Source organism: Anas platyrhynchos, chromosome 2 (genome assembly GCF_047663525.1).
Source record: "Anas platyrhynchos isolate ZD024472 breed Pekin duck chromosome 2, IASCAAS_PekinDuck_T2T, whole genome shotgun sequence".
Taxonomy (NCBI): Eukaryota; Metazoa; Chordata; class Aves; order Anseriformes; family Anatidae; genus Anas; species Anas platyrhynchos.
Genome location: NC_092588.1, coordinates 146,713,923 through 146,786,011, shown reverse-complemented (window position 1 = coordinate 146,786,011; position 72,089 = coordinate 146,713,923). Strand labels below are relative to the sequence as shown.

General features: G+C 37.1%; 2 long non-coding RNA genes across 3 annotated transcripts; one reads left to right on the top strand and one right to left on the bottom strand.

The window, feature by feature from the left end:
* Positions 1 to 32,507: 32,507 nt before the first annotated feature.
* Positions 32,508 to 48,754, bottom strand: LOC101789576 (uncharacterized). 2 transcript variants are annotated; one of them, XR_005263613.2, is made up of 4 exons: positions 48,569 to 48,754; positions 47,284 to 47,348; positions 37,361 to 37,477; positions 32,508 to 33,610 (listed from the first exon to the last, which is right to left on the bottom strand). It is a non-coding gene; the product is annotated as an uncharacterized lncRNA (long non-coding RNA). The 2 variants fall into 2 exon arrangements; XR_002398493.4 differs by lacking the exon at positions 47,284 to 47,348.
* A 12,176-nt stretch (positions 48,755 to 60,930) lies between these two features.
* On the top strand, positions 60,931 to 67,436 carry LOC140001629 (uncharacterized). The gene is made up of 3 exons (XR_011807098.1): positions 60,931 to 64,076; positions 65,856 to 65,936; positions 66,661 to 67,436. It is a non-coding gene; the product is annotated as an uncharacterized lncRNA (long non-coding RNA).
* The last annotated feature ends 4,653 nt before the right edge of the window (positions 67,437 to 72,089 follow it).

Below are 72,089 nucleotides of genomic sequence, written 5' to 3'. Positions count from 1 at the left end.
CTTCTGTTCCCTGTTTCAATCACTTCTGATTTATGAAAAGTAAACACTGGATCCAAACCCATCTTAGCTGTCAGTGGTCCTTGTGAGGCAGTAAATATCATGATTTTCAGACTGTTTAAATTTTTTTTTAAAACTGCTCAGCATGCAACTGCTTTTATAGTTACATGAGCCTTTAAAATGCACATTTCCTGAAAGGCAAGCAAGCGGGAATAATTACTATTCATTTTTTCCCCTCAGTGTAGAGAGTTAAATTGTACTCAACAGTTATTTCTCCCTAGTGCATGATACAGCAGAAATCCTTCCAGAGCAAATGTACTGCAATCACAGAGTTGGCTTCAACTGCAGAAACACTAAAAGAAGTAATGCAGATTAATGAATGGATGGTATAGATACACTTTGTCAGCATTGTTTGCTGCAAGGATCTCCTTTAGGTCTGGAAATGAAAACTTCCCCTGGAAGGTTTGTTTGCTCAGCCTGTGGTAGGTACTGAGGATCCATCCTTTTAAGTACTCTTTTTTTTTCCTTTAAGGATTCTTTTTTTTTTTTTTTTTCTTTTTTTTTTCTTCTCCCCACTCCATGGATTTCACAAAGATTGTGCTTTCTTTTTTGACATTAAAGGGATGGATTTTACAAATAGCAAAACACAAGTGCCAAAAGACTTCATCACTGTCAGCAAGAAGACTATAATGTTTTCTCAAGGATCAACCCACACATTCATCTGTCTTTAATAAAAGCAGATATGCCTAGCCATATCAGCTGACTTGCTGTGCTTGCCTTGGAGTAAGTATCACTTTTTTTTTTTTTTTTTTTTTTTTTTTTTTTTTTTTTTTTTCCCAGTGGGAGGGATTTCAAGATTTATGGGTGTGCTGAGAAAACATGGGAGGAATCTGGTCTGCCTGGAGGGCTGATGGGTCTCCGTGGAGTGAGAAATGTACTCAATGAAGTGCATTTATACATACTGTCCTTGGCTTGCTGTGTTGCTTTCCAAGTGTAAGCCTCACCCAGCCTCTTGAGAAACAATTAGTAGTTTTCTTCTCCATGTGATTTGTTATGGGAACAGAAATGTTGAGGCTTGTTGCAGACACATAAGTCATTCTATTTATGAAAGTTGCTCTGAAAAAAAGGATTGTGGGAAATTAGAGATCTTAAAGCCGTGAAACACATATATCACAGAATCACAGAATCACAGAATTGTAGGGGTTGGAATGCACCTCAAGAGATCATCGAGTCCAACCCCCCTGCCAAAGCAGGTTTCTTAGAGGAGGAATTTCATATTCATATAGTGTGAAATTGAGGTAGAGCATTAAAGAAAAGTTCTACATCATTTTATAGAAAATTATTGAGAAATATAAAAAGAAAAGGGCACCTTGCAATAGCCTAGACTGAGTAGGCACAAAAATAAATAAATAAAGTTCAAAAGTTGTTACCAATAGTGTGATACAATCAAAAAAAGAAAAACACTTCACTGCATGACAAATAAATAGTTCTGTATAATATACACAATTAAACTGGTAACTACAATCACTATATACTAGGCTAACCTCATTCCTGGAATGGAACTATGAAGTGATTGTAGGTTCTAGGGTAGAGATTGTAATGACATTTTTGGTCCCACCATACATTCATCTTGCCCTGTGTTCTCAGTAATCTGGTAATTAGTACATTTATTTAAGACATATATGACATATATTCAAATGTATTCTATTCATATATATGAATATATATATATATATATTATGATATATATGATCATATATATATATTGATTTATATAATTTATTCTATTCATATATTCATATTCTATTCTATTTATATTTATTTAATCCTTGAGACCCCAACCTTCTGCACTAGCTTAGAACGTAGCCTAACTTCAGTTTCTCATCTAAACTATCCTATGTTTACATAAAATATCAAGGAAGAAAGCCTTGTGGCTAACATCACAACCATGATTACAGATCCTATATTTTTCCCATTTAAAGATTTTTCACCTGACTTCCTCTGCTTAAGTGCTCCAGTCTTTATAGGTGTATACGTAAAAAGAAGATATTTTCACATATTTTGCACGTTTGATGAAAACACCTGCCTTGGAGATTTTGGAGAGGCTGAAGGTCAGATAAGAACAGCTAAAATCAGTTGTGGGTATAAAGCAACTCACTGCTATTAATAGCTTGTTAGGTAGGTTTAGGTTTATTAAGGCTGAACCATCAGCTTCTAGTGAAATTTATTAAGGATTAGATAGGAAACTGGGAATTCTGATGTTTACAGAATTGAAGATCACAGATGACACCTCTATGACTAATAGCAGAAGTGGCAGGTAGGGGATTAGGAAATTTGGGTTTCTGGAAACATAACTAGGAGATTTGGGATCAAACAATCCCAATGAACTGGGATCAGGCCTAGGCACACAGCTGAAACAGTTTAGTCTAGTATTGGCTATACTGCAATAGCATTTAAAATGCTTGATAGCACATAACACAGGTTTTGTGAACACAGAACACATGCTAATGGGCATATTTAATTCTATATGTGTTAGCATAGAAAACAAATTGGATTACAACATTAATTACAACTCCTCTCCCACCTAAATTAGTCTTCTTTAATCTGCATTTCTTCTGTTGTTCTTTCCTTTCTAAATGTGTTGCTGGATGCCTACCTGCAATTGCCCTCCTACCTAATCTCCAGCTGTAAAGTTCATGTTTAACACTTCATTTTGTAGCTTTAATTTATTGTCTTGCTGGGAGTACTGTAATTAAACAGCACATAGGATAAACTCATAAGCTATTATCTTCCTCAGTATGTTTTTATATAGTCCAGACTTTAAATTGTATTAGTTTCTGGCCAAAATGAATTAAGCACCATTTCCACTAAGGCTACTACTAAATAAAGAAGTTGAGGGGAAAAAAATAAAAATGTATATATATATACATATATATAAAATATAAAACTTTATGGAAAATGAGTTTAGCTAACTCTTTGTTATCAAAAACTGATATTCAGTGTTGGTGCAAAGGAAAGTAAATTTTTTAATCTAAGCATTGTATATGATATTCCCAGAAGTCAGTGACACAGTGGCCAACCAATGTGAGGTTCATAAAAGATCAGGGAGTCTCTTTACAAGTTGGGTAAACTGCACAGGTTGCAACCTAAAGTCTGCTTACACCAGCTGCATTAGTGAACTCAAATTTTAATCCAAATAACTAAGTTAATTTGCGTATATTACTGTGGAACAATACTTTGCATTTGGATCAGTGACAGTGCACTGAGAAAGCACTGCTCAGATCTGTCTGAGAAATGAACGTAGCCAAACCTGTATGAGAGCCAACAACAGCTGTAGGTCCTTCGTGCTTGTATAAAATGTAGTAACATATATAAAATGTCTATACCTATACATCCAGCAGAAGTTGATTTAAGAATCCCTTGATAAAGCTACAGGACAGGTTCTTGTACACATCTCCAGACTGGATTGGCATCTGTCAGGGAAAATACTGACCTTCAAGAAACATCCCACAGGAGTGGGATAAGCAAGGAAAGAGCTGGATGTTTCATGCAGAAGAATTTGAGGATTGCTTGTTCATAAGTACTTGTAGTACTCAGTTTTCTAATCAATTATATTGTAGCATTCTTTTATTTTTGTTATTCTTGGCCAGACAATATTTGCATAATTTTGAAGGGTGTACTGACACTGGTCTTCAACTGCCTATGAGTGGTAACAAAAGGTCTGCTGGTCATGGTAGCATGTTTCTGATTTGGATTACACCAGTGACAGCTGAGAACTCCAGCGTGCTTTGCCATATATACAAAAGCAAATAGGTTGTCGAGTTTCAATTCCTTCCATATAAAAAGGGCCAGCAATTTACTGACAAGCTAAGGGAGGTGACTCAAACAAAACATAGATGCCAGATGCACAGTCACAGACCAGGGCTCTGACCACCACTCAGGGAAAAGCAGAGACTAGAAGCCTTCAGTACTTCAGCAGCCAAGAGTACTTCCTCAGCTGGTTTAGAAATATAATTTTTTTCAAGCCCATGATAATAACATATGATGTCAACCCATATATGATGTCATCCATGCCTTGATAGTTTATTCTAGACAGTAGGAAAATGGTCAGAGATGGTCAGAGACGGTCACATAGGTACAGAAAATAGTGAATGGAAAAAAAAAAAACCTGCCAACTACTATCTATCAGCTCTCAGGTTCAACAGGAGGAAGCACTATTTGCCAGGTTTACCCAAATTAATCATCATCTAGTGTTATGCTTTCAAATAGTGCCTTGTTGCACATTCTGATTATTTTACTCTTCTCTTTTTGAGGAACAAAACAAAACAAAACAAAAACATAACAAAAACAAAACAAACAAAAAACATTAAATCTAGTCCCTACAGAAGTGTAATTTCCTTGGACACCTGACACAAAGCAATATTAGTCCCAAGATTTGTCAGACTAAAAAGTCACAAAATATTCCAATGATTCTTTTAGTCGTCTCCATTATAACCCTGTTGCTCCTAATAAAGTATTTCATTCCATAAAGGATTGTGAAGATGTGTACAAAGAGATCTATCTTTGCCAAAGATCTCAGCTTAAATAGACAAGGAAGGAGAAGGCAGAAATGCTCTTCCAACAGATTTGAACATTTTAGGTCATCTGGTTTGAACTCTTCTATGATTCCGGGCAAGGAAACTTCCCCACGCCTCATGGTGGAATGAAAATGTTGAGGTCCTGACTAAAACACACTGCATGGGAAGGCATCCAGTCTGTATATGAAGCAATCGAGTTCCATTACTTATTTACATTCACTTTTGCTCTCCTACAAAGGAGAGTCCATCCTACAAAGAAGGAGTGAAGGAGTTCATTTAAGAACTTAAAAAAAAAAAAAGTGAAGGGGAGGAGGAAGAGGGAATGCATACAGACATGACTAAATCTGTTGAGATTTAAAAAATGGTTAATTCCTTGGGGTGAATGGACATTAATTTCTCTCCCTGCAAAGGTCAGTATAGAGACCAATTCAAATTTTGCAAATCCTTTTATGAATAAATCTCCAAAACACAAGAAGTCTGATCAACTGTTATACAAAGCAAGACACAACACCTTGTCACAGACAGGAAAATTCAAAGATCATCCTAGATAAAAGGAAGATGCTTGCTGATTTTCATGGGCTTTGGATCAGTTGCTGGATTTTGAATTGGCTACTGAGCATTCAAGCATGAAGGAGGCAGCAGATTTTTCAGAGGCACACAGAGAACGGAAGGGCTGAGATCAATCTTTTCATGCCCACATCTCTCAAAAACCCTTGTAATTGAGTATGCCAGTGCAAGCACTGTAAAAACAAGTCCATTAGCAGACTATTATCCATCCACATGTAGTAGATAATGTATACATCAAATCCTCTTTATTTTGCAATCTCAGGAGGTAGAGAAAGAAATAAATTACTTTGGATTTTTTTTTTCTCTGAAAGGAAATCTCCTTACAGAACATTTCACATTTCAAATTTACATGATTTCTTTTCCCTCTTCCCCCCTCCTTTTTTTTTTTTTTTTTTTAATCGAACATATTCATCTTGTTGGTGAGTGTTTAGAGAACAAGTAAGATCCAACTAGTCTGACATTTAAAACCAAATGTCTCAAGGTAGGCATAAGAACAGCTGTCAGTAAGAATTAGCAGGAGCCAGAACTTGAGACAAGATTGGTATTTGACAGTCTTCATGAATACTACATTTCACACTGAAGATGTTACCTTTCAAACTTCAGGTTTCCTTTTTCTTTTTAAGCAATGTCTGGCCTCATTCACCCTTTTAATGTTATGAAATGGTACAATATTTTATACATGACAAGCACAAGGGAAGAACCCTATTATCATTCTCCTGTGTATGTGGTGTAACATGAATTAATGTAAGGAGGGAAATATTCATCCATTTCATGAAGACAGCTGAAACATTTGCTGCCAAAATTCCTTGCCTGTCATTTATTACTGACATTGAGAGTATTTTTTACATACTTGTGAAGGAGCTTTCCAAAAACCATTGAAGTTTATGAATTGCTTACAAAATTGCAGCTGATAAAGTTGAATGTTCTATACGTTGCAGGGCTAATGTTGTGCTGTGTTTTTGGAAGTACACTTCTGTACATTTAAATTGCCTTATGTGGCAATTTAGATCTGTCCATAATGTTTTACATGTTCGATGACATTTTACGGGTTCTATTATTGCATTGAGCAATTTGGTTAGTACATGTTTATGTCACCTGCAGAGCAATTCAGCTCAGAAGGGGGAAAATCGTTGATATTAATCAAGCTTTCCAAAGTTCTTTTGTAAGAAGCGTAAATATTCTGCAGATAGATAATACAACCTACTGTTAAAGTATAGGAGAAAACTTCTCAGTATGCCTTATAATTAGCATATTCATGGTGATATTTAATTCTGCAGTGCACTAAACTATTTAAACAAATTTTCTGTAAAAAAAAAATAAATAGGGAAACTGAGGGTCTTCTTAGTTTCCCTATGGTTCTTTGGTAGTCTGTAGAATTAAGGTTATTCCAAAGAAGTTGCTGAAATAAACCTAAAATAGTGAGAACACTGACTCTATAGCGTGTTCAGTGTCTCATTAATTTATTTTGAATTTCTGTTAAGTGACTAAATATTTTAGAAAACCTAAAATGAAAACCACAGTTAAATTAAATCTTTTTATCTGCAGATGTTGATTTAGACTGTGATAATTGTGCAATTTGACAATTTGACTCGTATCTGAGTGCTTTTTAGGTTCAAGGCAGTGATTCTTGCAGTCAACGCCAGAGTGAGAGAGACATGCTGTGTACTAATGAAAGTAGGACCTTTCCCTAATCCTGAAGGACAAGTGCATGGCTTATTTCCATCTAGTGAAACTCTCTTCCCTGAAAATAGCTGTCTCCACCTCTGCTGGACACTGAACTGTTCCTGGGCACTGTTTGAAAGAGTGACAATTATCATAAACTAGACCTATGTGGTGAGTGTGCTGTTAATTGAACACTAAAGGTGATTATGGTTCTTCTAAAGTTATTGGATTAAAAGAGGTTATCCACATTCATAATATTTTCTATATTTTGATCATAAACACATTCTAAATATTTTTTCATGAGTGTGTGCCTGGCTGTAAAAATGCAGTCTGTAGATGTTATGCATGTGAATGAAAATAAAAATAAAATGCAAAACTATAAACCTCTAACTCTTTATTTCATTTTTTTCCTCCATTTCTTTTTTCCTGTTTCCTAAACACTACACAGGCCTACAGCTTTAATGAGTTTTCAGTGGGTAAGAGCTAGACAATCACAGTAAAGCCAGAGAACTACATGGATTTTTTTGGATGTGATGTAGTAGATTTCTTACTCTTTTTCCAAAGTATCTCAGAGCATGTAGTGCTACACCATCTGTGACTTCTACACACAGACCACAAGGGAGCACAGACACAGAAAGCTATGTATGCACATCCCCAAATACTTCCAAATATATCCATCTTTGTTAGCAGATTGATCTTTACACCTGTTTTCTCCTTCACTTTTTTATTCTGGCCCAATTTCTACCAGATGAAAAAGACTATTGAGATTGGCTCTTTCTCATTTCTATAATTTTTCACTTTTTTTTTTTTTTTTTTTTTTTTAATGCTCATTGACAGCAATGTGCTGTCATGATTTTTTTTTTTATTTTTTATTTTTTTGTATGTGCTCATATGATTTATTTTTATTTTTTTTCAAATTCCATTGAGGGAGGATGGGAAAGTTGGGTTTCAGTGAGTGCAAGGAGTGCTACTGTAGTGATAATACCATAGTGAAGAGGCCACATAGGTATTTTTTAAAATAAATTTTAATTTTCCTATGTCATTGTTGTGGTTTAACCCAGCAGGTAGCTAAGCACCACACAGTCATTTGCTCACACACCCTTTCCCTGGAGGGATGGGGGACAGAATCAGAAATAAAAAAAAAAAAAAAAAAGGTAAAATCTAATGGGTTAAGATAAAGAATGTTTAATAGGATAGAAAAGGAAGGGATAAGAGTACTAGTAAAAATAATAATAATAAACTCTTGCACAGTGTAATTGCTTACCACCCACTGTCCAGTGCCCATCGTACTGCTGCCCCTGCTGCCCCCACCCTGGCCAACCACCACAGTTTTATTGTTCAGCCTGACATCCCATAGCATGGGACATCCCTGTGTCCAGTTGGGGTCAGCTGTCCTGGCTGTATTCCCACCCAGTTCCTGATGCACCCCCAGCCTCCTTGCTGGCAGGGCAATGTGGGAAGCTGAAAAGTCCTTGGCTCTGTGTGAGCACTGCTCTGCAACATCAGTATGTTATCAGCATTATGCTCATCCTAAATCCAAAACACAGCACCATACCAGCTGCAAGGAAGAAAATTAACTCTATCCCAGCTGAAACTAGGGCAGTCATTTAACAGAAACTCATATCTAATGCAGCAGTGGTAAAGCATGAGTCTGTCTTAGTGAAACCTAATATCTACCAATTGACACAGTTCAGCTCAGCCATTGAATGTGTCACCTGTCTGAAGCATGACTAATGCACAGCCTCAAAGTTCAGTAAAGGCTGAAATGTGTAGCTAAAACGAGATCTGGATTATTTTGCTGAATAAGCCTGTTATGACAGGTCAGTCAACAGAAAATCTGTTTTACACATTTTTTATTTTTTATTTTTAAAAAAGCTTTAAAACAAAACAAAACAAATTCATTCAATATTTGTAACAGATTTATTGGGGTGCCATGCTTAGCTGTGAAATAATAAAAAGGATAAACTATAACCTCTAAAAGATAAAAATGATAAACTATAACCTCTTTGTACCTTAAAATACCTTCTGGAATTATAGCATAAATATCAAACTTCACATTTCCAAAGATACTGTTTTCTAGTTTTTGTGGCAGTAATATCATAATATTAAAAGTTAAGATGTTCTTACTTCCTTTTTCAAGCCAGCTCTAGAGAGTAATTTCTGCTTCCACCTAACATTTATCTTCCTCTTAAGCTGTACCATGACAAAAGTTTTGGTAGAGTTTTGGAAGACGTTTTATCTAGGATCGCTAAAACCTCAGAGTTAAACTTCCAGGAAAAATAGGAGGAGAAGTTGAGGACTGTATTAAGTTGGCTTTGCACACTAGCTGCTCTCTCTTGAAAGTATACATTTGGCCGAATAAATAAGGTAAGTACATGTTACACAGATAATGCTTTAAGGCTGATTAAGGAGAACTAGTACTTTTAAGAACATTTAAGGCATTAAAGTAGCCACATGTTCTTAATATCAAAGTCTGTGTAAATGGGGGAAGGGACAGAATTTCTGAGAATCAAAAGAAATAAAAGATTTATAGAAAAAGATTTATAGAAACACTGCTTCCCATTCTTTTTTTTGGCAGTTTGGCTTTTTTTTTTTTGGGTCATATGCTTCCATAAAGTTGAAAGATGTACAGAAATATTCTCACATACAAAAATCTAAATAAACTATGTTATTTTCCCAACTGTGAGTGTTTTTCAAGGTGAAATTGATATGCTTATACATTTTCAATATGAAAATGAAATGAACTGTAAACATATGCTTTACTGAGTGCAGCATAAGCATAATTTCTACAGTAATTTCTGATAAGAATATACATCAGTGCATATTTAAGATCACTGTGGATTCAAATATTTAAGTAACCCTCTGGGAAAGGTCATGGATTTCCAAAATAAAAATCCAATCCAGACCTCCCTGTCATGCTCACAGCAACAACAAATGCCTCTCAATAGCAGGTTTGGTTCTCCCCTGCCCCCCTCTCCCTCCCTCCTCCCAGTCGGTTTAGTGATTTACTAGAAACTAAATAACATCATGGTTATTATGTAAGGACTTTTGTTCTTCTACCCTTCCACAGTCAAATGGCTGGGAGTGAGGAGGCCTGGTTTTATCACTTTGTATCCAGCTTTCTGAGCACTGATGACTCCTGCAGCACTTTGGCCTCATCCTGAGCACTGCTGGTTGCTATGGAAGCAGCAGAGTGCAGCACTGTGAAGGACTGGGAGATGCTGGGGAGATTGTTCATCACTTGGTACAGACATAACAGTGCTGTCACGTAAAGCTATACCATGTAAAATTTTATTTGTGCTGAATATACATGTATATCCTTTGATCTCTAGAAGCTGCAACCTTTTTCTTCCTGTGAAGGTGTGCAGGAAGAATAGATTTCGTACATCTGGATCCATTTCCCTACGAGCTTCATTGTTCCATACACTTGTTTTATTTTGTACATAGTAGGACATTACTTCTCTATATGCTTTGCTATGTTTGCCAGTGGGAGGTAAGAGAAAGGAAAAGGTGTGTGAGGCAGATACCCACCTGCTGTACCCAGTTCAGTGGGAGGGCAACCCAAGAGAGAGACTTGCCAACATCCTGCCCTGGGAGGCTGCTTCAGCTCAGATGCTGCAGTGTTTCAGAGCAGGAGAGACCAAGACAACACTAATGCTTTATCATGGTGACAAGGCGCTTTGCAAAGGTCAGATCTTGAAGGAAACCAAATTTGCTGCAGCCTAGTCCTCTAGCAAATATCCTAAACTCATTTCTCCAAAAGAATCACACAGAATCACAGAATTTCTAGGTTGGAAGAGACCTCAAGATCATCGAGTCCAACCTCTGACCTAACACTAACAGTCCCCACTAAACCATATCCCTAAGCTCTACATCTAAACGTCTTTTAAAGACTTCCAGGGATGGTGACTCCACCGCTTCCCCAGACAGCCCGTTCCAATGTCTAACAACCCTTTCAGTAAAGAAGTTCTTCCTAACATCTAACCTAAAACTCCCCTGGCGCAACTTAAGTCCATTGCCCCTCGTCCTGTCACCAGGCACGTGGGAGAACAGGCCAACCCCCACCTCACTACAGCCTCCTTTAAGAAGATCAGCAATAGTTTGAATCTGTTAAAGAATATCTCCTAATAACCTGCACATATTAAAAGATAAATTATTTTCTTAACATCACAGGTATGATTCAGTTCACAGAACAAAATGATCAGATAGAAGTGTCTATATGTAAGGTAGGTATCAAAGCTATATTAACTGAAGATCTCACGTATATTCTCTTTCCAAATAAAAACAAAAATAATCTAAAATATAAAGCAGTATTCTGCTATTGATTCTTGTATATAGAGTTTCAATAGAAATTTTGATAAGTATTTAGGTTATGACTGTTTCTGGAGAAGCTGGAAAAAGCACCTTCTCAACTGGAACCAGAATATCACATTTCTCGAGTGTGATCCCACTTTACTCAGATGTCTTTTAGGGATGGGATAGCTACTCCCTGAAGGACCCTGTCTCACATCCGTGATTACATACATACATGTATGAATCATGAAGGCTGGTGTCAACAGGAGACTTATTTTTATTGTAAATTAACTTGAGTGCAAGCTTTGTAGTACTTTGTAGTATCAAGACAGAAAACATTATATTATCAACTTTGCCAGTCTTAGGTGTGAAAAGCTGTTTTGTTTAAGTTCTTATGCAGAGTTTACTAGCTTATACCATGGGAGGAAACGCAACAATGAGTTCATTATGGCTAAGAAATAACATTATGCCATAGTTGTACATCTATATAATAGTAGTCAGAAAGACTGGAAAATAAGCGACATTTTGGTTTGCAGGTGAGTAAAATCATTTGCATGGAATCAATAATTCATTTCTACCCGTTCTCCTTTTGCCTACTTAATTCCCCATCATTTGTGTCAAAATAGTTACTTCTGTGGAATGGGGGTGATTTACAGCTGACAAATTCCTCTTAGAGCACCCACTACATAACAAGATTTCACAGGGAGTCATTCACATAATAACCTGGCATAAAGCCAGAACAGTTGGAATCTCTGGTTCTTGTTGAAAATTGGATTGGATTACTTCATAGTTTTTCTTTCTAGCTTTCTGAATGGACTTCCAGCAGAAAGGAAATCTGGAATTGCTTCAGCTTTCAATATCTAAATGCTTCCCAAAATAAAAAGGACATCTGTTTGTGGCATATCCTCTTACAGTATTTTATTTTATTTAATTTTTATTTTATTTTATTTTATTTTATTTTATTTTATTTTATTTTATTGCAACACTTGCATGTAGAAGAGCTCTCTGTTACTCATACATTTAATCTATTTTTTTGGAGTTGTGACACAGCATGTGATTAGGAAAAAAAAAATATATATATATATATATATATATTGCTTGGATGGAAAATGTGAAAGTTTGGCAAAGTATATTTTCTGTACTTTCTCTTTTAGAAGATTACGATTTCATGTAATCTCACACCCTTGGGCAGATGTTATCTGTTTTCCTGTCCAGAACTTCAGGCTATAACCAACAGGAGACAAAAAAAGGAGGCAGAGGAAACTTTGAGACCACAATGCTTTCTTAATGCACTTTAAAAAAGAATGCAGCAGAAGGGCCATTTATGCACTAGTTAAAATACTGGAAAAAATGATTATGAAAATGTATATTTGATTTTTTTTAAGAAAATTGATGAAAAATATCCACATACATTAAAAGACTGTAACATTTAATTTTTGCCTTCTCTATTGAATTATTATTGAGACATATATATTTATAAAATATACACAAATTGATTGTATTAAGTGAATAAGTGAATCTATTTTCCTGTGTGTATGCTTGCCTTTAACATACATCCTTAATATATATGGAAAAAAAAATAATTTTTTATGCTTTCTCATATACCTCCTTCTATATGTAGTGAGTTAAGGATGAATTTTTGTCAAGACTTTTTTAGAAGATCAAATCTGTAAGTAGAGAAAAGAAAAAAAAAATCTTCTTAAACACCAGTTGAATCATTACCTTTCAAAGGATATGAAGAAAGGCACAATAAATAAATGAATAAAAGTTGATTTGGAGAAATATTAACAAAGGAAGACAGCAATTTTATGAAAGAGCCTACTAGGTAAGGAACTTGCTAAGGGGAAGTTTAATAATCAGTTCTTCCTCCTGAAAGAGGCATACATGTATACAACCATAAAAATATCCTATATATATATATAAAGGCCCAAATTATTAAGAGAGGGACCACATAAATTATTAAGGACCACATACAATATTTATCTGAGTATTTCTATTTGATGTTGTTCATCTTGTGTGAACAATTAAGCCTTTTACATAACCCAACATAAACCTTTTACATAACCCAATACACAATTAACACCCCATTTTCTCAAGAAAGCTCCAACAGAAGGAAGAGGAGGCCTAAAATAAATAAATAAATAAATAAATAAATAAAAATAATTCCAAATTTACTGATTGCATCAGTAAAGTGACACTTAAAGGCACATTTCCTTCTCCAAAAGTTTATAATGAGTTATTTACTCTCTCATTTAATTAAAATTTAAATATTTTGTACAGCATGGAACAGCTCCCATTGGAAGGACAAGGAAGAGTTTTCCTGTTATGGTGAAGGAGACATGAATCTATATTATTTTAGTCAGAGTGAATGAATCTGAGTCTTCCAGTGCCAGAATGATTGCCCACTTGTATTGAACAGTATGATGAACATCTGTCTGGATTTTTTCTTTACTGCTGATTCTAACTTATTTAGCAGTGAATTAAATCGGCATTTAAAAATACACCGAGAGCAAATATATTATTTTCCATTAAATATACTTTTATTGCAACTTTTCACACATTTTACCAAAAAGTGAATTAATTAAACAATTTCAAATTACTGTACGAGTGGTTATCATCAGCACTATTCTTTATGACTTCAGTTGATTCTTGAAGGAGAAATGGGAGAAATGTCACCTTACCTACATGTATTAACATCATGATTATGATCCACTGAAACGTGGCCTGTGGTATGCAATTTATAAAAAAAAAATAAAAAAAAAATACACAAACAAAAAAACTAATCCTAAAACCCTTACTGTTACTTTCCACAATGATTTAAATATTTTTCTTTTGACACCACCATTTAAAACTAAAGTTTGTGTTTTTTTTTTTTTTCTAGAGTTCGTCTGTCTCTGTTCGTCTGTCTCAATTATGAAACATACGTAGCTGAAAGAAGTCTTCTGATCTTAACAAATACAGTGAAACACTTTATCTATAAATCAAAAGATATGTTCCTTCCATTCAGAAATAACCCGTGTTTAAGCAGTCTGTTAGTTCATTCAGCATTAGCTTATTGCTTACAATCTGATACCAGACCATACAGCAAAAATGAATATGTGCATTCATCAGTCTTGTCTCTTTTTTTCATTTAGATAGTTGAAAAAATATTTTTATTTTATTTTATTTTATTTTATTTTATTTTATTTTATTTTATTTTATTTTATTTTATTTTATTTTATTTTATTTTATTTTATTTTATTTTATTTTCCAGTGATATTAATATGTCATGACTCTTAAGGACTATTGATTTTAAATACATGTATGGCCTTTTTAAGAGTCCAAAGATAACAGAAAAGAAAAATGAAAAAGCATGGCAGTTTTCAATGGCAGTTTTCATCATGTGAATCAGTAGACTTTAGCTGAAACACTATTTTATCCTGAATATTTTACTTAGATTGAAAGTTGATGAAAGTTGTTGTTGTTGTTGTTTCACTTAAAAAGGAATTACAGTGAGGTGTAAAGAGGAATTACAGTGAGGAGCATTGTTTAGATGCATAGAGATGTTTTTGAAAAAATATTGTTTCATTATTCTGTGATTCAAAACCTACCTGTAAAAGTCCAGTTAAATCTTTATTAAAATTTTAATTTACTCTGTTTTCAAAAGCATGTATAACTTCTGTAATATGAACAATCTAAAATAAACTATAGTTTGTTCTGGCTCCATTAAGTTCTGTTTTTATTTTCTACTTTAATTTCATGAACACACAGTCAATATGCTTTATTCAAAGATTTAATATTTGTCCTTATTTTTGATGAACAAACTGTTTTATGAGCTACTACATAAACATAAATTGATACATCCTAAATTTCAGAAATCAAAGCAAGCTACGGAAATGTTCATTTCAATACCAAGAACTACCAAGCATTCTTTGGAACTGCAAAACCTCCTTTGAGGCCCAAGGGGTCACTTTCATGGTGAAGTCAGTTGATATTTTGTTCTGGATTTCAGCTGATGTATGAGTACGCTGTAAAAAAGCTTATAGTGAAATAAGTTTCACACTCATTCCCTTTTCAATGCAGTGAACAATGAGTATGTGAGTTTAGGTGAAGAGGTGTCTTTAGTTTTTCTATCAAACATATTTGTAAACCTGTATGTATTACTACATAAGATTTATTCCAGCCATAGCTTAACTATTAAGACTACATGTACATGTGCTTCAAGCCTGTGTGAAAGCCAGTATCATTTGCTTTTTTTTTTTTTTTCTTAAAAAGAATGTTTATTATTCTTTCTAATCTTTAATAACTATTATAAGAATAAGATGAAATGAATAAAGGCATCCATGAACAGTCAAAGCATCACTGAAATTAAGAAATCCTAATAAGAACACTCAATAAAATAATCATATGTTTATTGATCACAGTAGCAATAGTAATAATAATGAAATATGATCCAATAATAAAGTACACCAAAAGAAAATGTAGCCCTTAAAATGAAAAAAAAATAAAAATAAAAAATAATAATCTCTCTCTTTTCTTTCACTTTCATATCTCAAATATTCCATTTAAACAATATAACAGCAAGATAAATTGTGTAGTTTGGATGATATTGTAAGAATTTAGCTATAAGCATGAGATGATAAACAATGTAGTAATTGCATTTTCACATGGGAAAATTGTAATACATATTATTAGATTTATTATGCAATACAGTGATGAAATTCTTGCCTCATTAAAATAAGTAGACTATTTGCCAGTGACTTCAGGAGAGCCACAGTTTCAGCCCACATCCTCCGCTCATAATTCAGCATGTCTCCACTGAGTTCATTGATTCCAAGCCAAATCTCACACGCTAAAATTCCCAGGCACTATTTTCTTACATAACTTCCAAATGCAAGGGAAAATAGCCTCAAACTATCACATAGCAGGTTAGTTCCTCATATATTTAACAGGAGGGGGATGTGACTCTTTAAGGCATGCATCATCCACACAGACACATACTGAGGATGTCCTTAATTACTCCTTGGTAAATTAACTACCTTACACTTTATTTCATGAATTCTAATGATTTAAGAAAGGTTGGACTTGAACAATTCTTTGAATTCCATCCAGGAAAACACAGGGTATACAGAAAATAATGTTTACACCAGTTTAGGGGCCCTTGTCCCTGCCAGCCTGAAGTGAATTAGTGGTCCCTTTCTCAGATGTGAGGGTACACTTTATTGTAGAAGTTGTCCTCCACATGAAAATTAACACTACAACCCTGAGTACAATATTACATGAGTTTATTACAGAGGTGGAGGGATATAATTCTAGCTGGTTTGGCTGAATTCCAGCGTGAATAACTTCATTCTGCCTACATAAGAGATTCTCCAATAATTTCATGACTAATGTCTTGTTTCCTGCATCTGAAATTTTCTGGGTAATGGCTATTCTTCAATGTATTGTTGTATGAAGTATTTGGATCTCATTGCTGACAGAAGATACTGCAGGAATGTACATACTGAAGTTCAGATATGAAGCTATCAAGTTCTGACTTTTTTTTTTCCTTTGTTTTTGTTTAAGTTTGTTCTTACCTCTCCCAGTTTTTAACTTCTTGATAAACTCTTGCTGGCAGCTATTTCATTTTACTTCCATCTGGCAGATCAAACAAACACCTTCTTTGAGAGGTGATGCTAATGTGTAAGCAGACCAGAAGGTGTGTTATGTAGCAACCCAGCCAGCTTCTCTCTGCATTTCTCTCTGCTCTCCCAGATGCTTATTAAAATTGCATTCCTAAGAATGGTTGGACAGGTAATCCAACCTTCAACCTCTCACATTACAACAATTTATAATGTTTTGTGCAAAATAATCTGTCGTTCTCAGATGTAGTTTGTATGTAGTAGATGAATAATGTAGTTTCCCAGAATGTTGATCTATCTCATCCTGAAAATAGGAAACACTGGTTTTGTTCTTCTTTTCTCTAGCCTAGTGGACGGAAATTTATTTTCAAAAAAAAAATTGTTTTCTACATAGAAAAAGTTGATCAGTAGTTATACTAATCAAAATTCATAATTAGCTCAACCAGCCTGCTCAAAAGAAAGTTCTGCCATCTAAATAATGTGTGCTTTCTGTTAGGGTCTGCATGGCAAGAGTGAGCTAACTTCCTTTTGACACCAGCAGAATAAGTCTCTGGTCTTTATGTGGAACAGAGACCATTATTTTTGCTGTTTTTCAGGGATGTTAGGTAGGAAAGGTTATACTCAAGATCAGGCCATTTGATGGTTACTGTTCTTGTAAGAAATGTGCTTCATCTAATGTCATTGTAGATTTTGTTTTAACAGGACCTATGCTTCATTCAGGAGACAGGACAAGCATGCACAGGACAAAATTAAAGTTGCCTGTGCGGGACTTAACATAGCATATCTAGAGTTTAAAGTAAGTTATCTGTGCACCAAGTGAGCTGAATCTTGTTGAAATGCAATCATGTCATCTAAGTAATATTATTTTAATGTAGATGTAGCTTTTTTTTTTTTTTTTAAGCCTATTAGCTATACATCCTACTGAATTATATGAATGTGTGCTCAAGGACAATAAATTACAGAGCCCATCCAATCATAATATCCATCTAGTAAAGCACACTTTTTAATGTACATTTAACAAAATAATGATTTGAACAGCTGACTATTTCATTTTCACCAGACAGACTGATATGTCCATATTTCTTATAAATAAGAAAAGGCTCTAGCTGCAGGAGGTAAATGTACATCTCTTCAAGAGGAGTGATTTGTTCTGAATGCAATTCTTCTCTGGGATGCTCAGAGACTGGCAGTTTGACCTACTGTACATTGTTTCCTCTGCAGCATTTTGCTAGCTTCATATGTTTTAATTTCAGGGCTAAAGTCTTTCAATGTTCTTTTTATTGGAAGTAGTGGAGCACTAATGAACCAGTGTTCAAGCCAAGAGACAATGAGACACAGTTATACTTTATCTTTGCAAAGATATTGCTACAGGCCAAACAAGTGATTTACTAATACCTTGACATTTCCTGTTAATTGTCTGTTTTAAAAGGTGTTTTATAGATACCGTTTAGAAGAAAAACAGTTCTTTTTCTTTCTAAATGAAGCCATTGGCTCCAGTGTTATATCACTCACTAGTTATGAATGCACAGCAACTGTGATACATAGCCTAGTCAGAGTTGTTATTTGACCACTACTAACAGGACAGGTGTGCCCTTGGCCCTTCTGTTTTATTATGAGCTTGTTTCATTCTCTTTCTCTCTCTTCCCTCTTGCCCTCCTCCCCCAAGTGTCTGTTACTCACCAGGTGCCCATTAATCATGTCTCCTGTCCTGCAAAGATACAGATAGGAGCGCAGAGCCAGGCAGCTGTTGCAAAATAAATACTCTGTGAGTGGACATGAACCCAGCAGACTGCAAGGGTCAAACATCCTAACTTAGAATGGCCCACAGAGCCCAGCAACTACATTGGAAAATAATAAATAAATAAATAAATAAATAATAATAAAAAAGTGGAGGAACAATGAAGACAGGAGTACTGCATATGAGGACTGAGATGAACAGCCACTTCTCTAATAAGTGTCTATTACTCTGCAACTTATTTGAAATGGATGAATGAAGGTTATATCATCACAACACAGTTTAATGCTTGCAAAAATTCTCCACAACTCTGGAAATTTTATTACAGTGTCATTCTCTCATAAGAATGAGTCTAATGAGCCCAGGAAGAATACTGCGCTAATGCAGATATTGATACTTTTATTTCAGGTATTCACACTAGTGTGGAGTGGTATCACCTCCTGCTGGCATACCTATCTTTGTCTTGACATACCAATAAGAGCCTCCTCAGAAGAGGAAAAGTCTCAATGCTAAGAATCAATACAGTATATCGATCAAAAATAAAATGACAAAGCACAGAAATATGGAACAAATATCGAAAATCAGGGTGCTGCAGGAGCACCCTGCAAGTAGTGGAACTAGTTTTCCACCCAACTCAGACCTGTGAGCATGTTCAAAAGTTCTGTAACAGAAGAAACTGTAAAAAAAAATAAAGTGAAAACATGGACTGGCAGGAGGAGACGAACCATTAATATATTTTAGCAAAAGATGCTGGGAGAGAGGATATACTTTCTCTGTGAAGATTTGGAGTGCTGCGAGATAGAAGAATAACAATTGGATGGCTGTTTGTGAGTACAGGAATTGCTGTTTTGTTCTGTATTTCTTCATTTCAACAGGGAAAATAGCCAGCCAACAAAGCTCAGTAATGTAAGGTTATGTAAAAAAATAAAAATAAAATAACAATAATAACCTCCCATGTAGTAGGAACGGAAAAGGAGAAAATGACAGTGAGGTGACTTCCAGTGTAGGAGTATGAAACACAAAAGCAATATCAAGATATGTTACTAAGTCCTGATTGAAGTTTCATGTTATATTTCCATGATGGGTATGGTATATGGTATAAGTGTGGAAGTGACAGAACAGTCACATCCCTTCACTCTATATTATCTATCAGATTAAACAGTGAAATGCTAGCTTAATGGAGATCTTTTTTTTTTTTTTTTTTTTTGGGGGGGGGGGCGGGCCGCTATTAGGGGTACACTTTATTTTCTGGTGTATTAGATCTTGAAGCTCCAGACACCTTTAATGGGACAAACCTAAGAACTGAATGATTTTCCTTGGAATATTCTGTATTACCTTCATAAGAGAATGCAAAAGAATATTGCATGATCTCTCCTTGCAAAGCAAACATCTAGTGCATTTGCAAATAAATGGATCCGTTCCAAAACACTGTAGGCTTCATTCTGTATTTCTCCAGGTGACCTTCCATCTTCCTCTCATCTACTCATACTAACCAGCTTATATAAACTAATCTTTTTTTCTTTTTAATGTCCATTTATTTGGTAATAGTTTTGTTTTGTTTTGTTTTCCAAATCCTTTGAAATCATGCTACCAGCGAGTATCTTAGTTAGTCTATCCTGACAACTCTCTTCAATAACAATAGATGAGATTTCTCAATACCAGCTAGTTGACCCAGAAAAGAAAGTACAAAAGATTGCCTATTTTCTTGACTAGAGTGGGAGATATCTTTGTGTTTGTGCTTCGTTGCATTCCCCTTATAGTAAAACAGTGCTTCTTTGCACTCCTTATCTATAGTAAAATACTAATTGAGTTGCACAACACAAAATTCATTGTTACTTGCTGATCATCCTGCTTCTGACCCTGGAAGTCAGTGAGAATTTTGTGATTGCCCTTCTTTTGCCAACACATTGCATATCAGGCAAAGCTGAAGAGTGAAAGCTAGGATAAGCCAAATGTAAATCTCAGAAGATACTACCAGGAGTATTTTAGGCGAACCATTTTTACTTGAAAAAAAAATACATTAAATTTAACCTCCAACATCCCCCTCCCCAAGGAACGTATTAGGCTCAGGTTCTGTTGGTTTATTTCAAAACTTTTTAGATCTTGAAAGCAATTACGAAACAAGCTGAAAAAGCTGAAATTACCTGATGGTCAAATTACCTGATGATCTCCTAGAAAAACTGGAGCTAGATCTGTCCTTCCCTATATTTTAAGAAAATTCCTGCTTAACACACTGTTAGTTATTTCAGTGTGGGCTACTTGCTACTTGAATATTCCAGTCTCATGGTGATGTAAAATATTTTCATTGAAAATTGAAATAAAACAAAAAGTTCATTGGATCTAAAAGCTTCTCTTTTTGGCTTTTGTGCTCATATAATTTTTCTGATCTGAATAAGTATATTTATTAATTAAATGTCTTAAGAGATTCCAAACCTTACAATAAATAAATAAATAAATAAAATTAAAAACATCATGCAGGCATCAGGTGATATAATACGAAGGTCTCTCCCACCTTTCAAAATGCATTCCTCATCCTCTCATCCTTTTTTTTTTCTTTCTTTTTTTTTTTTTTCTCCCCTCAATGGATAACAGACTGCCGGTGAAATGAAGGAAAAAAAAAAAAAAGTTTCTAAAATGTATTCATTTTTTAAAAACTGATGTTTTTTAAAGCATTTAAAAAAATAAACTGTAATTATATTGACAAATCTTGAAGTCTCATCAGTCCCAACTCTATTTTTAATCTTACAACACATCAATATAAAAGAGTGGTTGATGTTAATAACAAACTAATGAGTGGCTTATGCCACGTGAATTTTTGGTTGGAGCAGATAGAGTTAAGTATCTTTTATCAACCATATACTTGCTTTTGAGAAATTCTGAGAGCACATGAAAGACAGTAAGGACTTAGAAGAGAAAATAGACGGATGAAATCCTACCTTACAACTGCCTTTGTATATGAGAGAGATTAAATTTTATCCAAATCAAGCATCCAGGGAAGGAAGATGAGAAATTAGGAAGCATGTAAAATACAGCAGAAAATGGTTGTTAAAAGGTTATAATCTTTTAAAATTGACAAGCCTTCTTGGCCAGATTACACATACCCAGGAGTGCTGGAGGAAGTGGGGGATGAAATTGGCAAAGCATTAGCAACATTTTCACAAGTTCACTCAATTTTTATTCATTTCAAGAGACAAAGACAGATCTGAAGATAGGGAAAATGGGTCACACTGGTTCTTTACTTCAAAAAGATGAAGAAGAGGAAGGGATACAGACATGACAAAGTTGGTTCAGTCTTTTTGATAGTGTTGTAGGAACAGGGAACAGAGTGAAAAATGCTATGAAGGCTTGGGAAAAAAAAAAAAAAAAAAAAAAAAAAGACTTAAAGCATAGCAAAGGGTAAAATGTCACTCTGTTTGTTCAGCACTATTCAATTAAGGCCATCTCACATCTCTCCAGAAGAAAGCATTTATCTGTGCTTAAGTGTATTCATATTCTTTGGGATGATAAAATTGTGGTAGATAGGGAACCTCAAAGAAGAAGAATCAGTATACACCCTGCTAATTTTTCCACATCAAAATTATATATATCTTAGAAGCACCTTTGAGAGCATTCCACCTCAGAGTCCTGGAGAGAGACACACAAAACATGAGGTACATTTCTATAGTTCCAATTTCTTCATCAAATTAAAAATGACTAAACCATTAAAAACTGCAGAAAAATGAAAGGACAAAAATAACTATTCTAATATGCTATATTAGTATGTGATCACATTTTTTTTTTTCCACATACAGTACATTGTAGACAGCAAAATTTACCTGCAGTAATGAGAAGCTGTTTTAGATATTCTGCATACAAATTCAACAATTCTTGTTGTGGTTGTTGATAGTGGGTATTCTACCCACTTTAAATGAAAACCACGATTCCCAGAAGAACTGAGATTTGATTTACCTTAATCTTGACTAGCTGACAGTTTTGTTGATCTTTCCAGATGACTTAAATTCTGACCTGTGAAACTGATTATTTTGAAAGTAAAGAGTAATGTGTGAGCATAAAGGCAGTGATACTGGTCAATACATAAAACAGATACCATTACATGAAATCTGTAAATGCTATTAGCTAAACTCATATACCTCCTACATTTTTCTTTAAATAGATGCTGCATAAATACTGCCTTCCTTTTATGCATGGACATTATGGTTCAGTCCCACTGTGTTTGTTTGATCTGATGTTGTTGATGAGAGCTACCTTCTGCCATTGGAAACTGGGGCAGGTGTGACTTCATGTTGCTTGATGGCCACACGGCAAAGCCCAAAAGTGTGTGATGGAGCAATGTTAATAAGCCCTGTACTTTTGAAATGGTACTTAATATCAGAAAAGCTCAGCAATAAGAGTTCTACAGAACCACTGTCCCTTAAACTGCAGATATGCATGTATCTGTTTTAAGCCCATATTTATCTGTTCTCAAAATACAAACACAGAGAACAGTAAACAAAAGATTAGATGAATGGAGGTGGCATTGGCAAGGTAGAATCCAATTAACTGATGTTTTGAATAGCATTTTTTTTTCTTGTTCCTCTCTGAATATGATTATATATATATATATATTGTGGCAGTGTCAGAGCTTTCTGATGCAGTGACAAACTGCTGCAGTAGTGTAACTAGGGAGGCTGTTTGGAATCTGGTCAATAAGATTAAAGTGTAGATACACCAAGCAATGGTGTGGGGAAGAGTGGCTGGAAAGCTGTGCAGAGGAAAAGGATCTGGGGGTGTTGGTCAATGTACTCACCTGAACATGATCTGGCAGTGTGCCCAGGTGGTCAAGAAGACCACAAACATCCTGGCTTGTATCAGGAATAGTGTAGCCAGCAGGACCAAGGTGGGGTGAGGCTGCACCTTGTGTACTGTGTTGACTTTTAGGCCCCACACTACAAGAAGGACATCGAGGTCCTGGAATAGAGACAGGCTACAAAGCTGGTGAAGGGTTTGGAACACAAGTCCTGTGAGGAGCGGCTGCGGGAACTGGGGTGGTTTAGTCTGGAGAAGAGGAGGCTCAGGGGAGACCTTATTGCTCTCTGCAACTACCTGAAAAGAAGTTGTGGGAGCTGGGAGCCAGCATCTTCTCGCAGATAACTGGTGATGGGACTAGGGGGAATGGCCTCAAGTTGCACCAGAGGAGGTTTAGGTTGGAAATGAGGAAACATTTCTTCTCAGAAAGAGCAGTCAGGAATTGCGACGGGTTGCCCAGGGAGGTGGTGGAGTCACCGTCCCTGGGGCTATTTGAGGAAAGACTGGATGTGATAATTAGGGACATGGTTTAATAGGTAATATTGATGGTAGGAGATGGTTGGATCAGATGACCCTGGAGGCCATCCAACCTTAATGATTCTATGAAAGTAACTAAAAATGGAAGCGCTCTTTCCCAAGCATGTTTCTTTCCATAATGTATTAAAAGAAAGTCAAACAAATGAATATCATTATTACAACATTAAACTTCAGCTGAATAAGAAAATATAGGTTTGGTTAATTCTTATTCCATGGCTTTTTTAAAAGCATAGTGATCTATTTTTTCAGGTAATATTGTCATATCGTGTTATTCAGATGAGAAAATTCACCTAAAACCCACGTACAGCTATTTCAAAAATCTTGTTTGCAGTCAAGAACACATTTTTGGAGGGCTAGTATACCATCCTCTTTATACGTTTAACTACAGCTTTATAACAGTTTGCATCTCTTAAAGATACAGAAAAAAATACTTCCATAATTAAAATAAACAGAAAATAATTGGATTTTTTCCCTCCATTTTTGTTAGCAACTACTTCATGCTCTGAAACTACTGAAATATCTATTATTTGGCATCATATTTTGATATTAGGTATAATCTTTAGTCCAGTTTACATGCTTGTATTTTAAAGTTTTCAGATGTGTAATACAAAAGATTTGCTCTCTGGAATAAGTGTACATATGTAAGGGTTGACTCTACAGGCAAGAAATGTCAGTGGTTTCCCAAGAGACTCAGGAGAGGAACATAAGATGTAGCTCACTCCATCTCAGCTGGAGATTTAGATTAATCAGTAGGACTTCTGAGGCTCTGACAGGAAAATTTCGTTTAAACCTTTAGTGAAATAAATTTAGATCAAGACATGTAAGTTAGACACCATTGTTACAAACTGCACTTAAGCTCTGATTTTCAGAAGAACAAAAGAAACTGTCATACTTTTCGTTGGATAAAATGATATATTTTATCAAAGAATTATTATGGAATAACCAAAATTATGCAGATCATCAGATTATACACTAAAAGTCCGCTTAGTATAGATAAATAAGAAACCTAACCTGACGTAATATCCTATCTCAGCGAACATTTCTGATTTTCTATTAAACTAGACTGAATGATGACATCTTGCATCTAAATAACCACTTAAAAGACAAAGATAATGATGTGGTTTGTAGTTGTGTTCTGACACAGAACTGACGCCAGCTCTCATCTAACCTAACTCAAGGCACCTAAAAATTTGATACCCCATCTGGGCTAGATATCTGTGTATAGTTTAGTCATAGTTTTACTATGTAGTCCACAGAGACAGATATGCATGTCCAAGAAGAGTCACACAATTTGGGTGGGAAGCTTTTTCTTAGATGTGGCAACGAGTCACAAGCTTCAGGTCTTTACATCACTCATTGGAAGTTCCCCTTTTATCTATAAAGGGTTTAAACAACTGGTTTAAAACAAGAGCACCTATTTTGATGCGTTAGTGAAATGAACCTTATCCATAAATAATGAATATAATTTAGCGGGTAGCTTCTTTGAAACAACTGGATACTTTTCATGACAAAGTCTTGTTTCTCTTTGCTGATTGAACCAACTGGGTTCTGCAAATAAGAATCAGCTTTAATATGTTAAAAAATTATTATGAGAACTGAGAAAAAAAAAAAATCAATCATTCAAAATACTTAATATTAAATCCTCCTCCATCACTGGAGGCAAACGAACTGAATAACTGAATCAAACTCACCTGTTTTATGAAACAATTATGGATATAAGTCAAAAGCAGACAGCACTGTATATTATTTAGCAGTGGACCAACAGAAATCATTGTTCCAAGGACAATGATCTTTCCACTTATTAGAAGGATAGAGACAGACTGTAGAAGTAGTAAATAAGATCAGTAAAGGTGGAGGGAAAACTGCAATACAAAAGATTTCTCAAACAAATTGTAAGTACTGTTAAGGATCCTGGGAAATTTTTAATGAAAATCTCATTAAATATGGAAGAAATATAAAAAACAAAAAGCAAACAAAAAATAGTGATGTTGAAAATTTAATTGGAATTGGCAATCTTTAATTTCCTCTGGGACTAAACTAAGACTGGAGGGTTGTGCTGATCATTGTACAAAATGTGATTTGTAGAATTACAAATCCATTTTGGAACATACAAATTTAACAATTTTTTGACTTTGGTTTAGAGCTTTATCTCCCAATTCTTTTTCCTCCTCTCACCCTCAGAAATATTTTCTTCTGCAGATTCTCAAAGCCTCTCAGTGAATCCATCACAGAAAAATGAAGACCAGTTGTTAATATTTCATGAGACTGATGAATCACTCACCACTTTGGCAAGATAAAATAAAAAATTAATGTTTATGGTATAATAATTAGCAACTTTGAGATGATTCAAAAACAGATGCCGGTAAGACTTGACTAGAGATGTCAAAAAACAAGGAAAAGAGACTTCCCTTTTCAAGACTGACATGAAACCATGGTTGTCACATATTAAAGTTATGAATATTTCATGTTGTATGGAAATTAATATTTAATATAGTCAAGTAGTGTAGTGCCCAGGTACTTGGCACATTTATTTCAAAATGGAACAATAAAAATGCTTAACTGTATTCTATCAGTTTGACTTTGAAATCTTCATATTTTACCATTCTGAGACAATGCCAAGTTCTGTCCTACAGCGCAAACACAACAATTTCAGAAGTTATACACCTACAACAACAAAATAAAAACAACTTGTCTTTCAAAGCTGTTATGATACTGAAATCAATATTTGTATTGACCATTAACAGAAGAATTTATTTGAGAAGCTTTCTGTAAAGGACAAACAAACTTCAAACTGTTGGTAGCCTTGTTTTCCATTTTTAATTCCTTTGCCAAGGACTCACTTAGCATCATACACAATGTATGTTTTTAAATAAAACTCACAGCTAAGGCTGAATAATTTATGATAATAATGATGATGACAATGATTCTAAAAAGCATTTGCAATGACAGCTCCAGCAGTCAGTGCAGAGCAGGTCCAAAACAGCTGAGATAAATCAGATATAGTGTGATTGATCGTGCAGGATCTTAAAGACCCACTTTTTTTTTTTTTTTTTTTTTTTTTTTTTTTAAACAAGGAACTCTATATTTTCATCCAGAAGGTTCTTTCCTGGCCCCCAATGTTCCCCATGTTCATAATCAACTAACAATTTATAATTTCACTGTACCACCACACCTATTCTATTGCATGTATAAAATGCATATTTATGAACTTGTTCTGATTCTATTCTATTTGTTTCTCTAACAAATACATGAGGGCTGACTTCTGTCAAGGCAAGGGCAGACAGCACAGTTGACTCAGTCTTTCAAACTTGGGTTAGTGGGAACAGTTCAAAGCAAATGAAAGGAATTTGATCCTCCTTTACACAGTGGAAATTATTCAAAAGATTGGCAAGTCCAATTAAAGTCTGAATTTGTCATGAAGACTCAAATAATGCAATATATTTTGTCTTAGTAATTTTAACAGGACTAATTTAAATCACCTATTATATAATACCCTATTTCACCTCTCTAAATTTGTTTTCACCAAGAATATCTGATTAGATTTAACATTCTATATTAATGTTACAGAATAAGAATATGTCTTCAATAGTCTCTTTCATGAATTCATATTTACATGGTACTTAATATAGCTTTTAGGTGCCAGAAAACATTTACTATAAGTTTTGTACAGTACCTTATTTCACTTATATTTACAATTAAAAGTCAGTTTATTTTTATTCTGTCTTCTAATCATCAGTATAATTTTGTTATTAAATGGGAAGAATTACGCATATTTTTAATGAGATCTGTATTGTTGTTGTTGCTTTAAACCAAGATAAAAAGTAAATCAGATAAAATATTATTTTGCTTGGTTCTGAAAGATGCATTCTATTGCCTTGCTCTGACAACAAAAGTGTTGTTTATTTGTATGCTTTTTTTTTTTTTATGGTTTATTTTGGCTATAATCGTATCAATGGCTTTTTTTTTTGAACTGAACAGTTTCTTGAAACACTTCTAAGTAAGATCTTAAAAGATAAGTTTTTAAGATACAGTTCTAAATTTCATATCAGTTATGAAGTTGGTAGTTTTAATCTTTTTTTTTTTTTTTTTCAGAATAACTTAATAATTAATAATAATTTACTAGTAATAAAAACTTTGAAAATATATCATATTGGTCACAATTATTGTAACACATAATTTTCTAGGCTAAGAAAATTTATTGACCATCCTTGTATGTCAACAGTTTCACAGCTTTGTAAAAACACTGTGATTGGTTTCCTTTTCTACCTGTAGTTATGTTAATGATCAGATGTTCAATTTATAGGTAATAAATAACAGACTCACTTGTGATAGTTAGGGCTAACTATCTTCTGCATGGTTGAGACCATTTCCTCCTCCTATTCCATGAAATTAGTTTTCATTAAGATAAAGAATATATCATTAGGACATCAGAGGAGTTCAGTGATGCCATTAAGATTTTAGCTGTTGGCTTTTAAGAATCACAAGACCTGTTGTTTCAAAACTGAAAGGCTTTTAAAGATGAGAGAAACTGTTTCTGTTATCTTCCAGTTTTTCAAGCATCCTTTAAGAAAAACAGCAATCTCTTTTTGCAGTGTTTATGCAAAATAACTACATTTTGTCCTCAAGCAGTCATTTAATTTTCCATTTAAGTATAGAACTTTTTTTCCTGCTGTTAAAGTTGTGTGTCATCTTCCCCCCGTCCGCCCTTTTTTTTTAAGGAAGCGCATATTTTGCTGCCTTAAAGAATTGCAATTCATTTCAATCCATTGGAAAGATAGGAAATGCATTGCTGGAAAATTATATCTACACTGAAATTTAAACTCCTTTAGTTTCCTGTTTTGATCCATATCTTTCTGAAGTGATTACTATGTATATCTTTATAAATGCTCTAGTAATCTTCCAGATAAGGGTTAAATTCAAGAGCATCTATTATGTTATTTTTATATTTTTCCCAGTGATTGATTGAAATAGCGTGTTGCAAAAACCTCATAGAAAACTGAATTGGTTTTAAATATATTTTGTTTAAGGTTTTTCCATTAAGAATACTTTTGACTAAATTCCAGCTTGATAGGAAACCTTTTTAAGTTATTCAAAGAAACTAGTTCACAATGTGTTCAAAGTATTAAAAAAAAAAAAAAAAAAAAAAAAAGTAAGCATTCTCACATGAGCTTGATATGGGCTGATCCAATATTTAGAATAACTTTTTCAAGTTTTACATGTCATCACATAAGTTGGAAGAAAAAATAGTGTAAGAATGAAAATTCCTGTCCGGAAGGAAGAGGTTGTTCTTCCTGGACCTGTTAGGCATTTTTGTGGGGTCTGTTCTTTTCTTCATACATCCATAAAAGATAGTTAATTTTAAAAACACACAGGACAGCAGAAAACATTCAAGAGACATCAAAGAAGAATATAGACTGAAGAGATTAATTTAAAAAAAAAAAAAAAAACTTCAGCAGACAAGGAACTCTTAATGTGGATTATATCTTTATGTAGATATGTATCTGAGTCTCATGTAGTTTGCCAGTTACACCCATGGACATTTTTTCTTCTAAATAAGAAAATCCACACTGTCAGGGCACAGCAGACGCTGGCTACTCCTTCAGGGACAAGGAAACTAAAGTGACCCAGGACAAGTAGTGCCTACCGCAGTAGGGAACCATCATGCATGGGTTAACAATAGGGCCCATCAACAGCTATCAACAAGGCAGTTGATGAATCATGTCCAGGATGCATCCAAAGTGTCCAGTCAGGAGCAAAAGAAGGTGGAACCAGAAACAAGGCTAGGGCCTATCTACAGCACAAGTCCAAGGTCCATCAAGGAGGTAAAGCAAGGAATAGACACAACTACAGTATTGCTAAAAATAGAACAATATGCACTCAGAATTAGCTCAGATGGAGCCCCAGGCTCATAAGCAGGGTGTGAGGGAAGCTCAGGTGAGGATGGTCAGGGACATCAAGGCCTGTTAGTATGCTCAGGGCCCTGACAAAACCAAATTCCCAGAGTTAGTTGCAAAGAGATTTTTAACATTTTTCTCACTGTGGAAACAAGGGAAGACCTGGGTAGTGAGATATATTCTTCAGAGTTGTAGATGTCACGCAGGCTTAAATAAAAAAAAAAAAGCACTTGGAAATATTTGACAATAATCAGCTCTAAACAGTATGCTAGTATGCTCAGGGGAACCGTTGTATATATTAAACTTCCATTTGCCTTGTGTTATTTTCTTTCTGTTTAAAAGAAAATGTACATACAGGCTCCATTTATAGATTTGGGCGCTATTACTCCAAAGATCAATTAAGGGTAGGAAGTTAATCATACATTTGAAGTTCTGCAGAAGTGCAAGACACCATCTCACTGAGATGCTCAGGGTGAACTACGTTCAGTCCTTGTTTGGCATGCTCTGGCATCTGTATCTTGCTTGCTTACAAGAAGTTAGAAACTATACATTTCTTGTAGTCTCTGATGGGATGTTAGTAGACAGACTCAGATCAAACCTGCTTATTGAGGTAAGAATTATGGTTCACTTTGCACCCAGCTTTCCAGCCATACCCAGAAGAGACTTTTTTTTTTTAATTCTGTCAGTTATGTCATTTTGATCACATGGCATAAGGAAGAAGTGTGACCTTATCCTGCCAGTGATCAAGCATGCTTAAATGGGAGCTTCCATCTTCAGAGCATGGAAAAAAATACAGTAATGTGCTCGGGGTAATATACTGCTCCTCTCTGCTGAGTATTTGGGTGCATTGACAGTGAGACTTTTTTAACCAATGTGCAATATTTACACCAGGAAGGTTGGCTTTCCACTCAGAATGCATGAAGACCTGTTTATCCTTCATGTCTTACTTAACTGCTAAGTAGGTGGGGTTATTCCATTTATGTCTGTGTAAAGTCCATTTATTTAAGCTTTTAAAGTTTATCTTTGCAAAGGGCTGACTGTAGACTGCAAAAGCTGTAAACGTAAATTAGAAAACTGTTTCTTTAAGTATTTTGCAGGGAACTTTCTTCGGAAATAGGAGACCTGAGTTGTAAATCTCATCTCATTCTTGTGGTTAACTGTGTCCTGTGAGCCTGTGTACTGCATTCTGAACTCTGAACTGATTTTTTCATTTGTTTGTTTGTTTCTTTTTTATGAACAATAAAGATGTTTCCAGAGGACAGCAAATAGTATCTTGGAATGTAAAATATATGCAAGATTTTTTTTTTTTAATTTATTCATGTTTTTTAAAATAATGGGACGTGTGATAATTTATTTGGCTCCAGAAGGCTTTTTACACTGTTAGTAAGGATCAGCCCCTTAAATTTATTAATAAATAAATAAATAAATAAATAAAATACACTTTTCTATCCACTCAATTTCTGCAAATATAAAAAGCAGGAACCCATTGGGTGGAAAAGTGCCAGTATTCTCACAATGGTACAAATTGCTTTGTCAGTATAAGCCAGGCTTCACTGTGTAAATTCTGCCAGAGTTTAATACAAAATATTTCCTGAGCCAGGAAGATAGGCCAGTCTATGAAAGCTTGAATCAACATTTTGGTAGATTCATGTTACTGGTTTGCTTTTGTGTTACAATGCATCTGCTTTACTCATTTACCAATTCCCAATTTCGTTTTTCTAAATCCTTCTTGATCAGATTACATACAATTAAATTACTTCACTGAACAAATCATGTTCATAAATTTGTCTTATTGATTGTCCAGAACACAGTGCTTCAGGAACCCAGTGTTCTGCATGGCTCCTGTACAGCTCTGCAAGACAATAAGGTGATTTATTCTAATGGATGACCTATTTATGATGGAAAAACAAATCTAATTTCAATTACTGCTTTAATTAGGATGACTCATGAAGACTGGAACTTATGTTTTAGTATAGGTCAAAAAACAATGAAGAATAATTATTATTTATTATCAGCCTTCTTCTATTTGTTATTTATCAGTATAAATAATATATTTTACTTTTTTTGTTGACAATAAATTCTCAGAAGAAAAAGTATCTGTATACAGTTTTTTCTATTCTTTCACCAAAGCCTGCAAAAAGACATCAATATTATGACTGATAATACTACATGATGTAGCTATCTATAGTGAGCAACAATAAAAGAAAAAGGTAATCTGCTAAATCATGTTTCTGTATATTAGAAGGGCTTTCCACAGTCCAGTTTCCATTAAGATTTTTCACGGGAGTAAGGACCAAAGAAAGAAGAAGCAACAGGACCATTTCTAGTTGCACTAGGTGGAAGATTGTTGGAGAAGGAGAGAGCGGTTGTCCACTTTGCCATCTTTGCTTGTGTTTGATCTCCAGAAAAAACAGACTAGGACATGTGTGTCATCAGAAAGTGTTTGTGTTAGTAGGATACAGCAAGTGTCACCCCTAAAAGCTGTAATTATGTGCCCACTTCTTCCATTTCTGAAGAGGCAGTACATCCAGCTCCCCAAGAAATATCCATGACTGCCAGAAATCTTCAGCCAAAGTTCACTCTGATTCCCATCCATCTTTTTCTTTAAACTTCTAGCTCTATGGTAAATGAAACAAGGCTTTCACTGCTCAGAAAAGGCTTTTATAACCTCCTAGTGACTGACATATAATTCTAATTCTTGTTCTCTATACTGTTTTGGAGGGAAGAAATCTCTGGTCAAGTCTTTTTTTGTCCTCAGACTAGCTTCTTCTGTAGTGTAAGTCCTTGGGTAAAACACTCTAGGAAATTTGAATTCCCAAAGGAAACATACATTTATTGAAGGGTTGAAACATTAGGAACATTAAAAAAAAAAAAAAAAAAGGCACTTTACTTTCTCAAGTTCTTTCAGGTAAATAATCATAAATATGATTTGAACATGGTTCTTTACCTAACTTTCACCTTTCACTAACAACTATATGGTAAGACTAAACCTGTACTTCTGTACTGCTAAATATTAAAAGATACTTACATGGAACATACATCTGAGTCTAAGTCAGAAATTGCATATGATTGCACCATAGTCAGAGCTATGAGTAGGAATATTCCAGTTCCATGAATCCAACTCTATGAGTTTGTAGTACATCAGGTAATGAACAAGTACCAAATATACATTTGAGGTATATTAAGAAATTAGTTTTCTCAAAGGATGATGTTTATAAAACGGTCTGAGTTTAGGAAAGCTGGTCTTTTTATTTTGTTGATTTAATTATTTTTGTTTGGTGGTTGTTTGTTGGCTTTATATATATATATATATATATATATATATATATATATATATTCAGGTTTTGGTTTTAGATAAGAATGAAAGCAAAAGACTGAAACAGCATTAAAAAACTAATTTTCACTGTATTTCTGGTATTTAGCAAATTATTTTGTAGACTTTCACAGTTTCTGCTCTAGGAGCATGAATAGATTGGGTTACCTAATTTTCAATTTAAATTTTCTCAAACCTTCTTTGAAGACCTGTCAAAGTAAATGGGAGTCTGTCTAATAATTTCAATAAGAAAAATTCTTAATTATTCCAGGAAGATTAGCATTTGACAGAAACTATCAAAAGAGTGGAATTAGTTATAAATAAAAATTGATTAATTAATTAATTAAAAGTATCACTACTTTCATGCAGGCATGCATAATATAAGATATAAGAATGTATACAACAACTTACAGCAAGACTTTTATATGTATATATATATTTTCAATATACAGCTCAATAACTATGGCTGAACCAAATTTAGTAATTTCATTACCATTTTGGTTTCAATGTCACCAAGTTTTTTTAATAGGCACTCATTTCCTGTTACTGTATTAACAGATTTCTATTAGCTTTCCATCCATGTGCCAGTGAATCCCAGGGATCTTTCATGTCTGAGATCCAAAGTGACTGCACTGAATTCTATCCAGTACCTGTAGAGAATAAGAACACTCACCATGAGTATAAAATAATAGCAGAAATAAAATGGTACTGACATTTATTTAGAAAAACAAAGAAACAAACAAACAAAAAAACACCACACAACTAAACAAAAACATAGATGTCTGGACTCAAATTGCAATTTAACTGCAGTTTGTTTTGCAATGAACATGACATCCAGTGGAGTAGCTCATAACTGTGATATTGTATATTGTTTTAGATGTGGGAAGTTTCATTTGATGTCACCGGGAGAGCTGCACTAGTTCAAATGTACTTAAAGAATGAATGTGAGCTTCTAAAATTAGTTTTCTCTATGGGGAAGTCATTTTCGAATAGATGTCTCTGCATTATCAGAGACTTCCAATGTACTTGGACAGTACCCTCAATATATCTGTGTGAAATTAGGACTATGAGTGTGCCTGTCTTGCTGGCCATAACTATTACAAATCTATGGTAAATAATTAGCATGAATGGCCAGCAGGAATCAAGCTATAGGTAGTTTGGTAATCAGTTAAGACTTTCTGTGCCAAATAAATATATCTGGCTTAGCATACTGGAATCTATTATCTTCTCATCAACTTTGAAATTCTATTCAACCTTTGGTCAGGTAGAGATTTATTTCTAAACCTTGTAGAATATTATTTGCTGAACAGCCTCAATATTTGCTGATCTCCAAATGACCGATTCATTGTAAGTACTTAGCTGATAATGACGCATTTTGCGTTTGTGTTGAGACACTCTCCCTCTTATTTCTGGCCCTGCTGTTGTCTGGACACAGATTTGTCTTATTTTAGAAACCTTCCTTTGATATTTTTGATCTTTTAAGAAATGTCTTAACATACACTTTCTTCTTCTTTTTTTTTTATTTATTTTTTATTTTTATTTTTTAGTAAATTTTTCAGAAATACAACGTCCTCAAATCAGTTCCCAAGGACTGTGTTGTAACTAATGTACTTTGCTTTTGCTTTGATGCTTTCCCACAGTTTTGAAAGAAATCAACAGTTTACTATGCTGAGTTCAGGGGGAATTGGAATAGGTCTTCAATTACCCACTGATACCTTCCTCTGATTTTGGCACATAAAAAAAATTAAATTAAAAAAAAAAAAAAAGACTTGGTAGACACATATGTGTTTCCACAGAGTAAAAAACAAAATTCCTATCTATTCCAGAGGGATCTGGACTTGGCTCAGGTCATTGCTAAAAGCTGAAGTTCAGCATAAACACAAATGCAGCAGTACAAGAGATAACAGAGCATAATTTTAAAGTGTTTAACTATCTGACCCTCTACAGACAGTTAAAATGAAATCTTTTCCTCCACTTTAGGCAGGACTGATTATTGTCAAGTACAGTTATCATAGTCTATGTTCCTGACATCTCCAGTGTAGCTGTGTACAGTGCCTCTTACACAGTTACTTAAATACTGAAGAAATGAAAGTGCAACAAACATACATAGCTAGACTCTTTGGGGCCCTGTTCAGCATTTCTCACTACTTAAGCGTAGGAACAGTTTTACAGGTTGTATTTAGGTTAGAAATCACTTAATTTTTCAAGTGTTAATAGCCATCACTTCTACATAAGAGAAATGGAGCACTAGCTCTACTGCCAAAAGAATAATTTCCAATTATTTTTTATTTTTTCTTCCTTCTTGATGCTGCCTGTTTGCCTGTAGTTTGGCACTGTAACCAGGAAAAAAATATGTTTAGCCTCATACAAGTAAAATACAGATTTTAAATTGAAAGACATTTATTGCAGTGCATTAAATTGTGAAATTAATATGAAATAAGAGAAAAACAAAACAAAACAACAATAACACAAACAAACAAACAAAAACATTGGCCTGTCTTAAAGGCTACAGTCTGCCTGTAATGTTCTTAAATGGGCCAGTTTCTCTTAGAGTAGGAACTTCGTATTTTGTTTTTCTTTCAACCAGTTGATGGACATATATTTCTCACTGTGTTCAAAACTTTCATTCTAAACCACTGTTCATGAGTGTCTACTACAGAGATGTCTGATGAGCAGTTAATTATGTTATGTCTTCATCAAATCATAATTTTATCAACATGTGATTGGGCTGAGGTGATAACTAATTGAAACTGTTCTGGGTGCCACAATAGAAGAAGGACTTAAAACTATTATAGAGCATCCAAAGGAGAGCTACAAAGATGGTGAAGGGTCTAGAGAGGAAGACACATGAGAAACACTTGAGGCCCCTCGGTTTGTTCAGCTCGGAGTAGAACAGGCTCAGGGGAGTCCTCATGGTGGCCTGCAGCTTCCTCACAAGGGGAGCAGAGGGGCAGTCGCTGAGCTCTGCTCTCTGGTTACAGCGACAGGACCTGAGGGAACAGCATGGAGCTGGGACAGAGGAGGGTCAGGCTGGGTGTTAGGGTGAAAGAGTGGTTGTCAGGCACTGGAACAGGCTCCTCAAGACACTGGTCATGGCACTGCTGGAGTTCAAGAAGTGTTTGGACAATGGTCTCAGACGTATGGTCTGAATTTTGGGTGGTCCTGTGAGGAGCTAGGAGTTGGACCTTAGAGCTTTGTCTTCCAACTCAGGATAGTCTATGATTCTACGAAACTGAAGTTTTGGGCAGTATTCCTCATTTCCTCATGCATGTGTTACCCATTTTGATGCTTACACTAGAAATGTAAACAGAAGATGGGCAAGGTGATGAATACAATTTGTTTGGAATCACTTAAGGGGGAAGAAAAAAGAACTTGTAGAAATACAGATTGTGCTTTATTTGTGTAGCCAGAATTAGTTCCTTACAGAATCTCCCTAAATTCTCACAGATGTAGGTTCTGTTATGTAGGTATGCTAATTGTACTGCTCAAACAATGTGGGTGTTGGATTGAAGGCAGGATGAATCTCCTCCATTTGGGTTGCTATGCTGCTGGAGAGAAGACAGAGTGAAGTATCTGCCCTCCAGTGATCACCTGGACCTAAAATCTGGAATAGAAAATGTTATTGGTTCTCCTTATTTTTCTGTTCATTTTACACTCATGCTTATGAGGAAATATATATGGTCTCTAACAAAAAGGCTTCTTAACTATTTACATGATTTTATCTCATTTTAATTGTTTCATATCATCCCAAGAAATTGATTTCAACCAGAACAAGCAACATTGTTCAATATGTGAAATTGTTGTGATCAGCACCAGGTTATCCTCCTACATATTTCAGCCACATTTTTTCCTCTGCAAATTTTCCATTAATTTATATTATTTTTTCCTTGTTTTACGTGTTTTGTTTGTTTGTTTGTTTGTTTGTTCAGTGTTTTCTTATTCTTTGCTGGACTTTATTTCTACTGTGGTTTCATGAACTCAGTTATTTTTTGAGCACGAACTATTTCTTAGTACTCTAAGTTGCTGCATATATCTATTACAACTGAAAATGTTTACAAATCATTATAGCCGCAGTCACCAAAGTTAATAACTTGACTTAAAAATCATAGTTTCTGACATAGGTACACTTGTGTTCCTTTAAGTTACCTCTTGGTTTCTTAAACTGTAACAATAAGTTTAGATTATATTTCCCAGGTTTTCTTTCCTATACTAAATTTAGTTTCAATTTCCTTATATTCAGATAAGTCTATCTAGCATTTTAATACTTTACACACACACCCATGAAATTAGAGCTATTAATGCATGGTCAGAATTTTGATTTGCAGACAAAATACTTTTCCCCTGTTCACTTGTCAGGATCCTTTCTTTAAAAATGACAACTGCAGTTCTTTTCCTCTTACCTTCAGGTCATGTTTTGTAGGTGTTTCCTGTAGCACTCATCTGAACTCTCTTTGAGTCTTATTTTTGAATGCACTTTCCAATACTGGACATAAATTTCCGCTGAAGTTCCTTTAATGCTTTATTAAAGAAAAAAAAAAAAAAGAATACTTACGGGTCTTACTTTTGTTTACACATACCTATTGATTTTTGCCCATTGCTGCACCAGTATAATTGTTTTTATTCAGTTTGTGGTCTATTATATCACTACACTATTTAATACAAAAAAATTTGACTTCCTTGTTCTAAATCTGTGCTAATGACTTTTCACATAAATTTATAAAATTGTAGTATTCTTCACAGAAGCTCATTGTATTTCTTCTTTTCAGAACACTTCTCCTTAAAGCCTCTCCAATTCAGCACATTAACATGACACCAAAGACTTTTAAATGAATGTCTTCTGTAATTTAAATGAGCAGACCTTTTATTCTTTCTTGTCATTAGTGAAAACAGAGAAGTATCCAATCCAGTTATGACCCCAGAGGTCTATAAACATCAACAATTTGTCATTAGGCATTAAGTACAATCTACTAGCTGTTTTTGCCTGTATGTGACAGTAGATACACATGCACAAATTTTGAGAAGGTCACACAGAACATTTAAAAAACCTTCCTCTGGCTGAGATACATAATAACTACTGTTCCTTTGTCTACTTAAATTGTCATTTTATAATGAAAAAAAGAAAAAATCCTTATTCTTAGAATCATAGAATCACAGAATGGTTTGGGTTAGAAGGGACCTTAAAGATCATCTAACTCCAATACCTCTGCCATGGAGAGGGACACCTCCCACTAGATCAAGTTGCTCAAAGCCCCATCCAGCCTACCCTTGAATGCTTCCAGGGATGGGGCATCTACAATATCTCTGGGATGCCTGTGATAGTGCCTCACTACCTTCATAGTAAAGAAATTCCTCCTTATATCTAATCTAAATCTACCCTCTTTTAGTTTAAAGTCTTTATCTCTTGTGTCCTATCACTGCACTCCTTGACAAAGAATTCCTCCCCAGCTTTTCTCTAGGCTCCTTCAAGGTACTGGAAGGCCTCTTTGAGTCTTCCCAGAGCTTTCTCTTCTCCAGGCTTAAAAATCCAACTCTCTCAGCCTGTCTTTGTAGGAGAGGTGCTCCAGACCCATTATCATCTCTGTGGCTCTCCTCTGCACTTGTTCTAATAGGTCCATGTCCTTCTTGTGCTAGGGTCTCCAGAGCTAAACACAGCACTCCAGGTGGGGTCTCACAAAAGCAGTGTAGAGGGGAGAATCACCTCCCTTGACCTGCTGGCCATGTTGCTGTTGTTGCAGCCCAGGATATGGTTGGCTTTCTTTGCTGCAAGTGCTTATTGCTGGTTCATGTTAAGATTTTCTTTTACTGGATCCAGGGGCAAACATAACTGCTGAGAATAAGGAAAAGGCTGAGGATCTTAATGCCTTCTTTACATCTGTCTTTACTAGTCAGACTACTTATCCTCAGAGTACTCAGCCTCCCAAACTGAAAGTCTGGGATGGGGAGAAGAAACCTCCCACAGTTCAGGTGGAAACAGTTGGAGACCTGCTGCTCCACCTGGACTGTCACAAGTCCATGGGGCCAGATGGGATCCACCCAAAGGTGCTGAGGAAATTGGAAAATGTGATTGCTGTGTTGTTTTCCATCATCTATCAGTGGTCACGGTCATCCAGAAAGGTCCTGGATGACTAGAGATCTGCTAATATGATGCCCATCTATAAGAAGGGTCATAAGGAGGACCTGGTGGACTACAGGCCTGTCAGCCTGACCTTGGTGCCAGGAAAAGTGATGGAACAGGTCATCTTGAATGCAATCAAACAGCATATGTGGGACAACCTTGGACCAGGCCCAGTCAGCACAGGTCCATGAAAGGCAAATCCTCCTGCCTGACCAACCTCATCTCCTTTGATGACTGGGTGACCCATCTGGTGGATGAGGGAAAGGCTGTTGATGTAGTCTACCTACACTTCAGTAAAGCCAGGTGGGCCCAGAGAGTGGTGGTGAATGGAGGGAAATCCAGGTGGCGACCAGTCACCAGTGGTGTTCCCCAGGGGTTGGTGTTGGGGCCCATCCTCTTTAATAGCGTTGATGATTTGGATGAGGGAATTCAGTGTACCCTCAGTAACTTAGCAGATGACACCAAGCAGGGGAAAAGTGTCGATCTTCCAGAGGGTAGAGGGAAGTTCCCTCTGCAGAGGGAACTAGGTTGGATCAATGGGCAGAGGCCAATGGGATAAGGTTCAACATGGCTAAGTGCCAAGTCCTGCACTTTGATCACAACAACCTCATGCAGCACAACGGGCTTGGGGAAGAGTGGCTGGAAAGCTGTGCAGAGGAAAAGGATCTGGGGGTTTTGGTCAATGTACTCACCTGAACATGGTCTGGCAGTGTGCCCAGGTGGTCAAGAAGACCACAAACATCCTGGCTTGTATCAGGAATAGTGTAGCCAGCAGGACCAAGGTGGTGATTGTCCCCCTGTATTCTGCTCCTGTGAGGCTGCACCTCGAGTACTGTGCTCAGTTTTGGACCCCACACTACAAGAAGGACATCGAGGTCCTAGAACATGTCCAGAGGCAGGCTACAAAGCTGGTGAAGGGCCTGGAACACAAGTCCTGTGAGAAGCGGCTGCAGGAACTGGGGTTGTTTAGTCTGGAGAAGAGGAGGCTCAGGGAAGACCTTATTGTTCTGTACAACTACCTGAAAGAAAGGTTTGGGAAGCTGGGGGTCAGCCTCTTCTCGCAGATAACTGGTGATGGGACTAGAGGGAACGGCCTCAAGTTGCACCAGAGGACATTTAGGTTGGAAATTATGAGACATTTCTCCTCAGAAAGAGTAGTCAGGCATTGGAATGGGTTTAGGGACGTGGTTTAGTGGGTGACATTGGTAGTAGGGGGATGGTTGGACCAGATGACCTTGGAGGACTTTTCTAACCTTATTGATTCTATGATTCTTGTCAACCAATACCCCCAGGTCCTTCTCCTCAGGGCTGCTCTTAAACCATTCTCTGTCCAGCTTGTATTTGTACTTGGGATTGCCCCAACCCATATGCAGGACCTTGCACTTGGCTTTGTTGAACCTCGTGGGGTTTGCAGAGACCCACATCTCAAGCCTGTGCAGGTACCTCTGGATGGCATTCCTTCCCTCCAGAATGTTGACTGCACCATACAGCTTGGTGTCATTGGCAGACTTGCTGAGGGTGCACTTCATTTCACTTTCCATTTCACTGATAAAGATATTAAACATCCAGTTGCAGTATAAAGAAATACAAATCTTGCAAAGGTTTGTGTAATTTTACCTAGTATTTTTGTGTAACTAAAAAAATATTGAGTTGCCTATAGCTTCACAGCTCCTCCTCTTCCTTTCTTATGGTTATATGTTACAACCTCAGTCAAAAAGCTTCATTCATTTATCTTTGACACTTTAAGAATCTTGACAAATTAAGCACCCTTCCTAAAGATAGACAACACATATTTTTTTAATTGAATAATAAATAATTCTAGACAATTAGCTAGTTTAGATATTTGAGTTAGATGCTTAAAGTCAAGCAGCAAAAAATACATTTATTTATTGATGATGTTTCAAAAGACTTATCCATTCCAGATATTATCCATCCTCCATGCATTTTCAAAATATAGCCAATAATGTTTTAGAGGTTGTTTAGGTTGCTTCTCTAATGAATCCAGAGTGAGTTTCACCAGGTTCAGTTGATCTGAAGATATCTAGGTCTTCTTCTATCTATATTTTAATACCTCTCATATTTTATTATGTTAAATATTATGTTAAATTTTACTGGAACTTCATGTAAAAGTGACATTAAGCAATCCAATGACAGCTTTCTTTACTGAGCAGTAAACCAGGTCTTCTGTCATTTCATAACAATATGCTCATTCTTTCTCATTATACTTTATAGACCTTTCTACTTATATACTATTTTGTGCTTTGAATTTCTCATTTTTGTCCCTAGAGGCCTTCTTCTGCAGTTATCTGAAGTTTTTTGACCTACATTTCTATACACTTCCTTCAATATTATTATTATATTATATATTAATATAATATTATTAACAATATAATTTTATTCAGGAATTGCCTGAATTATAATAATACTAAAATGCCACCAACAAAGTATGGAATGGAATGAAAAGTCATGGATGTGATTTTGATTGTAGCAATGTGTACCCTTACAGAAGGATAGAGAAATTACAGAGAAAAAAAAAAAAAAAGTATAGCAAAATTTCAAAGCCTCGAGCATTCAGTTAAGAAAGGCTGCTTCCAGGCAAACTTCTCACCAGGAGTGGCTCATGTATATACTTCATAAATATTTCATTCCTGTTGTTCTGTCTGTTCAATCCATCCCTTGCTAATGAAACAGTTGTTTTTGAAAGCTTGTCTATTTATATCCAGCTATTTCTCATGCACAAGCAGACTGCTTAATATATAGAGATAAAAGAGACATAAATATAGATGTACATTGATCTTATTTTGACTGCAGTTACACTTGGTATTACTGGAGTAACTCTAAATCTAAAGATACATTAGTATCAAGCCAATGCATTTGCAATCAGTTTTAGATGCGTACTGTTACGATGCTGAAGTGTTTGTCCATCATGCTGAATATCCTTATAAATAGAGCATTAGGAACACAATATGCAATCTGGTAAAGAACAGTCATTAATAACATCTATTATACTTTACTGAAAAAGTTATTTTGGCATAATGTTTTGGTATTGCTTCAGGATTTTAACGTCTATGTCCTTTAAAGAAGCTCAGGTGCTTAAAGCTACTGTCATTTTTCTTAAGCTGTTTCTCTACATAAGACTTCAGACATAAAACATTATGATGTCCTAGGTTTTATCTAATCTTTTGTTCTTCTTATATTACATGATCAAAGACACTATGATACTGATTATGGGAGTAACTTGAGCTCTGTTTTATTTCACTCAAGTACAGAAAATGTCTTTTAAACTGTGCCTGGTTTCAAAATCTAAGGAAAGGTGAGGTCAGTGCTTCTAAACTACCTTGATTTAAAAAAAAAAAAAAAAGAAAAAAAAAAACAGAAAAAGAGAGAATTCTTCCCAAATGGCATGAAATTATAATCTGGACCTTAACATTCCAATTAACACAGAAGTGCAAGAGCTAAGTCTCCTCTCAGAAATTTATGTCTGGAGACCGTGTTAGACACATTTTCAAGACGGTATAAATCTACCCATCTGTCTAAAATCTTAATCTCTATGGCAATAGACATTTCCCAGACATTTGCAATTCTTTGGCTTGTGTAAAGTAGAAAATCAGATCATAGTAGACTCTCTTAACCTTAAAATTTATTAAAGTAGTTTTAAAATTAGAAATAATAGCAGTAAAGATTAGGTCAGACCTTTTCCATGAAATAGAATCATAATACAACACTGAAAAGAAATAAAACCAAGTAAAACTTCTCAGAAGCTATGCAGACTGGTATAAATGATTCCAGGTGTAATCAACTGAAAGTGGTGGAAAGATGAGATTTGCATACTACTGTTATTTTATTTTCATGGGGAGAGGGGAAAGAGAATGGTTTATTTCAGTTCAAGTGGAAAAATAAAAGGAATTAGCAAAATGAAAATACCCATAATAGGGCCTAAAACTCAGAAAGGGATAGGTACCCAGACACCTCAAGACCACTTCAGAAACCTACTTGTAGCACTTAGGTCATTGATCCAAAAGACAGGGAGGTCTGAGTACTGGGCTGTACCTTCAAGATTGCTTTACATTATGTTGCATTTACAGTGAGTTATACATCAGAGTATCATGAAGTAAAAGTAGGAAAGGAAAAAAAAAATATATATATATATATATATATATATCAACAGCAACAAAACAACCCACAAAGACATGCCTAAAAGCTAGTCAAATTAACATTTCTTCTCTGGGAAAAAAAAAAAAAAAAAAAAAGGCCAAGCTGACAGGCCTGTAGTTCCTCAGGTCTTCCTTATGAACCTTCTTATAGATGTGTGTGTGTGTACATATATTTATATACTATCTATATATATAGTATATATATGGGCATCAATACATAGGCACCCTCAGGTGGATCCCATCTGGCTCTATGTCCAGGTGGAGCAGCAGGTTTCTAACTGTTTCAACCTGAACTACGTGGGCTTTCTTCTCCTCCCCATTCCAGACTTCCAGTTTGGGAGGCCGAGTACTCCAAGGATAAGCGGTCTGGCTAGTAAAGACAGATGCAAAGAAGGTATTAGAAACATCAACCTTTTCCTTATCCTCAGTAGTTATGTTCCCTTCTGTGTCTAGTAGTCTAGTAAAGGATGGAGATTGTCTCTGCCGTTCCTCTTGACATTAATATATTTATAAAACTGTAGTGGCCAGGCTGAGCTCATGCTGGGATTTAGCCTTCCTGATTTTTTCTCTGCATATACTGGCAACTTCTTTGTACTCTCCCCAAGTTGCCTGTCACTTCTTCCACCATACATAAACTCTTTTTTTCCTGGACACTCAGCAAAAGTTCCCTGTTCAGCCATGCCAGTCTTCTTCCTCAATGGGTCATCTTACAGCACACAGGGACAGCCTGCGCTTGTACTTTTAAGACTTCCTTCTTGAGGAGCACCCAGACTTCCTGGACCCCTCTGCTCTTCAGGACTGTCTCTGAAAGGACCCTCCCTACCAGTGTCCTGAACAGCTCAGTCTGCTCTCCAGAAGTCCAAGGTAGCAGTTTTACTGACAGTCCTCCTGCCTTCACCAAGAATAGAGAACTCTACCATTTTGTGGTCGTCCTGCCCAAGACAACTCCCAACCACATCACCTCCCAGCAGTCCTTCTCTGTTCATGAACAGCAGGCCTAGCGGGGCACCCCCTCTGATAGGCTCACTAACCAGCTGAGTCAGGAGGCTGTCCTCCACACGTTCCAGGAACTTCAGGAACCTCCTAGGCTGCCTCCTCAGGGCTTTATTGTATTTCGAGCATATGTCCAGGAAGTTGAAGTCCCTCATGAGAACAAGCACTAGTGATTGTGTGACTTCCACAATCTGCTTATAGAATACCTCATTTGTCTCTTCATCCTGGTTTGGCAGTCTAAAACAGACCCCCACCAGGATGTCCACCTTGTTGGCCACCTCCCTGATCCTTATATACAGGGACTCTACCTTATCATTCCCAACCTTGAGCTCAACAATATTGAAACACTCTCTAATATAGAGACCCACACCACTGCTTCTTTGTTGCCTGTCCTTCTGAAGAGCTTGTAGACATCCATTGCAGCACTCCAGTTGTGGGAGTGGTCCCACCACATTTCAGTGATGGCAACCAGGCCATAGTTTGCCTGCTGCACAATGGCTTCCAGATCCTCCTGTTTATTACCTATGCTGCATGTATTGGTGTAGATGCACTTCAGCTGTGCCATTGCCCTCACCCTCAACCTTGGGATTGCACCCCCAGGCTCATCTCCCTCAAGCCTCATTTCATCCCTATCTCCCCTAGTTCCTAGTTTAAAGCCCTTTTGATGAGCCCTGTCACCTCCTGGGCTTGAATCTGTTTCTCCCTTTGAAACAGGTGGGACCCATCTTTAGCCATCAGGCCAGGTGCTTAGTAAACCTCCCCATGATCAAAAACAAATGAACAAACAAATTCTCGTGATGGCACCAATCTCTCAACCATGTGTTGATGAACTGAGCTTTTCAGGTCCACTCAGTAACCCTCCCTGCCACTGAAGGTATAGAGGAAAACACCACCTGTGTTGCCGCTCCATTCATTAATTGCCCCAATCCCCCGAAGTATTCTTCTGATAGCCTTCAAGCTTCTCTCTCAGAGATTTTGTTGCTGGCAGCCTGAATTATCACTAAGGGGTAAAAACTTTCTGTATCACTAAGGGATAAAAACTAAGGGGTAAAAACTTTCCAAACTGAACTTCCCCTGGCACAACTTGAGGCCATTCTGTCTTGTCCTATTGCTAGTTATCTGTGAGAAGAGGCCTATCCCCAGCTCCCTACAACTTCATTTTCAGGTAGTTGCAGAAAGCAATAAGGTCTCCCTTGAGCCTCCTCTTCTCCAGACTACACAACCCCAGTTCCCTCAGCCACTCCTCATTGGACTTGTGTTCCAGGCCCTTCACCAACTTCGTAGCCCTTCTCTGGACACACTCCTTGATGTCCTTCTTGTAGTGTGGGGTCCAAAACTGAGCACAGTACTCGAGGTGCAGCCTCACAGGAACAGAATACAGGGGGACAATCACCACCTTGGTCCTGCTGGCTACACTATTCCTGATACAAGCCAGGATGTTTGTGGTCTTCTTGACCACCTGGGCACACTGCCAGATCATGTTCAGGTGAGTACATTGACCAAAACCCCCAGATCCTTTTCCTCTGCACAGCTTTCCAGCCACTCTTCCCCAAGCCCGTTGTGCTGCATGAGGTTGTTGTGATCAAAGTGCAGGACTTGGCACTTAGCCATGTTGAACCTTATCCCATTGGCCTCTGCCCATTGATCCAACCTTTCCAGGTCCCTCTGCAGGGCCTTTCTACTGTTTGGTATATCAACACTGCCCACCAACTCGGTGTTGTCTGTAAACTGGGGGTGCTTGATCCTGTATTTATTAGATTATCAGGGAGGAATAGGAGTTCAGACAGACTCTTCTACCTGTCATCTCTTCCCCAAGCCAGCACTTGGATTTATGTACAGGGTTTGCCTGACTCTTTACAAAAGTGCCTGTTTCTCTCTGAAGGATCTATGTGTGGTGTCCTTTGCCTAATTTTAGATGTAGTTTGTGAAGAGGTCTGACCTAATCTGTTTTTTTGGCACCCTCAATAGCCAGCTGAGGAGGAGATGCTGCCAGGTAGGTGGCACCTTTCCTAGTATCCTTCTTCAGCCAGGGTTATAAGGGTTATATACGGCTAGTAGGTAACTCTCCTCTGGGCTGGCCATTCCTCACTGAAGAACTCTTCTTAGACTAATTCCAGCCCAAAGTTACATAGTCTAACAGGAGCTCTCCAGCATATATATATATATATATTTTTTTTTATTTTTTTTTCTTTTTGGGGGGTGGGTGTAATATCTGAATTGGACAGTCCCATTAGGCACTCTGAATCTCACTTTATTTCTCACTTTATTTGTCCTTAACCCAATGACACAAGTTAAAATGTAAATAGTAACAATTTAGTGGCATATTCCTGATTTGTCAAATATTACTTAAAACTTAGATGAAAAACAAACAAACAAACAAAACACACACACATACACACACAAAAAAAAACCCAACAACTCTTATTAGATTTGTATTCATTGATTATCAACTCTTTTTATGCAGTCATTTAGCCCACTTGAATGCTAGATTTCTTACAGCGTGAATCGTTTATAAACCCAGGTTTGCTACAGCATCCCTTGACAATGTAATTAAACAACCCAAATTACTTTTTTCACGTTCTCAATATGTATGGCTGTAAATTCAAGTCCAGTAAGCAGACTTGCCTTTCACCTTGAGCACATACCCTTTATTTAACTACATATATTCCAGACTATATTTAAATGAAAACAAACAAACAAGTAACTTTGTTCCTTAAGAGCTGCTTTGTATTCATGGTCTATGCAAGGTAAACCATACAGGAAAAAAGTGTATGCTTTCACCTTCTTGTGAACCCTTCAGAAAACAGTAACACAATCATTTATTTATAAAGCCAGATAATTTTTCTTCATGGGACCTCAGAGTTTGAATATGTTGTGCTGCAGTTAAGAGCAAAAATAATTATGTTATTAATAGTAATTATATTTAGCTCAGGTTAGCTAAACATTTTTTTTTCTTTTTTACTTTTGAGTATGAATGGGAATGAAAGAGTTACTATATATGGCATTTCTTTGTTATTTGTTATACAAAACAAAATATGACAAAGTCAAAAGAATTATTTACCTTCATGCCCATGGGATCAGGGTCACAAAACCAACAAAACAGCGTGGTCCAGATCTAAAAAGTTGCTTAGGAGAATAGAACTGCTTTTAATGTCTAAATGCCTTGAATACCTAAATTTCTGAAAGGATTTGAGACACTAAAATAGAAGCTTTATATCTGCATAGTTGTAGTGACCTAACTCTGACTTCCCTGTGACTATCATCAGTCACTACTGATATAATTCATATATACTCTTATAGGAAGCAGCAAATAATTTTATTTTATGTAAATTTATAAGGGATATGAGAATATCATCCTCCATCTTAAGAAAACAAGAAACTTAAAGAGAAAAATGTGGATATTACTACTACTATTGCCAATGCATTTGTAACTTAGCTTTGGTAGAGGCTGCAATAATGCTGTGGGTGTTTAAACGCTTGTTTGCCATCTTTTATTTTTACATTCCAAGCCTCTTCAGGTTGAGTAAGGGCACGATACGTTTCCTATTTGGACACTTCTTTTAAAAGGAGTGTTGAAGAAATTGCCTGTAATCTGAGTGGTTAAATCAATACATGGTTCATGTCAAAGGATCCTACTTGGAAAGCAACTCTTGATTCTAGCAAAAGGAGTATCAGAAGTGTTTGAATCCCTCCCAAATCTGCAGTAAATAATTCATGGTTATTAGAGCATTCATTCTTTCCTTGTCCATTGTTGTGCAATGTGTTGAAACTTGTCCCAAATATAAAACCTTAACATAAGCAAAAAGCAGACAAAGTAACAGAAAATAGAGTGCAATTGCTTGAGGACACAATTGGATTCAAATTTTGATTATAGATCACCATCTCACAGTAGTGTTAGAATCACATTTCACACAGGCATTGGCTCAATGGGGCTGTCAATTTTAAAGTAATACAAAGAGTATTATTAAGGCTAGCAATCGGACACCTGCCAAAAAGATATTTGGAAAGTGAAATCACTTCTGAGACATTATGGGAAAGCTTTGAAAACAACATGAAAGACAGTAACACTGATTCTTAATTTTTAACTACTGGTATCTAAAGAGATAATGACTAGCTTGCAAAATTGGATGGCTTACCGAGAAGGAGGAATCTTCCAAGATTTCCAAGTAATTAAACTATGGAATATTTATAGCCTTAGCCAGTGTCAGCTGAGGTTTCTTGAAACAACTTTTAATTAAAACTCGGGTTTTAACATTAAAAATTGAGTACATTCTTTTCACAGCATTTTAATTACAGTAGAATGGGACACATTGCAGTGCAGATGACAAAGATAATCAGACCCTTACCTGTCCAGTATGTGATGGCCAATGCAGATGCTTCAATAACTTTTCAAATTGTTTATTCATGTGATACATGGAACTACATCTTCCTAAGGTTTATTTCTTCAAACAAAGAAGTCTGTATTCCTCCACTAGCTTTCTGGTCATCTTCACTAAATATGGTATTAATAACTGGTGAGTCATCTGTGTGGATGAACAAATGCAGGGGAGAGAAAAGGGAAGAGAAATAAAGCCACTGAACTTCATTCAGGTTCCTTTTCCAGTCTTTCACTTCTTCTTTTCTGTGCCCATAATAGTGCTGATATTGATGCATAGAGTTGTAAGACATTTGACTATGTGAATAAAGTTTCCTAACTATGTGATCACATACCCCAGAATCTCACAAAATAAAATAATAATAGTAATATCATCTAAAATTATTTTTGTATTTACATTGACAATTCTGACTGTTTATCATTGAAATGAAATGTAAAAAGGACAAGGTAGAGATGAGAATATGTATATTGTTCATTCAGTCTCAGGAAGTACAAATTTAGATGTGTCTTTTGTCAGCAAAAACTTAAAAAATAGGATGCATCGTAACAACTCACAATGGGCATGGTGGAGCTCATGGAAGATTCAAATAGATATATTCCTGAAGCTTGTCCAGAATTCAGGATGTATTAGGCCAGAGTTATTAGATCAGAATACCCACAGCTAAATTTAAGGGCCTGAGGTCCCTGGTTTAGAACAAAGATAATATCTGCCCATCAAGGTGAAACCACCATAGTGCTAGGTAAACTAAGCCATTTGTTGCGATTGCTTATGAGGATCTTCAAACAGGAATGTTAGCTCAGGTGAGACATACACTGTTGTAACAAATTTCCCAGTTTTCTTGTCTTATCATTCTTATGTTTGCATCATGGAAGAATAGAAGTTTGTGTCTCGGCAAGAACTGCTTTGCTCTCCAGATCTGCTTTTGCCATGGTATGCTGGTTGCAGTATATCAACTCTCTTTCTTCAGGACCTTAAAAAGTAAGGCAAGACACTTTTCCAATTAGAAATAAAGGAAATAAAGGGACTAGTTCCCCAACTTAAGGTTTTCAGTGAAGTAAGCTAAACTACTCGTGGTTCGTATGCCATATTTGAAGAAATCTGCAGAGTGATTTAGTGGCTATTTGCCCAAATCAGAAAGGCCTTTGACTGAGTCTGGAAGCCAGTTTCTATTGATTGATTCATTAAATTAGATTGGGATTGAATTCTGAACACAAAGCCTATTCTGGAAACTACTCCACATAACTTATGTTACTGAGCCACTTCAAATATGTTTGGATTGCCTGCTGAAACTAAATATTGCTGCTACAGTACTAATAAGAACCAATTTCAGACCACTACCTTCACAGAGGAACTATAAAACAAGAAACAGATCTCACCTTTGTTACTCTTTTCATAGGCCCAATTACTCTGCTGCAAACTGGTATTTTTCTTAGACTGCTCATAAACAACAACAACAATAATAATAATATCTGTGTTTCTTTATCATTTGTTTAAATGTCTTCTTCTGGACCAATATACTAGCAATTCTGATATATTATTAAAATCAAATATTAGATTTATTTTCATGTAGTTTTGTTCTCTTTGAAATGCATAACCCTTTTAATAATATATTATGTGCTTAGGCCTTATTTGTGCAGTAAGACTCATGAAAATGACACCTTTGGAGCATATACAGGTACAAATGTATTTCACTGCCATCCTGAAAATAAATATAACCCAGACTTCTTCTGAAGAAACTCTTTAATTATGCATTGCATTCTATCTCTTTATTTGTTTAAACATTCGTAGTTTTTGCAGTGCTGACATTGAAACAGCCGTTTTTGTTTCCTTGTCCTGAAGGAACTGATAATTCCAAAACACTTGGGAGATTTATGAACTGAAGCAGATATGTTTTCTAAGTATCCTTCGAGGACCACACCTGTTTATTAGCATGCTTTTTTGACTTTTTAAAAATTAAGAACAAAACAATGTTTTCTCATCCATCTACTAAGACAGAAATTGTATTTTCATCATCTCTTGTAATACTTTTTATGTCATATCCTTTTTATTGATCATAGACTGGAATTGCAGGGGAGGTTTCTTAGAAAGATTTATGAAATATTCAAATATGATATCATAATCTCTTATAAAAAAATAATAAACTGTTCCCTTTCTTTGATTTACATGTACATTGATTTTAATGTATGTATACTACTATTTCTGGGCTCAATCCTCAGATGATAAAAAGCAGTCAATCAGCCAGAGCTATGCAATGGAAACAAAGTAATAGTATTTTTTATGTACTGATGAACCAATTCCATTTTCCACTATTCTGAGAGTTTTGTATCATGTGCTTACTTATTTCACTTGCTAACCAAAATCTGTCATCCCCTCCATTAGATTCATTGACTTGGAGCTCTGAAGCTTTATTGTTGTGATCTGTGAACTGCATTGAACAGAGGTGTTCTTATGGTTAACAAAATCAGTTGATTATCCTGATCTCCATCCTTTACTGGATGCGGGGGGAAACATGACTACCGAGGATAAGGAAAAGCCTGATGTTCTTAATGCCTTCTTTACATCTATCTTTACTAGTCAGACCACTTATTCTCAGAGTACTCAGCCTCCTGAACTGGGAGGGCATCTTGACCTGGGGGTGGGAAGTCCACTGTTCAGGTGGAAACAGTTGGAGACCTGCTACTCTACCTGAACTGTCACAAGTCCATGGGGCCAGATGGGTTGGGGCACCTGAGGGTGCTGGGTGAATTGGTGGATGCGATTGCTGGGCTGCCTTATCTTTTTGAAGACAGAATTTTTCCACTTAGTTAATATTCTGTTCTCAGGGTAACATTGTTAAGAACCCTAGTAACAGGTTACTGTCCAGATTTACCCTGGAAACTTGGAATCTCCTATTCTTTCCCTTAATTGCCATTTTTGTCACTGTCAGGTGTACACTTACACTACACATTTGTTTTCCACAGCTTTAAAGCTCTTTATTTTAAGCTCTTTAAATATATGAAATAATTGCTAGGACAATGCAAGAAATTAGTACAGGGTACATTGCTTTTTATAGCAAAATTTTCAGAATGGTGCAAATTCTTTTAAGATTGATTATAAGAACACTTTCAAAAGCAGCAAGAATAGGTAGTTATCCACTCCTCACTGAAAATTAACAGGGCTTTATTACACAAGTCTACTTTTTACTGTAAGGAACTTCAACAGTGTCACTTTTTGCAGTTTTCCCCCTGTTTGTCAGTTATAAATTTCAGTTACTGTGTTAATTTTTTTTTCTAACCTTGCTTCTAGAATAATCTCATCATTGAAATTCTATTTACATAAAAACAAATATTTTTTATCCCATTGAAGCCTTTTACTGAAGGCAAAAGGAAAGGGGGAGAGAGAGAGAAAGAGAGAACAAAAAATACAACAACAAATCAAATCAATAAAATAACAAAATATTATTTTTTTCATAATGATTTAGCTTAAGTAATAAAGGTGATTTGGGGAGAGTGTTCAGGTTTTCTGAATTCTCATGCTTGATCATAACTTTTTTTTTCTTTAAGCATTCAAAACTATTTATTTTAATTTGTATGCAGCTTCAAGATAGCCAAAACAAGATTATATGAGTGGATACAGCATAAGAGGCAGAACACTCACAGATCAGCTCATGTGATTGTCCTTGTTAATATAGCCTTGCAAACCTCTTGGACATTTGGAAGACTGCCATTGTGGTTGTTTTCTCCTGATGCAGTGCCATAAGTAGTTTATTCTGGGTATCTGTCACACTATCTCTTTCATCTGTCTTGCAATACCTGTAATAGAGATCAGTATGTACATGTTATTGCTTTTGACAGTCTTTATTCTTTTAAATTACTTCAGTGGTCTTCTAGCTCATCCCTAGCATGTCTGTTTCCTGTTTCCCATCAGCATGCTATGTCAAAATATCTATCAGGACTATCACTACTCAGAAAGAAAGACATTGCAAATGTAAAAATCCTCATCTGCTACTTATGTATGTTTGTTTTCCAACATCACGCAAAACTGTCTCCTTAGCAGAAGTTCCATCAGGTCAGAAGTTGGTGCCTGAAAGAAGGAGCTATGAATACTGTAATTCAATGCTTCTCCCAAATATGATCAATGATTTAAAACAAACAAACAAACCTCTTCCTGCTTTTAGAACACTCTAAATACACTTTTGACAATTGTAAAGAGTGTTGTTGGATATCATTTTCCCTAGCTGTAAGCCATTTTGAATAGATAAGTAAGCATCTGAATATTCTTTTTCTGAAATTTTGAACATTACTTTTCCAAATCCTATACAAATGATTGTTCACGCAGTCATTCTCACTGTCACTCTTTAATTTGTTGGCAATATTGAAATGTTTTCATTATGTAATTTTTTCTTCTATGTAGTGATTTCTAGGCTAAAAAGTTTTCATAATAAAACATTTCCATATGAAATTAATAAAAACTTCTTTCTTATGTAGAATTCAATAGACCTACATGTCTTATATTAGGAAAATCCTAACTTGTTTAATCTAAGCAAACATGCTCAAAATTAACTGCAGACTCAGTTGAGTAAATCCTTGCAATAATTGCTAAGATTTTCAAATCATATTTTGATCCCATGCAAGTTCATGAAATAGAAAATGCTACAATTTAATTAGGACATTCTTGTAGTTTTAAAGAGACTTTGTACTGTTATGTAAATATCAATGGATCAAATTGTATTTATTTCTTATTCAAATCAGGGAAGTCTAGACTCTAGAACATTTGGATAAAACATACTTATTTTTTTCCCTGTAGAAAACTCATTTTCCATTTTGATTTTTTCCTGCAGTACTTTAGCTTGCCTGTGTGTAAAGAGGAAAATGAAGCTCACATCTAATTTTTCCATTCTTCTGTTTGGACTGAGTTAATGTGTGTTAAAGACCATGTCTCCTGGTGCTGATGAATCCTTTGTTTACCACGTTATAGCGTGGTAAAGGAGAATATCCATGCTGAAGAACAGAGTGAGTTAAGCAATGAAATCTGCAGAAGAGCTGTACATATCAGGATTACATGTTTTGGTTCTTTATTTGGGAAACCAATATTTTTTGTTTTGTTTTGTTTCTTTACAAAGACTTAACTAGGTGTGGTGGACATCTAATGAATCTCAATGAAGATCAATAAACAGCAACCACATGTATACATATTATCAGTCTAAACTAATGTAATGAGGAAATTTAGTAAAGTTACACAGCAGTCTTTCTATTAGAGATACAAATTTTCAAAGTGAGTGACATTTTGTTGTTAAAAAAAAAAAAAAAAAAAAAAAAAAAAAAAAAAAAAAAAAAAACTTTGTTTGAAAAAGATGGAATGTCTCCATCTGGGCAGACTGTTAAAAAAAAATGACTGTCACCCTGGCAGTTTCTAGATTATAAAATACGCCTTCAGGCTTGTCAGATCTAGTCTCTAGATAATAGGCAGCAGTGAAGCCCTGGAAGTCTTAGCTGGACTTCAGGGAATTTTGGATTGAGATGGTACTTGCTCAGGGACCAGATCAGCTTCTTAAGTTTTGATTCTAGATATGGGTTTTCAAGGGTTTAGGCTTATGGAAGAAGGTTACTGCTACCTTCATTTAAATTTTGGATGGTCTCATTTTGGGATCTGCTGTTTGCACAGCCTGAAACATTTCTTAAGAGTGACAACAGAGAAGAACTACAGAAATCAAGAAAAAAAAGGAAAGATCCCTAAAATTAAAGCCAATGATACCTCTACTTATACAGTCAATAAAAATAGAAACTTTGAAAATTTTAATTGAAAAAAATATTGAACTAATATTAATGAAAAGTAACAACTTTGGGGACTTTAATCCTAATTGTACTAAGGCAATGATAGTATTTTAATTGACTCTAGAAGATTGATTTAGACTTCAGATGTTATTTCAGATATTTTTTCCTTACTCATGATACCTTCCATCATTCAAAGCACCACCTTATTTGTCATACACTATTACCAGATTGGAAGCAACTCTCAAAAGAATGCTAATCTACCGGCCATATCAGTATCTACTTCTGTTATTCTTAATTCTCTATCTTCAAATTTTGCAAAACATTGTAATTTTTATGTTGCCGTTTCTTATGAAAAATACTACACCTAAATATGAAACACACCGCTGAAAGAAGTGTCTTTTTACTCACTCCAGAACACATTTCCAGAAAGAAATTAGAGTTCAATTCTTTGTCTAAAACTCATTTGAAAGATGCTATCTACATGGAAATGTAGGTATTTGGGGCTAGATCCATAGAGGGACTTAAGCAAGAAGAGCTTTTTTAAGTGGCTTATAGCATGCATTTCCTTTGAAACCCACTTGAATTTACATTGGTATGAATTAATAATCGTTGGCTTGCAAAATGAGAGCAGAGAGGAAGAGTGGTAGACAGAAGAGGGAGAAAGTATGTGATTCTGTAATGTAAGGGTAAGTTATTAAGATAAAATGCTCACATTTTTGTACCATTCAATATTTAAACAGTTTGTTGTTTTTTTTTTTGTTTGTTTTTGTTTTTTTTTGGTGTCAAAAAAAAAAAAAAAAACAACAAGAACATTTCAGAAATCTCAAATAGTTCATACTCTGTGGATTAAATTGTTAGCCTGGAACATTTCAAATTTGGGTTCTAATTCCTGTTCCAAGACAGGCGGTATGGGTATTTGAAGCACAATTTAAATACCTTCTAAATATATCTCCTCTTTCTCTTAGGAACAATTAAAGTGCAATGAAGTAAAGAACATGTAACAGGCAGTCATTCTCTCTTTTTGTGTGTGTGTGTTTTCATTATTTTTCAGTGGGAATGATCAACATGCTTAGCTTTCCAATGGAACAAAAAATTCATAATGATAGCCTAAATGAAAAAAGGTGCCGTCATTGACCAGGAGCTTCCATACATCTACGAGGGGAAAAGGTCAGTGTATTTAAGTTGGCTACTTAAAGGGCAAACTGGAAAGACCAATATGAGACTTGCAAGAAGCTTCCTTCACAGAAGGGAGTCCTTGGTTTCAGTTTTACTTCTGGATGCTGAAGGGCAGGCTGTTCAAACACCTCTCAGTTTACTGGTCTTCATTACACCAGTACTGAACACTCATTTCTCATAATGTTGTTATACTGTAAGTGCTCAGCACACCTGAAAAATAAATTAAATCTGTTTAAGTGTCTTAATTTAGACTCTGAATTTTCAAAACATAGGCTTCTGTCACTATATATTTTATTTTAATTATTTTTTTTTATTTTAATTACAATGGCACTACTAAAAGAGAGCATAAAAAAGTGTGCATTTTCATTTTGGCTTACTTAATCTCTAATCTCATACATTGCAGGTTTTAAAATTGGATACTGGGAAAAAATAATTTTGCTTTGTAAGAAATAATCCCCTTCATAAATTATTGACTAACCTTACTGTATAAATGCAAGACTCTCAAGTTGTTTTTTTTTGTTTTGTTTTTTTTTTTTTTTTTTTTTTGTTGTTGTTTTTTTTTTTTTTTTTCCAGGGGGATTGGTATTACTCATAATTAAATGGGATAAACTAAAAAATGCAAAACTATAAATCTTTAAGGTCAAGTACAGGGAGTGGTTTATTTTGAACATGATTCAAACAATTTCTCAGTGTGTTTCTTTGTTCTTCAGCTCTTTAAAGCCCAACCTATCAGTAATTCAAAGTATGTGCCTGATGTGTATTTACACCTGCTGTATTTGGAAGGTGTAACCTAGTACATTTTCTTAGCTCTTTGAACTGTTGATACTCTAAAGCAAACAATAGAAGTTTACATTCTTTCTGTTGTATTGAACAACTGTTAGGTGTCAAATTACCCTCAGGTATTTTTGCTTTAACAATAAAATTAAGAGTCCATTTTCCATCCCCTTAACAAAATAAGTTCTTTACTCTTAAGAACTATAGGCAGAAATTTTGCCAATATTCCTCCCCTAGCATGAATATGCATCTTGATAATACACAAAGTCAAATTGAAATGCAGAAGAAAAAGCAGTTGTAAAGCTACTAATGCCTAACCTTCAGAAGCAGGAGGTGAAAGCTGTATGTCTGGCAGTCTCTTTCCACACAGAGGAACTAGCACACATTGGACTTCATGAGAAGCTGATGCAATGCATATTGGCAGTCCCTCAAAAGGGTAAAACAAGAGCTGATTGTATACTGCTTTATGTCTGTACCACTGGGAACTTTGTCACAGCATCAACAAATGCAAGATGAGGCTTAAGTCAAAATCAGTTACCTGAAACCATCTAAATACTTACTGATTCCTAAATGGTACTTGTAGAAAAGTCCAGATTTAAAAGCATCAATTCTGTTTTATTTCTATGATGTTAAGTTCCTTGAATTTAAGTAGCTTTCATTTTACTTTAATAATAATAAGAAGAGGAAAAAATGTCCATATTTTACAAGCAAAACTGATGCAGATTCAATCCTTTGTTTAGCATGTATGCTAAGGTACAGACAGAATTTGATCTACTGAATGTTTCATTAAAGTGTTGACAGCTAAGCATATGAGGTACAACTGCTGAGATTATATATGAAATATGCCAACAGTAAGTAAATAACAGACTACATTCTCTCTCTGTATATGGTGTAAAAACTGGCTCACACATGTTTCTGCAAAGAAAATGCAAGGGACCTAATGGCTTCTTTCTATCTTTAAAATGTATCTTATATAAAAAATAAACCATAGGGTGGAACAGACACTATGAAAAAAATGAACAGCCACCCTAACCAAAAGCCCCAGTTTGCAAGCTTTGTTATTAAAGTCTGCAAACTACTTATGTGTTCAATGAGCATTATTTAGAAAGTTCTAATGAACAAAAATCATTACTTTCTGTTTATTAATTCTTTAATTTTATACTACCATACCTATATTCTTCTATTTCAGAACATCCACCTACTGCTTGTATAACAAAATGGGGAATTAGGGCAAGTTCATATATTTTAGAAATTAGGACCACTGTGTCTATGATTAATTAATATGAAAAGGGCTACATTTTCAACTAAATATTTTGACAATGAATAATTTAACGAGGTTTACTTTTACTATATTGGTAAAGCAAACTTCATTTCACACACTGCACAATAAATTCTCTCTAAAGCTATACATGAGACCAAAAAATTACAAACATAAAATTCAATTGCTCATTTCCATTTAAAATTTGGAGTAGAACTACATACAGTAAATTTAGGATATACACCTAATATATGTGATTGTCCAAGAAGGATATTGGTTCTATTATTACCATCAAGAAAAAAAATTGCTATATTCCCTAGAAGGAAATTATTTGTGTTAATTTATTCATTCACATTTTCCTCAGCCCCATGAAATTTTTTTTTTTTTTTAGAAAACAGATAAAAATATACAGTCGATTAAACTTGGTGTAGTGATTTAAAGAAACAGATATCCTACAAAGGAGTCAAAAGATATTTTAATTTATGAGCCTTAAAGTCATGAGTCAAGTCCTGTTATCGTTATTACATTTATGAGGCTTTAATGACTACTAAAATAAATAACAGAATATTTATGATTCAAAATGTATGAAAAGAATGTTAAATAAAACCTTCCAAAACATACTGAGATAAAAACAAAATATTTAAGTTCATTTAGCTCACTCAGCATTTTCAATAGCAGAAATGATATATACAAATATGCAATACTGAATTCAGGAGAAGCCTTAACTGATCATCAGAGGCTAGCATTTAGTTCTATTCTTCTTTGGAGTTCAAATAATTGGTGGTTTTGTGTTCCCTCTTGAGACAAGAGGAACTGAGATGCTCATGAGAAGAAAGGCAGAAGACTGACATATCACAAACGGTTCATGAATGTGACATTATCACAAAAAGACAAAAATTGGACCCTTTGTGCATTGGGCCAGTTATGTGGTGCAGAATATCAATCAGTGATAAAAAAATGGACCAATTTTCAAAGAAAAATTCTTTATTTTATGTTAGTCATAGAAACAACAGTAAAATTTATTTTCCATCCAAAGTTAGGAAGGCTCTTTTTGCTTTAATGGCCTAATGTGAATTGACAGTGAAATATATCCCTGAAGAACCAAAGCATTATGCTGTGAAGTAAAGACTGCACAATTCCATTATTACTGACATAAATGACAGTTTATAGAATTCAATAAGAAGCAGGATTTCATTTATATATATATATTTATTTATTTCACACTTTTATAGAGGTATTAACTAGTGAAGATTTATATTTCAATAATGTTTTTTTTTCTTTTCTTTTTTTTTTTACTCCCCCAAAATACTAACATACCCCTTAAAATACTAACATAATTGCTATGTCATGTTTCATCACTTAAAAAGTCAAAAAACAGATAGCTCTGTTTTAAATTTACTGCTGATGTAGGCTGCTAGATTTTTACACGTCTCATCCTCTGCCATACTTGCCCACCCATTTCAATGGTGCAAGTATCTTTAGAAAACAAAACAAAACAAAACAGAAACACAAATTTGGCTTCCCTCTGGCTTTGAAGATGGGCTTATCAGTTGAACTTGACTTTTTTGCATATTTCTGTTATTCTCTTTGTGTCAATTGCATTATATATATATATGTTGCAATTTTCATGTTTACACTAACTAGTAAACAAAGAAACCTTTATATGACTGCACAGTAAATTGCATGTGCAAGTGCTGTGATTGTGTATGGATTCAATAATTCAAAACATGTATGAGACAGGAAGACATAAGACATTCTTTCTAAGCTTATTAATTTATTGCAAGGAAAAAATAACAAGGAAGAACTATGCCCAGCTGCTGTGCCATTCCTTTAAAAGAACACAATGCTTTTATATTTATTTTCTTCTGGTAGGTGTCATGTGGTTAGCCCTGGTCTAGCTATCAATGCTGTTCAGGAACTTACTCTGCAATCAGTAGAGTGTAGTAATTGTAATTATAAACAGCACTCCCTATGTGATCAAGGGAGAAGACTAATTCCTTGATATCTCCCACACTTTTTGGCCCATTGTTGCAATCAAGTAATCAAAGTTTGACTTTTAAACAGGGTTTCTATGTTTGCAACATCTGCATCACAAAAATCTTCATTGTCAAACTTGTGAAGTAAGAAGTTATGAAGTTCCTCTGAATAAACCTTTATTATTATTTTTTAATTGCAGTGTTCAAAACATGATGGAGATCTTCAATCCCACAATGACCCTACAAAGTACAAGATGTACTCAAAAAAAAAAAAAAAGGATCAGATTGTTCATGGCCTCATCCAGCCTGCCTTTGAACACCTCCAGAGACGGGGCATCTACAACTTCTCTTGGCAACCTGTTCCAGTGACTCACTACCCTTACAGTGAAGAATTTTGACGTAATGTGTAGTCTAAACGTGGGGATCCCCCCACATGGGGATGGAGAGCTCTTGAGCTCTAAAAAAAATCCTTGAAGAGTTGCCAGCTCTGATCAGATCTTCTTTCCCTAAGGACAGTGTCCCACAGGATCTCATCCACTAATTCTTTGTATAACTGGAAGTTCACTCTTATAAAGTTGAGGGTTCTGAATTTGCTCTTTGCCAGGCCCACATCCCTTGAGATCACAAATTCAACCAGGGTGTGGTCACTGCAACCCAGACTGCCTTCAATCTTAACCTCTTTAATGAGGTCATCCACATTGGTGAGCACCAGGTTCAGAAACACTTCTCCTCTAGTTGGTTTGTCTAATACCTGGATGAGGAAGCTGGCCTTAATGCACTCAAGGAGTCTCCTGGATTGTTTACTGCCTGCTGTGTAGCTTTCTTGGCAGACATGTGTGATTGAAATCCCCCAGCAGGATGAGAGCCTGTTAGCACAATGCTTTTTGTATTTAGAACTACAAGGCTTCATCAAAAGGCTGCCCTTGATCAGGTGGCCTGTAGTAGACCCCAACCACAAGATGCCCTTTATTGGTCTGATGCTTAATTTTTACCCACATATTCTCAACCTGCTCATGGCTGTTTCTCAGCGGTAACTCTTCACAATCTACCAATTTCTTAACATAAAGGGCAACTCCCCCACCCTTCCTTCCCTGACCATCCCTCCTGTAAAGCTTGTAGCCCTCCATTCCAGTGTTCCAGTTGTGTGATTCGTCCCACCACACTTCCATGATAGCAATTAGATCATAGTTTTCTAACTGCACTATGGCTTCCAACTCCTGCTTATTCCCCATGCTGTGTGCATTGGTGTAGAGGCCAACTTGAAGTTCCACACAGTCTAGCCCCTCCTTCATATACATTGCCACTCCCCCGACCTCACCTACCCTGCCTGTCCCTCCTGAAGAGCCTGTAATCATCTATTGTGACACACCAGCCACAGGCCTCATCCCACCAAGTTTCGCTTATGCTGATGATGTCATAGCTGTGGGACTGGGCCAAGACTTCTAGTTCATCCATTTTATTCCTCATACTGCATGTGTTTGTGTAGAAGCACTTCAAATGCGCCTCCCTACACGCAGCACCTTGTGGAGCAGACTAAAAGACTTCACTAGCACACAGTCCCTCTGATTCTAGTGCACCATCCCTTAGCTCATCATTAGCGTGCCTGGTTTTATCCCTTTCCCCCTTCAACTCTAGTCTAAAACCCTATCTATCAGCCCTGCCAACTCCTGAGAAAAAATCTTAATCCCCCTCTGAGAGAGGCGCATCCCATCTGGTGCCAGCAGGCCTGGTGTCGCATAGACCTTCCCATGATCGAAAAACCCAAAGTTCTGCCAGTTGCACCACTCCCGAAGCCACATATTAATGTGATGAGTCTGCTTGTCAGCATCGATCCCCCCTATCGGAAGGACAGAGGCAAACACAACCTGTGCCCCTGAAGCTTTAACTAGTTGCCCTAAAGCCCTAAAGTCCCTCTTGGACTTCTCCTTATTACCTCATCATTACCAGCCTGAAAGACCAGTAGCGGATACTAGTCAGTGGGCCGTACCAGGTGCTTGACTTTCTTGGCGAAGTCTCTCACCTGAGCCCTAGGGAGCCAACAGATTCCCTTTGGGTTGGGTCCAGTCGGCATATTGGGCCTTCTGTCCCTTTCAGAAGGGAGTCCCCCATGATGATAACCCTTCTTTCTTTCTTGACAGAAGATATAGCAATACGGGGGGTAGGTTGCCTTGCCTTAGGCACCCGCTCCAACTGGGACATGCTTTTGTCTACGTTGTTCTGACTGTTGTGTTCTAGAGCCTCGTACCTGTTACATAAGGGTAGATGAGAAGGTGAAGTGGGCAGGGACAGGACTCGCCTACCACCCCGAACAGGAACGTGTCTCCATTTCCCCCTTGTCTTAGGTCCCTTCCTACTGCCTGGCGGGATGAGGGAACTTTTGTATTCTGCATAGGAAGAGACACTTGTGCTGTGGCAGGTTCATGAGTCTGTCTCAGAGAGGGTAGAGGACACCTCCACCAGTCAATTTCCCTCTCTGACTCCCTGATGCTCCTGAGCCTGCTCACCTGCTCCCAAAGCTCCGCTACCTGTTTGAGCAGCTCTTCAACCTGGGCACACCTCCCAGAGGCATACCCTTCACTGCTGCTGTTGGATACCGACAGAAGACTCAGGCACACCCTGCAGCCCAAGACCTGGACTGTGATGTGTTTTCCTGAGACCTCTGTCTGAGTAGCCACATCAGCGGCTGTGGCTGGAGAGGCCGCAAGAGATGTGGAGTCCATGGTTTTCTGCCTGGTTGATACCATGGCCAGGCTCTTTGCAAGCATGTTACAAGTACCAATGGGAAAGACCACTGCAAAAGAGCGGTGAGGGGCCCTCCCTGCATGAACTGCCATGTGAACTGCCGTACCATGCCCTTCTGACACGCCACACCCTTCTGACACACCACGCCCTGTTCGCCTGCCCTGGTTGTCGTGCTCCTGGTTGCTCATGCTCCCTAGGGGCTGCTTTTGAACAGCCAGGGAGGGGGCACTGCTGGCTCTGCCTATACCTTGTCAGCCTCCCTCTCGAGGGCTTCCAGGTCCTGGCAGCTCCCTTGGCTGCTTTGAGTGGCCTTGATACCAGAAAACAAACCCTGCCCGCCTCAATCCCCTGCTCCACTGCAGAACAAGTCTGCCTTGGAGCCAATCACCTCAGCAAGTGGACAGTAGTCCTGTGGCTTAAACAAATTTGGTAGCTGCTTTGTCATGTCACATATGTGGGTCATAGGCAGGCAGCAAACTTCTTGAGAGAGATTGGCTGGGTGGCAGATGGGCGCTTCAGTGCCTCTCAGAGTGGAGTCTCCAATCACCAGCACCCTTTGTCCCTTTGCGCTTTTTTTGTAGCACTGATTCTTATACACCAGGTTTGCTGGTCCATGTTTATACTGTTGCTCTTTCCTAGGGCTTGAACATTACCATTTTTTGTTTTTATTATTCTCTCCTTTTCTCCTTTTTTTTTTTTTTTTTTTTTTTTTTTGCCCCAGAGCATCACACATACTGCGCAGAGGCACTTCAGGGGCAATGGAGAGATTCCTCCTCCTGCTCCAAGCAGAGACAATTGTCCAGCTTCCCTTGTCTCATGAGTTCATGAATTGTGGCAATTCAGGGTTAGAGGCTCCTTTACCAGTCCATTGACAGGACTTAAGGAAGGGCTGTTGCTTAGCATGTGCCAGTGCTTGATACCAAGCATCAGTCTCTTCTTCAGATTTCTGGATGCTTCGCAGCCTGTCGAGCTCCTCTTGCAAGACAGAGGTATGGTGTGGTGACATACATATTAATTCAATTTTCCAAGAAAGGGCAGGATTTATATTAATGTTTTTGAGAACTAATTATTATATTGTCCCTCCTACTTTCACATACACAGTACCCTCTGATTGTCACACTTTGAGCTCTTTCTGATGAAGGCTCATAGTCTTCTTCACCTTGTACTTTTCTCCTTTCTGTTCTGCACATGTTCTGTTGTTTACCACTTCAGCAGTTTTGATTTTCTTCAAACTCAGCTAATTCAGTTGTTTGACTTCTACTTTGGGCACTGTCTTCCTTCTTCAGCCTTGATTTTGTAGCTAGCATTGAGGCTTATCACATGAGGCCAATACAACAATTTAGCAATTTCAGATATCCCTTCAGCTTACTATATTACATAGTTGGTGTTTTATAAACATCGTTTCACTGGGATAGGAAAAAATGGTTGTGATGGGAAGTTGTTTGGAAGAGAAGTCATTGTGGGAAGAGAAAATCACCACTGGGATGGGAAATCATTGGGGTAGGAAATCACCATTAGCTATGGGAAGTTACTTGAGCTAGGTGATCCTTGGGATGGGAATATGTCCTGGGCAAGGAAAATCCTCCCTGAGCTGGGAAATCCTCCTTGGGCTGGGAAATCCTTGAGATGGGAAGCCTGTTTGGGTACCCAAAATTAAATCATCACAAGCCTGCTGTCGAGGGGTGAGGGGTTGGTCGGAATGCTGGCCGTTGGGAATGAACCCCTTGTGCCCCACTCTCCAGGCACCATGGCAGGTACAGCAGTTGGCTCCTGATCGTCCCAGGGCTGTGGCCCTGCAGGTGAGCCCAGGGCCCCACAGCTCACCCCAGCACCCCCTTTGGCTTTTCCCCAGTCAGAGCCCCGGGCACTTCTGGCATCAGGAAAAGGACATGGCTATAGCCAAGAGGTTTGGCTACCCATAGACCTCCACTCCTCTATGGTCCCTGTAGTGCACAGGCACACTCAGGATGCAGCCACAGACACCTTGGCTGGCACCCGCTTCTTCTGCGGCCATGCTCCTCTGCCCTTTCCCTCTGTCTTGCCCTTGTCCCTCTTTAGTGCTCTACCTGGGCAGTGTGTCCTGGCCCTGGCTGCCATTAGAGGGACAGCACAAACACCAGTGTCCAAGGCCACCACCACCAGCCCCACACCTTCCCTTCTAAAAATCACCTTTCTTCAAAACTCCTCTTTACGGTTAGAAACTGGCGGGATGGGAAAATGAGAATGGAATGGGGAGCTAAGGGGATGACAAATTGTTGTCATCAGAAATGCTTCTCGGCATGGGAAGTGGATGGGATTGGAAATTGATATCATATGGATTGTCCTTTCTCTCTCCTTCTTGCTCTGTTGCTTAGATTAGCTTAGTTTAGTGTTCACTTTGCAAAGCTTCTAGCCCAGGTCTCCAGGAAAATGCTGTAAGAAAAAAACATTCAATGCCTTCAGAAAGCCCAATAAGAAAAAATCCAAAGCAAAAATCCCTGCAAAACTCAGTGCCTCATCTTATAATGGAATAAGAAATGTTTACCTAAATTTCAGGAATTAAATTTCATGAACTCCTAATGACTGGGGATGAACCCCGCGGTGTCCTGCACATGCCATACAGTACCACTCAGCACCTACATACAAAAGAGAAAATAGATATATGGCACCAGCCCAGGAGGAATCTGGGGCTGCTATCCAAAACCAAACCTCTCTCAGGAGGTAGCCAAGAGTATTGGATAGCATGCGAAGTAATGCCATAGCCATGCCTGGGACGAGGCAAGGGTAGCTACCAGGCATGGACTTAGCAGCCCCAGATTTCTCCAGGGCAGGTACATGAGAACTTTTATCTCTCTGGGAGCTATCTCGAACTAAACCACTCTAAGAATGTTGCCAAGAGTATTGCACAGCATGTGAAACGCTTGACAGACCCATGCCTGGGAGGAGGCAAGGGTAGCTACAGGGCATGCAACTACCTCTTAGAGAAAATATGTTTCTGGTACCAGCCCTGGAGAAATCCGGGGCTGCTATCCTGAAGCAAACTGCTCCCAAGAGGTAGGCAAAAGTCATAGAGTTATCCAAAAAAATTCTACATGCATGCATGCCTGTGAGGAGGGAAGGGTAGCTACCAGGCATGGACCTACCTCCAAAAGAGACAAAATTTCTCAAGTACCTACCCTGGAGGAATCTGGGGCTGCTATCCAGAACTAAACCTCTCTCAGAAGGTAAACAAAAACTCGGATATACTGCCTTAGCCATGCTTGCAAGGAGGCAAGGGTAGCCACAGGGCAGGCAACTACCTCTTAAAGAGACAGAAGTTCTCTGGTACCAGCCCTGGAGAAATGTGGGGCTGCTTTCCAGAACCAAACCTCTCCCAGGAGGTAGACAAAAGCCATAGAGTTATCCAAAAAATGTTACAAATGCATGCCTGGGTGGACACAAGGGGAACTACCAAGCACAGACCTACCTTTAGAATGGACAAGAGCTCTCCGCTACCTGCCCTGGAGGAATCTGGGACCACTATCCAGAAGTAAAGAAACCCTCTTTTACTGGGTCCCTGGTACCATTTCTAAATCCCGGTATTCCTTCTTCCTCCACAGAAGGACAAGAGGGCTCTTCTCAATACCCCTGCCGTGGAGCTCTTCTGGATGCTGCATGACACTCCCTCTCCCTGCAAGTCGGTAAGGAACACACTGCAAAATGCCTGGCAGGAGTCAAGTCCCTGATCACCACTATTTGTGCACCTTTCAGATGGCCCACAATTAGATGCTGGAACACAGAGTCATGAGAAAATAAAATTCTCAGTTATCTGCTCTGGAGGTATGTGGGGCTGCTATCCAGAACCAAACCTCTCTCAGGAGGTAGCGAAGCACCATAGAGTTATTGAAAATTTTTAAATGCATGCCTGGGAGGAGGCAAGGGTAGTTACCTGGCACCTGGCAGGGACCTACCTCCTGAAGAGACAACAGTCCTCACTTACCTTCCCTGGAGGAATCTGTGGCTGCTATCCAGAACTGGATCTCTCTCTGGAGGTATCCAAAAGCCTTCAAGCCATGCCAGAAGCTTTCCAAATGCAAGCTTGTTTGGAGGGAAGTGTAGCTACCAAGCATGCACCTACGGAACCATTCTGACTGGGGCTGATTCCCGCGGGGTCATGGACATGCCGTGCGGTGGCACTCAGCAGAATTGACTCCAGAACCTTCCCTGGTTCCATAGGCACACTGCTAGGCCTGTACTTCTCCGCATGTTCCTTCTTGCCCTTCCTGAGCGGTTTGCCAGGACTGCTGTAAAATTACTGCAAGAGGCTTGTTGTGGAGAATGGTCAGCCTATTGGTGTCACTGGTAAACACCGACCTTTGGCAAGGGGGCAGCTGAGCAGCTTGCTTCCTCTTGTCTCTTCTACAGACTTGGTGGATGGAGGCCCGTCAGCTTGGGAGGAGATCTTGCAAAAGGAGGGAGTCTTGAGGAGGCAGGACGGTCCTCTTTTGCCAGAAGAACAGAATCCTGAATGACATGATGCCTGCAGTGAAACCTTCAGCTTGTGCCATTGTAAAATAGGAACTAAAACAGTATTTATAGAATATGAAAGTTACCCCCCCTGGATATGATAAAGAGCTTAATGAAGTACATGCTAGGCATACAGGACTCTAGTACTCAACACTCCAGCCAAATCATGCTCAACATCACCGCAGGACAGGGAAAAGATCAGGCTGGGATATAACACAAAAGAGGAAAGTGTAGAAAAACTGTTAGGAAGAAGCGTTCCAGTCAGCATGTATTAGGTAAAGACTGAAAAGTTAGGAAAGACTGGGGGCAGAAAGAAGAGACTGGAGAGCTAGAAGAGGCAGTTAATGGGCTGTCCTGCTTCTCCTCCACCAGGAGAGGGATGCCTTTTTGGTAAATTCTGCGCTTTCACCTTTTGGTGAGAAATACCTGTGCGACCGTTCTCCTGGCACTGCTGTCATACATTAGCAGTATTGCTGTATTGTAAGTGTATTTCTAAACAGCAATTCCAAATCACTTCTATCTGACACCTTATTAAATGCTTTCAGTTCCACAAAACTGTCCCAGTGAAATTCCTTGGCAGGGCCCCAAACAGTCAAAAGTTTGCCTCTGAAAAGTACCCTTTAACACAACAGTAAAATTGGTGTAGTCAGCAGGAAATGCTCCAATGCTGTTCCGAAATACCTTGTTCCCATGATGGCCCAGCTTTGGAGTAGCCTGCCTGTTCCCCTTCTTCCTCCCTTTTTGTGCAGGAGTGCCTTTCTAAACAACCTGACTTTATGCATTCATTGCATATAGGGGCGACTGATACTGGCACAGGTTGGTTCTCTGGCCCAGCCATGGGGCCCGGCACAGGGCTTGGAGTTTTGTTGATTGCAGCTCAGTAATCATAGGCCAAGCCACATTTTCTTTGTGGTAGTTTCTTTGGAATGACAAGGGTGAAGACACACCTGTTGCAAGCATTCTACCAGCTTTTTAGGCTTCAGCACTTGTTCAGGGGTGAAGTTCCAAAATACCAGAGGTGCCCACTGCTCCAGGTGCCTGCCCATGTCCTCCCACACTCCCTGCCACTCATAACTGTCCTGGCCTGGGGCAGATTTCTGGGTGGTGTTCTTAAGTAGTTGTTTCACCTTAAACAGACCCCTTCTCTTAAGGAGAGAGGCTGAGGCACTTGCTGCACTTGGAGGCCACCCCCTGAAGCAGCCCCATCTGGGTGGAGGTGTCGGCCACTGCTGGGGCAGACGGTGCAGGCCCCCAAGGGAGCTGCAGCCTCTGCTCAAGTCCGAGTGCCCACCATCAGGCTGTGAGGCCCAGGCAGGAGAAGTGCCCCCAGCCAGTGCCAATGGTCACCGAGCAGGCCAAGTCTGCACTTGGGCCTCCCCCTGCAGCATCAGAACAGCCTCTTTCAAAGAAGCACCCTCCCTGCAGCCTCCCACATGCAGGGCTGCGCAACCTGCCTCACCATGCCCAGGCTGCTGGCCCTACTCACGGTGCTCCTATTCCTCAGTACTCCATTAGGGCTGCCTTTTCTGGGCCTGGGCGTGGCCACCAGTATCATCGCATTTCATTTGGTGCAGGCCCAGACTGGAGAAGCAAAACCTGTCCTGTTGACTTTTCTCATCGCTTTGTGATCCAGGATAAGTCCTAGCCAGGATTTACCCCCTGCCAAAGGTGTATGGAGAAGGCTGTGGAACCTACAATTCGAGGCTGTATTTGCTGCAAAATTACGGATTGTTACTACCTCAAAATTCCTTTCAATTCACGCTCATTATCACACAATCACGGAATCATAGACTGATTTGCTTGAAAGGGACCTCAAAGACTAAGATTCCCACCCACCTGCCATGGGCAGGGACACCTCCCACCAGACCTGGTTGCTCAAAGCTGCATCCAGCGTGGCCTTGAACACTTCCAGGGAGGGGGTATCCACAGCTTCTCTGGGCAACCTGTTCCAGTGCCTCACCACCTTCTGAGTAAAGAACTTCTTTCTAACATCCAATCTAAATGTCCCCTCTTTCAGTTTAAAACCATTCCCCCTTGTCCTAGAATTATCTACACAAGTAAAGAGTCCCTCTCCATCCTTTTTATAAGAACCCTTTAAGTATTGAAAGGCTGCAATGAGGTCTCACCGGAGCCTTATCCAGGGTGAAGATGATGAGCTCTCTCAGACTTTCTTCTTAGGAGAGGTGCTTCAGCCCTCTGATCATCTTTGTAGCCCTCCTCTGGACTCACTCTAATGGATCTTTCTTATGCTGGAGTCCCCAGACCTAGACGCAGTACTCCGAGTGGGGCCTCACAAGGGCAGAGCAGAGGGACACAATCACCTCCCTCCCCTGCTGGCCACCCCTCTGTTGATGCAGCCCAGGATGCAGTTGTCCTTCTGGGCTGCACACGTTTACTGCTCGCTCTTGTTGAGCTTTTTGTCCACCAGAATCCCCAAGTCTCTCTCCACTGGGTTACTGCTCACTTCTCTAACCTGTCCAGGTCCCACATGACCTATATGAGAGTTGCATCCCATGGCCTTGCAACCAGGGAGAATGTAAATCTGAATGATACAATGCTTTGATAGTGTGAAACTCACTTCCTTGAGGTAGCAGCATATGCCACCAAGAAAAAAAAAAAAAAAAAAAAAAAAAAAAGTCTTCAAATAATCTGTAATTGTTTTAGTAAACCATTCACAACTTCTCCTTCACAAATACAAAACCTTAACAGTACACAAACCTCCTAAGCTTGATTGTTGCAAAGGAGGTGCACCTTAATATTCTCAAATGGAAGGAAGCTTAACAAGCTCTTTTACTCAAATAAGCTCAATAAGTAAATTCATTTATCTATGGTGGGTTAACTGTAGCCATATGTTTTATTTCAGCTGGCCTTGCCAATGTACCTGTCTTTTTGTTTGACCCACTGAGGGTCAGAATAAGAATTTCAGTGATTTAAAACTTGATTTAATTATGACATTTAGTTGCTTTTATTTCTTTTTTTTTTTCATTTTTTCTTTTTTTTTTTTTCATTTCCGTGAGTGTGCTATTTATTTAATTAATTTTTAATTTTAAGAGAGTAATTTCTGAGGAATGGAAAAACAGAAAAAATGAAGAAGGAAAGCTTATTTTTCTATCTGCATAATTCTTTAAAAGAGATGAAAAGATTTTTCCTTCTATTCTAACCTTCCATCAAGAATATATTCAAGGTCAACAAAGTAAGAAAACTGTTAGCTACAAAAGGAACATTTCCATAAAGTTATGAAAAAATGAAAATTGAAGGCTAGGTAGAAATGTTATAGGCATGTAGGCATAAGTTTTATATCACTATCAATGGCATAAATGCCATTATACTTTCACTAAATATGATTTCAAACATTAGCTACTGGCTTGCTGGGTTCAATATTTATTTTCTAGTAGTCCCATCTGTTTCAAGCTACCAGCCAAAAGAACAGGATAATAAAATGTACAATATACACAGTCACAAGGTACAGAACAATATTTTCCAGGATGTTTGCACTTCTGTTAACAAGTAGAGGAAAATAAACCCACAACTGGCCAATACGTTTTTTACTGATAGAGTTTTTATCCAATAATCTTCTGTTTGCCATGTTAAAGAACTCTATAAAAGCCATGTGTAAATGCTGTCTCCCATCGTCAATTTTTAAATGGCCAAATCCTTATGGATTTCAAAACTCTCTTTCTTGTTGTGACTAAGGTGTTGCACTAAATAATACGTGATAACACTGAGTAAAAATAGAGAGACTATAGCCTGCAAAACAGAGATATACTGTTCTCTCTTCCATAATGAAATAGCATTTTTTTAGATTATACGCCACACAACAGAACTACCTTAATAAAGATTTTACAGTGAATCCAGTAACCTCTTTTACAAGGAACATTGCAACATTGCTGCATTTATTCTTTTTTTTTTTTTTTTTTTTTTTTTTTTCCCTTTATTTTCTTTTCTGTTTTCTTTTTTGATTTTTCTTCTTCTCTGGGATGATATTGCAGAAATTATGGATTCTGGCAAACTATATGCAGTTTATAAATCCCAGAATAATTTAGCTGTTTCAAGAAGAATTATTCTGCAATATGCACGTAAACCTTAATCCAGTAACAGTCTAAGCTTAAACTATGGCTGTAGACTGCATGTGGCACAACATGTTGCAGATATGCAGTATGTATACTGATAATCTTGACAGCTAGTAAGAGAAAACAAAAAAGCAAGTTCATTTACATTTACATGTGCACCCATATAATGTCCCTTTCTGTGCCATTACAATTTCAAGGGATCACAGAGGAAAAAAAAAATATCTTGAAACAGGTAGATTGCTTGCAGTTTTGAAATTTTGAGAAAAACAAAATTTACAGTAACTTGCTCATTAAGCAGCACAATTTTTTTCTAGTTTCTGTGACCTCAATGCACTGCAGGCATGGAATAAACTATAGTTATATTTCCCAGTGATGCAAAAAGATCATTTTTTAGATCATTTTTTAAAGCATGTTTCTCCCCGTTTATATACTTTCCTGCTTTATCAACATCATTTAAAGACTTCTGCTTTAGTCATTTTGAGTCATAGTCACAAACTGTACTGTTTTCTGTACTTTGGCGGTGATAATGTATCTAGTTTTCCGTAGTGATCCACCAAACATTTTATTTTATTTTTCTCCTTCCATGCAGAGTACATTCTTCTGATGGAATTCCTGTTGTGTGGGAGTGTGGCTCCAGTCCATTCCCGCTCACACAGATGTGGCCTCCTGAGAATACTCCTGTCAGGCTTTCCAGCATATGAATAGTTGTAGCCTCAAGGCCACATAGAAGCCCAATTAGCCTTCTAGTAAGTTATAAAAGCATGACAGCATGGGCTGTATTTGTTTTTTGTTTGCCTGCATTTTTCCGTGAAGCTGAGACTTGGCAAAGGAAGGAAGGGGAAAAGGAAGAGGAAGAGGAAAAGAGGAAAAAGGGAAAAAGGGAAAAAAAGGGAAAAAAAGGAAAAAAGAAGAAAGCTTAGAAAAAGAACAATATTTTCCTATTGGTATTTTCTATATTTGTCAAGGAGGAAAACCCTTTTCCATTGATAGTTTTATACAGTTTAGTTACATGGTTATGAAGGAACAGATTTTTTGAATCATTGGAATAAAAGCTTGCTTGAAGCCTGTGATTTGATCAAGAAACACCATAAAATACGTTTTCATTTGTTCTCCAGCAGTTAAATGCAAATATGAATGACAGAGAAGAATGGATTTAAATCATCTTATTTGAGAAACATTACTGCAGCAAACATTTTATCACAACAGTTGTAACTGCAGCTTCTGCCAACAAGACATCTATATGACTGTATAGATCAG